Below are 72,089 nucleotides of genomic sequence, written 5' to 3' on the forward strand. Positions count from 1 at the left end.
ATGATTGCCCAGTGAATTCAGGAGGCAATTTTTCAGCCTACATTACTCAGTGTTGGGTGGCGATGCTAGATCTGCAAGCCCATTCTACCAGGGTGCAGGTGGAACAGAGTCTGGTTCCTCTGCTGGAGATTTATAAAATGACCACTCATCATCTCTCCAATTGGGGGTCAGTCTTATTGGAGGCAAGCTTGTCAAGGCCTCTCCCTCAGTAGATAACCTCCTTGATACTTTCCACATGTCTGGAGGGATGATACAGAAGGAGAAATAGGGCCAAGTAGCAAGTCCTGTATTTCTAAGCATTGGCTGTTTGAGAGTAATAAGACAGAAGCAGATTGGTTCTTTCACAGCTTTTTTTTCTATTGGACTACTTTAGCTCTGGAGATGGTCTCTGACTTGGTTAACAGTTGTTCCAAATACCCTGTTAGTTTTGTAAGGAGAATATGAATTTTGGTTGCTTTGATGTAGAAATATTGGTTGACTCTGGACTCTATGTAGGGTGATGTCATCAAACCAGTGGTTCTCAGTCTCCATCTGCTGGCAGGAGAGTGTAACTCCATGCATCTGGACTGGCCTGGAGGGACTCAAGGAAAGAAAATTGGCAAATTATGTTAGCCTTAATTTCTCCATATTGGAAACCAGTCCAAAGGGTTGTATAATAAGCTAAAAAAATGAACTAAAGTAAAATAAACTTTATACCCAGTTGGTACCAGTACTTGTGGGGGTAATTTTAGAGCAGGACATTTGTGTGAAAAGTCCAAACAAATGCCTGTTTTATAAAGGCAATATAGGCGTCTCCGCCTTTATAAAACAGATTTGTGCAGTAATCCCTGGTAACCCACACATTAAGGGCCTTATTCTATGAAGGTTATGCTCCTAAATTACGAGTGTAATCTATGCTCTGAATTAGATTTAAGTTTATATTTTAGGAGCCTAAATTTAGGAGCATAACCTTTATAGAATAAAGACCTAAACGGTCAGCCAATGTAAATGGTGTAATAAAGGCTGGACATGGTCAAACTTAGGACCGTGATGCAAAAACCAAGCAGCTGTGTTCTGTTTCATCTGGAGTCATTTTATGTTTCAACAATTTTTTATTGATGGTTCAACAAAAAAACAGTCATCAGGCTCCATTTTCCATAAATTGGAACAAAAACATCTAAAGAAGAGCCAAGTAACAATCTCATCAACAAAGTGTTAACAATTCCCTCCCCACCCTAGCTATCCCCCTCCCCCCTTCCAACTTAGAGCCAATCCCCCCCCCATATCCTCCTTGACTTGTACTCTGATAGCCCAAGAGGATCCCCCCCTCCCTCCTGGAATATGCCTGTGAACTTAACTGTGTGCCCCTAAGGACGCCTTCAACCCTTACTCTAAGGCGTCGTGTTCTGGAGTCGTTTTAAACAGTACTCCGGAACTCCCGCATAGACTTTTACAGTAGTCCAGTCTTGATAGTACATAGGCATGTAAGAGAGTCTTCAAGACATCAGCACTAAAATAACTCCGCGCTTTATGTCATAAGGCATAAAAAACGTTCTTAACAATGTTAGAAATATGTGGGCAAATTCTGTAGGCAAATGGAATGTACATGATAAGAATGTATGAACTAGAAACCACATGCAATAAAGAAGGCTTTATATTTTTAGCCTGAACTACAAGAAGGAATTTGTTCGGAAGAGCATATCCTACTGACCCAACTTAATTACCTAAACCCAACAACACAAAGAAATCCAAACATGTATTGAACTTTATATTCATTATATATAACTTCCCTCTTTATAATCCCTTGATGTGTCTGTTTGTTTCTATTTCATTGTAAATTAACTTCCGTCTATATTTGTTTATTCATCATAGGTGGCTATCGCCTCACGGCACTATGTAAGCTACACTGAGCCTGCAAATAGGTGGGAAAATGTGGGGTACAAATGTAACAAATAAATTTAACAGTCTGTACACAAAATTTTGTCTAGACAACTTATCGGCACAGGCAGCTCCTTGTGACTGGGCAAGTCACTTAACCCTCCATTGCCCCATGTAAGCCGCATTGAGCCTGCCATGAGTGGGAAAGCGCGGGGTACAAATGTAACAAAAATAAAATAGATACTATTGGAGATTCTACATGGAATGTTGCTACTATTGGAGATTCTACATGGAATGTTGCTATTCCACCAGCAACATTCCATGTAGAAGGCTGCACAGGCTTCTGTTTCTGTGAGTCTGCAGGACGTCAGACTCACAGAAGCAGAAGCCTGCGCGGCCACATTGGTGAGATCTGCAAGGGCCGACTTCTACATGGAATGTTGCTAGTGGAATAGCAACATTCCATGTAGAATCTCAAATAGTAGCAACAGTGGAGGAGTGGCCTAGTGGTTGGGGTGGTGGACTTTGGTCCTGGGGAACTGAGGAACTGAGTTCGATTCCCACTTCAGGCACAGGCAGCTCCTTGTGACTCTGGGCAAGTCACTTAACCCTCCATTGCCCCATGTAAGCCGCATTGAGCCTGCCATGAGTGGGAAAGCGCGGGGTACAAATGTAATAAAAATAAAAAATAAAATTGTTGCACTGATCTTTGTATTCATGTATGGATTTAACTTGTAAACACTGATCATCTGCTCTAACTTGTTTTGCATTTTGTGTTTGTTTTCCTTAGGCATCTATTTCTGTTGGGTTATGCATTTTGGAAAAACTAGAGAAGAATTTTGTGCAACCTGCTGAGTGAAAGTGGCGTAAGCAGAATGTGTGGCCTCACCTGAAGGAAATTACGCAGATCTGTGAACTGGGATATGCACGCCACAGTAAATTAGTAATGGAAGTCAGTGTTAACCTGATGAGGTTACATAAACAATAAAATCATCAGATTTCGATATAGGCACAGCGAAATATCGGTAACAGGGAAAAATGATGAATCCCGTGAATTTGTCTTGTGGGAGAAGAACGCTCCTGTGATATTCTGCCCAGAGAAACACGGCAGCGAGAAGTGGGAGTAAATGGCCACCTCTGTGTTACCAGAGCCTGTCTCGGCTTCGTGGTGAGTAGTACAGACATCCTTACTTTTCATAACTTTTTCACGGGGTCCATAAAAGAGGGAGCCTGTTTTTATTATAGACCAGAACAGGTGTCGACAACCTATAGCATAGTAACGTAAGTGAAGGCAGATAAAGACCATCCAGTCTGCCCAGCAGTCACCTTCATTATCAGTTCAAGATTAAATCAACAATGAATGTCCAATTATATACTTGATCATGGCCTTTCTTTGGTGTTTCTGGGACATGGAGGGGCATTTCGACTGGGGACGCCCATCTCTAAGGGCGCCCATCTCCGAGGACGGCACCGCGAAGAGGCGGGGCCGACCGTATTATCGAACGAGATGGGCGTCCATCTTTCGTTCCGATAATACGGTTGGGGGCGCCCAAATCTCAACATTTAGGTCAACATTAAAGATGGTCGACCTAAATGCTGAGATCGCTGGATTTAGTATTGGGCGCCCTCGATTTTCGCCGATAATGGAAACCCATCTCAAAAACGAACAAATCCAAGGCATTTGGTCGTGGGAGGGGCCAGGATTCGTAGTGCACTGGTCCCCCTCACATGCCAGGGCACCAACCGGGCACCCTAGGGGGCACTACAGTGGACTTCGCAAATTGGTCCCAGGTGCATAGCTCCCTTACCTTGGGTGCTGAGCCCCCCAACCACCCCCCCCTAAAAAAAACCCACTCCCCAGAACTATACACCACTACCATAGCCCTAAGGGGTGAAGGGGGGCACTTACATGTGGGTACAGTGGGTTTCGGGTGGGTTTTGAAGGGCTCCCATTTTCCACCACAAGTGTAACAGGTGGGGGGGGGGGGGGATGGGCCTGGGTCCACCTGCCTGAAGTCCACTGCACCCACTAAAACTGCTGCAGGGACCTGTATACTGCTGTGATGGACCTGAGTATGACATTTGAGGCTGGCAAAAAAAAGTTTTTAAAGTTGTTTTTTTGAGGGTGGGAGGGGGTTAGTGACCACTGGGGGAGTCAGGGGAGATGATCCCCGATTCCCTCCAGTGGTCATCTGGAATTTGGGTACTTTTTTGGGACTTGGACCTGAAAAAAAGGGTTATATCAAGGTTATATCAATTTTTGTCTGCCATATGGGCCGCATAGCCTCAGCTCCTCACGAGTTTCTCCTTGTCATGTGATTTACAAGAAGTGCATGCCAATATTTGCTATTTACTGATCATTCATTCTGTATACAGGCCGCAGTAGCGAGAAACAAAACTTCTGCTGATTACAGCAGATCCTGAGTTCTTACAGGCTAAGGATCATTTATTTATTTATTTATTGCATTTGTATCCCACATTTTCCCATCGTATGGCAGGTTCAATGTGGCTTACATATTGCTAAAAAGCTGGTTACAAAATTTAGATTTGTAGAAGTCTAGTACATAATACAGAAGTATAATAAACGCTTAGATTGGTACATTAGCAGATTGTGAGAGAGGTTAATATTATTGTTTTCCATTTCTGAACTTTTCGTGATATATGGTGGTGTGGGATTAGGCCGATCCAGAGGGGAAAGACTTCTTGAAAAGACGTGTTTTCAGGTTTTTTTCTGTGAGTTTCAGATCTTTGGGTAGTGAGTTCCAAAGTTGTGTGCCTATAAACGAGAAGCTGGCGGCATGTGAAGATTTATATTTTATACCTTTGCGATTGGGGTAGTGAAGGGTTAGGTAGGTTCTTGATGTTCTCGTCCTGTTTCTTATTGATAGATCGATGAGTTCCGTCATGTAATGTGGTGCGAGTCCGTAGATAATTCTGTGGACTATTGTGCATATTTTGAATGTTATGCGAGTGTTAATAGGAAGCCAATGTAAGCTTCTTAGGAGGGGTTTCGCGCTTTCGAAGCGTGTTTTTCTGAAGATGAGTCTGGCAGCCGTGTTTTGTGCCGTCTGTAGTTTTCTTATGATTTGATCTTTGCAGACTACGTAAATACTATTGCAGTAGTCTACATGGGTTAGCACCATGGTTTGGATCATGTTGCGGAATGAATCCCTGGGAAAGTAAGGTTTTATACGTTTGAGATTCCACACAGTGTGGAGCGTCGTGTTCTTAGCTTGGCTTTCTAGCGTTAGGTTGTGGTCAATTGTGTATACCTAAGATTTTCAAGTGGTCTGAGATTGTGTCACGATTGTGACTATATTCCCTGTCGGACTTGCTTTGGGGTTCCTCTAGCCAAGCCAAGTCTGTTTGTAAATCCTGAAGCCTGTGTGAAAATCCTGAAATTCATTCCAGTCCAGGCTAGTCCATTCCGGGATCCTGTTCCAGCCAAGCCATGCTCTGCTGTTGTTGCTGCCAAACCCCACCCTTACTGGTGACCTCATCTGTAGTGCCTTCATTAAGCACCTGGGACCTTTCAAGCTTTGGCTTTGCAACAGAGGTCATCTGATGAGTTGCTCGTCGGTGAGTGTTTGTTTGTTTCAGTGCTACCCTGCTTACTTCTTATTCCGGCTTGACCCTGCTTGTTTCGTGGAGTATTCTACTGTTGCTGCTTGCCTTTGACCCTGCTTGTTTTCGAGTATTCTACTGTTGCTGCCTGCTTGGTTCCTAAGCTACTTGACTGTTTGCTGGACCCTGCAGTTCTGGTTTTCCCTTCTGTCCCATGGTCCTGCCGGCTGCCTGCACCCAGGGGCTCAACCCCTGGGGAATGGCGGTCAAGCACAGGTGAAGTCTAGCTGTTCCTACCCTTCCTGTTCCAGCTTGCTCTGCCTCAGCTGCAGCTTCAGTCCGGTGGTTCCAGTCCTGTTTTTACCAGTCCGTCTGTTCTGCCTTGTCTTGTGTTTGGGTGGTTCTCCCACTGCTGCCGCGCCTCGGCAGTGGTCCAAGGGCTCACGAGTCCAGATTATCCATAGGAGTCTGACAGATTGGGAGGGATGAATCCTGTGCGTTAATTGCCGAGGGGAGAACGTTATTAGGTATACTAGATAGCTGGCCTAGATCTAATGCTGAAAAAGGTGTGAGCTAAACCCAAGGCCAGATCCCATTTTAGTACTTCAGAAGCAGGCGCACACAGTTGTCTCTGGGAAGGATGACGTGATAGCACGATTCCTGGACTGCCTGTACATTTTCTATAATGGGGAAAGGAACAGTGGTGTTTTCTGTCCTTTTTTACAATGGGGTAAACTGAAACATAAAAGGTCCCACACAACATTTCCTGACTTGTAAACTAGGGTGCCCTTTTAGTAAGCCCCGTAGGCACGTACGTTCGTCATTTTGGAGTTACCGCCCGGCTACCGCGTGGCCCAGGTGTTAATTTCGGGGGGGGGGGGGGTGGGGGGGGTTTCGCACATCCGCTATGTGTGCCAGAAAATTATTTTTTATTTTCCTGTGCACGGCGGAAACTGGGCAGTAATTGTCATTCTATGCGTGTAGATGATTACCGCGTGAGACCTTACCGCTAAGTCAGTGGGTGGCGGTAAGGTCTCAGACCCAAAATGGACGCGTACCAATTTTAATTTTGCCACACGTCCATTTCAGCAAAAATGTTTAAAAAGGCCTTTTCTACAGGCGCGCTGAAAAATAGATCTGCATGCGCCCAAAACACGCACCTACACTAACCAGCGCAGCCCATTTTTCAGCGCACCTTAGTAAAAGGATCCCCTAGTGTTCTAACCACTAGAACACAGAATCTCTGGCCAAACCCCCAAATTGCCCCATAAACCAACACCATGTAAAGAAGACCCACCATTATGACATACCACCTCCACAAAAATCAGGTATCTTTCTTACCCTGTTGTTTAATGTTGCAGAATAATTTTATTTACATACCATATTCTAGCTTTGTGCTAGAATTATTAATGGATAACTCAAGCGTAATTGGCATTATGCAGCTAAAGGACAGATGGTTAATGAGATGTAATAGGAAGCACTGATTTGCAATGGGAACAGTTTATTATGTTAATATATAATATTGATTTTTCTTTTTCTGTCTAGGCTAAATTACTTTTTCCTCTATGACAGCTCAAAGGTGAAAGGTGAAGGGGATCCAACCAGAGCTGGCATCTGCTATTTTTATCCTGCTCAGGTAATGCATGGATTACTTCATAGACTTCACAACGCACAGTGGAAGGAGATGTTTGAAATGAAGGATCTTGGCATGCATTTATATTTTATTTACTCGAGGAACCTTTTTACGTTTTTGTAGCTTTTGAAAGAAATGATTTAGCTTTAGCTTTCTTTACTGCATTTAGCAAATGCTTATATAATGGTATGTTTGTATATTACTGAGGAATTGGTGTATCAAGTGATGTAAACTATTATCAGTTAGTGCTCAGTTATTGCCGTCAATTGGCTCGTTAACCAATTAAGTTTTGTGCGCATCTCAGGATCACGCGAAAACTTGGGCAACCTTCATAGAATTCAGGGGAAAAGGGAGTAAAAGGAAGGGGGGTGTTGACATAGGTGAGGCTGCCACTTACAGAATATGATAAGTTATGTCCCCATCCATGGCTGATGTAACTGCTGGAGCATAAATATGAGCCACATCGATCCCAGGCTACGCTATTATTCCCTAACAGACTTTGGGGCCATGTACTGCTATAGGATAATGCTTTTGCCGCAAGGTGCGAGGTTTATTTAAATTTTTGCTATACCGCCTTTTGCGATCACATCAAAGTGGTGTTTACAATTTTAAAATAAGAATATCAAAAGCTCAGTGTGCTAGTAAACAGAACTCCATTGCCAGATAGGAAAGGGGAGAATGGAGTACAGAAAAAAAATCAAATATACAGGAGCACTTAATGTTGTCACTCTTTAGGATTCCAGAATCTTGCTATTCTTTGGGGTTCTACATGGAATGTTGCTACTCTTTGAGATTCTGCTTGGAATCTTGTCACTCTTTAGGATTCCAGAATCTTACTATTCTTTGGGGTTCTACATGGAATGTTACTACTATTTGAGTTTCTGCATGGAATCTTGTCATTCTTTAGGATTCCAGAATCTTGCTATTCTTTGGGGTTCTACGTGGAATGTTGCCACGATTTGGGTTTCTGCCAGGTACTTGTGACCTGGCTTGGCCGCTCTTTGGAAAACAGGATACTGGGCTAGATGGACCATTGGTCTGACCCAATATGACTACTCTTATGTTCTTATAATGTAATCTACAAGAACAGGTTCCAGAACCGCACTTCCCACACCACCTCACCATCTTGGCCCTGATGCTCAAAACTAAATGTAGGCCCTAGAGGCCATTAATGCCATACTAGCGCCTGCAATTAACTGAGCAGAATGTTCAGAGGGGTCTAATGCGGCAAACAACGAGCGCGCCAGGCACTAGCACAGTTATTCAGGAGGGTGGCTGGCCTTTCAGCCTGAAGGTTACAGTTTCAAAGCTGGTTTTATCCATCCTATTAGAAACTGTGGGCTCAGCTAGGTTTCCAGAGGGGCATATTTTATTTAATTCTGTCTTACTGCTTGCCTGGCTGGAACAGTTATCAGAACTCTACTGTATTAAAGATTGCCCTTCTCTCTTTCTTTGCACACTGATACTGGCCACACCTTTGCATACTAGCCTCAGCTACCCCAGTATCTGCAGCATACCCGGTACCTCTAATTGCTTCTATGGTATTTTTGGCATCTTTTCATGGTATGGGGTACCTAAATTTCATGAGGAGTGGTCCAGGAGCTACTTCAGTGTAGAGGTAACGTAATAGTTGTTGCAACCAGCTGAGAGTAAGCACAGAGCTCTAGGGGTGCTGCTTCACGACCCACTGCAGCTTGCTATCTGTCATGTGCAATGGTGCAACAGCCATATTCTGCTATGCCATCTGTCTCTGGTTCTCAGCTGCACTTGTTGTTGTTATTATTATTATTAATAATTACATTTGTACCCCGCGCTTTCCCACACATAGCAGGTTCAATGCGGCTTACATAGTAAATAGAATTACAAAGTCTTGAAGGAGAATGTTACAAGTTGTTGTAAACGTAGTAGTGGGGTTTTGAGGATATGTAAATTGAGCATGGAGAGGTAAACAAAGATAGGATGAGCAAAAGGAGAAGAGATTGGGAGGGGTAAGGAGTAGGAAGGATGGAGAGGAAGAGATTGAGGAATGAGCATAAGGAGATTGTGAGACATGGTCAAAGGTATAATAATCGTCGGGGCAGGAATCATGTGGGTGGGCTTAAAAAGTTAAGTTGGATCATTAGGGTAAGCTTTCTTGAAGAGATGGGTCTTCAACATTTTTCTGAATGGTAGATGGTCGTTGATTGTTCGGATGGATCTTGGCAGAGCGTTCCAAAGCTGGCTGCCCAAAAAGGAGAAACTGGATGCATAGGAGGTCTTGTATTTAATACCGTTGCAGTTGGGAAGGTGTAAATTGAGGTAAGAACGAGAAGACGATGATCTATTTCTGGTTGGGAGGTCGATGAGGTTATTCATGTAGTTAGGGGATTCTCCATATATGATCTTATGAATCAGAGTGTGGGCTTTAAAATTTATTCTTTTTCTGATGGGGAGCCAATGAAGCTTCTCTTGAAGAGGTGTTGCGCTATCGAATCTTGACTTGCCAAAGATAAGTCTGGCTGCCGTGTTTTGGGTAGTCTGAAGTTTCTTCAGGATTAGGGTCTTGCATCCTAAGAAAACACTGTTGCAGTAATCTGCGTGCGTAAGTACTGTGGATTGTGCTAGGTTCCGAAAGGTGTCCAGGGGAAGGTATGATTTCACTCGTTTCAAAATCCACATCATATTAAACATTTTTTTTTTTGTGATGAACGTAGCTCCAGTGCACAGCAGTTATAGTGCACAGTCACACCAGCCAATTCTTGTCCCTATCTGCAAGAAGTTAGCGCTGGCTTAGGCATCAGACCACTGATGTGGCTTCCAAGTCACATTTGGCAACCTGCCTTTTGGAAGTAATCTTGGGACTGTAGAAGATCTAGGACAGTTGGATAAAGACCTGAGGGACTTCCAAGTCTCGGAGATTGCCAGGGAACGAGTTTAAGGATGATTTTTAATCCGCTTGGTTTTGTCATAGGTTTTGTGGGGCCAGGAAAACCACTTTCAGGGTTTCCACTTCCACTACGACGAGCCACCTGGCTGCTGGTAGAATGAGCTCTGTTTCAGCTCCAGGTCAACCTATGCCTGCTGCATCTTCCAATGATGGAGTCTCAGTTCACTTCCTCAGGCAGGACTCCTGTATTGGTTTCAAGAGGAGTGGACCAAGATTACCTCAGCTCAAATGTGTCTTAGTTTTACTATCGCACAGTTACAACCTGAACTTCACTAAAGATTTTTCTTGGAGTCTACATGCAAGCTCAAACACTGTCAGGCAGTTCTTGCCACCTTGCCAACATTTCTTCCTTTAGGCACAGTCGAGTCTGTCCGCAGTTGCAGTTGGGGAATGGGAAGTTGTTCCCTTTCCTTTGTAGTTCCAACCAGGGAACTTCCTTCCAGCTGAGTTTGGACATCATAAGAGTGTAGGGTGTTTACGGTTCAACTTTTCACAATGGGAACCTTGCAGTGTTCTGTCTGATGGGGAGAGTTTCTAGCCTCCCTGGACCTCAAGGAAACTTACTTTCATATTTTCATATTCCCAATGCTTCTTGCTGCAGAGGGATCTTAGCGATTTATGACCATGTCATTCAGCCTTTCCATGTTGCCGAGGACATTTTTGCAAGGTCATGGTGGTAGTGGCAGCTTTCCTTCATGAGGATGGGTTGCAGGTTCATCCATACCTTGTGACTGATTTGCGGCTCTCTCTATCAAGAGACTCTGCAAACTTCATCGACAATACCTACTCGTCTTCAGTCCTTAGGATTGGTAATCAGTGTCACCAAGAGACAGTTGTTTCCCTCACAAATCTTGGCTTATCGGGGAGTGCTGTTCCATATAGGCTTGGGAAGTCCTTTCTTTCTTTTGCTCCTCAGCAACAGATGCCAGCCCAAGTCAGGTTTTACTTTCCCTACCAGGTCCAGGATATGGAAATAGGTTCAAGTTATGGGCACAAGGGTCTCTTTATTGGACATTTCCCCATGGACCTCAGTCTGTATCAGACCACTTCAGGGGTTCCTTCTCTGCTTTGATCCCCATCTCTATGGTTCCCTTCAAGCCAACTTAGTCTCAATGGATGATTTCAACACAGCTTTCTGCTGATATTTCAGTTCTCTCTCTGTAGAGGTGGCTATCTGCAGCTTGTAGGCTGCTAGGGTGTGCCGTAGCCTGGTGGTATGAGATTTTGAATCCCTTCCAGAAGGCAGGCAGTCGACCGCTTCCTCACTTGCCAGATGTAGAGTCAAGGCCAGCTTAATTGCCAGTTTTCTTATATGATTTGTTTCAGGTGTCATCTAAACAGACGTTTTTGGCGGCCACAGCCTGTCATTTGATGTGGTTGGCGCTACTGGGTGGTGAATGCAGCTTCTAATGATGGCTGGTTCAGCTCACTTTTCAGGGCAACTATTGTTTGAGGATTCCATGAAGTTGGTGGCAGACCTGGGTGACTTATAGACTCGGCGTCTTCCTGAGGACACGTCTACAAGTTCTTTTCAGTCTGGTCAGGCTCACCCTTATCTTTACGACACCAGGGCTATCGTCCTGGGCAGCCTAGTTTTCTTTAGCAATCCAATCCAGGCAGGTTCTCGGAACTCCCGACTTCATCCATTTGAGATCCTCTGGATTTCTACTTGTGACGGGTGCACAGTCCTGTCTTTTCTGCATACGGTGGTTTCTGCCTTCCATCCCATTCCACCTTTTTCTCCTCCCACTACTTGGATGTTCACCATATACTCCTATACTACTTGGAAGTGACCAACGAGTTCCGTTTGGTCAGCTCTTTGCTTCTTGCTTTACTCGGGACCATAGGAAGGTACCATAGGAAGGCTTGCCATTTTTAGATTGGCAGATGTAGGCATAGCGGTTTGATGTCAGAAGGAGCAGACCTTTTGTAGAATAGGCGTCAGTGTGACGCTGAAGAGCTGTTCTGCATAAGTTCCATTTTATTGAAAATCCTTTTAGGGGTGTACCCCACCTAGCTACACCTCTGCATAGTGGGGCAGTACCTGGGATGACCCACTGAGCAGAAGTGACTTCCTACATAGCCTTATGCACTGCTAAAGACTGTAGCGGTCTTATTGTGCTCACCATTTTAAGATTAGCAAATGTAGCGGTGGCAGGATCAGAAGCAGACATATTCAGAACCTGAAGAGCCTTAGGTATATAGGAAGGTGGTGACTCCTTACGAAACACCCACACTGTGGTAGGATCATCAGATTCCTGACCTGCTGAGCAGAAATGCCTCCTGGCATGCCCTCATGTTGTCCTCTGGCTGGTCACAAGAAAGGGGATATGGCTTCAAGAGCCATAGTGGCCGTTGGCTGAGAGAGGCAATTTCTTCAGCAGGCCTCTGTATGGGACAGTCTCTTCTGTTACAGATGGCAGTTCTTTCTTCCAGAGCACAGTTGACTTCCTTTTCTGTGTCCCGTCTGAGTTCCATGGCTTCCCTTTGCAGTTCGGCCACTTGGTCCTCTATCCTGCCATGGATGGCTTTTGCCGATCGCCCACTTGATCTGCTGTCCTTCCCTTTTCAGGCTTTGCAGGCTTGACGTGGCAGTGTATGTAACCGCGGGCTGTGGGATCATTGCTCCAGTCTGCTGAGGTTGTAGTACCCCACCCCACTTGAGGACTGCTTTGGTACATCCCACAAGTCTCTGGATTGATCTGTGGGACGCTATGGAAGGTAAAATTAGTTCTTACCTGATAATTTTCTTTCCATTAGTCCCAACAGATCAATCCAGAGGCCTGCCCTTTGTTGTTCTGGGTTGAGTGTTTTCTTCTAGTTGCCTCAGTTTCATCAGATTCCTTCATTTGATTTTTGGCTACAAAAAAAAAAAAATGGCAAAACAAATCAAAACATAAAGGAAACCTTCTGTTACCCTCCCGCAGGAGCGGTTGAGGAGCTTACATGGGCTTTATGCAGGCAGGAGAGGCCTTCCTCTTTCGTCTTCCTTGCTTTGGTATCGACAATACTGAAGTTAAGGTGACAGCACATGACCACGTATAGTAAACCTCTGATGTTCTCTCTATCTCCACCTACTGGTAGAGGGACATAACCCACAAGTCTCTGGATTGATCTGTTGGGACTAACGGAAAGAAAATGATCAGGTAAGAACTAATTGTACCTTTTAAAGTAATACAGTTTTATTGGTGAACAAACAAAGCAGAATACATTGTATTCAAGCAAGAAAATAGAACCCTGCCATTATTAATAGTAAAGATAAACCAACAAATTCTTCTCACACCCCCATCCCAAACTTATTAGCATGTTATATAATGTTGATAAATGAAGTAATATATCGTAATCCTTTGCATTGTTTATCGTTTATTAAAATTTGATATACCCGTTCCTCGTTGGCAAAAAATCGAAAATGGTGTACAAAAGAAAACACAAATTACAACATGAGAAAGGAATACCAGTATACTAATAGGAAAGAAATCAACAGCCTATCATAGCATAGGGATAGTCATGCTTTAATTCTGATGATATCTCTGCTTGCAGACTATCCTCGATCAGCAGGAGTTTCTCTGTGGACAGATCGCAGGTGTTGTCCGCTGCATGAGTGATATTGTTACCTCGCCTTCTAATCTTATCAGGCTGAGAAAGTTGAAATTTGCACTCCGAGCGGATGGGGATTATCTTTGGGTATGTGAGTAGTTCTGAATATGTGAATCACAAATATTTATGATACAGAACATTTTCTTATTTTCTGACTCCAGCCACAGCATTTCTTTGAAAAGACCGCATCTAGGGGCCCCTTTTACAAAGGTGCATTAGGCTCTACGTGCGTGCATTGCGTGCCAAAATGGAGACTACCGCCGGGCTGCCGCGCTCCCTCGGCGGTAATTTCAGATTTGCCACGCGCCCGTAATGCCTGGATGATTTATGAATTTATTTCCTCCCACCCGCTGTGTTTCCGGCAGTAATTGGCAGTTGGCGCGCACCGATCGGTCACTGCACATGTAGCGCGTGAGCCCTTACTGCTAGATCAGTGGGTGGCGTTAAGGGCTCAGGCAGGTTTTAAGCGCCCTCTGGTTTCAGTTTTACCACCTGCCCTATTCCCATCTCATTAAAAAAAAAAAGCCCTTTTTGCAGACGCGGTAAGTGGCTTGGCGCGTTCCTAATACACACGCCTAATTCACGCGCCCACACTAATGCAGGCCTCTCTTTGGAGCGGCTTAGTAAAAGGGCCCCCTAGTGAACTGTGGTTAATTCAGATTTTTTAATATTTATATATGGTCCTATTTACTGTAATTACTGATTTATTAAATTAAATTTTTTTTGTAATTGTAAACCCAGCTTTCTGATACAGGTCAAGGTGGGGAAACAGCATAATAAAGGCAATTCTGTAAACTAGGTGATTGATATCACATGCAGATTCGCAGGAGAAATTCTATAAATAGCGCTCAGAAATGGACACTGAAGCTCATCCGGGGAGCAGACCTTTTTCTTTCAACTGCGGACTAACGTTATGATTTGAACTCAGCTTTATTGTGTATTGTGTATTTTATTCTGTTGTGTTACCTTTTGAATTTGTTGTATAATTAAAATCTAATTAAAAAAAATAAAAAGAATGCCAGGGAAAGAGAAATTCAAGAACAGAACTCGGGGCGACAGAGAAACCCGCCAGTTCTTTTCCTCTTTACAGAGTGCAGATAGTGTACAAATCAGAGGACCAGGTTAGTTTGTTTATATTTGTCACAGGCAAAAATTTGCCATATTTAAAATTTTTTATTTTATTTTTATTTTTTGTTACATTTGTACCCTGCGCTTTCCCACTCATGGCAGGCACAGTGCGACTTACATGGGGCAATGGAGGGTTAAGTGACTTGCCCAGAGTCACAAGGAGCTGCCTGTGCCTGAAGTGGGAATTGAACTCAGTTCCCCAGGACCAAAGTCCACCACCCTAACCACTAGGCCACTCCTCCACTGTTGCTACTATTTGAGATTCTACATGGAATGTTGCTATTCCACCAATGTGGCCGCGCAGGCTTCTGCTTCTGTGAGTCTGAATCTCCAATAGTAGCAACATTCCATGTAGAATCTCCAATAGTATCTATTTTATTTTTGTTACATTTGTATCCTGCGCTTTCCCACTCATGGCAGGCTCAATGCGGCTTACATGGGGCAATGGAGGGTTAAGTGACTTGCCCAGAGTCACAAGGAGCTGCCTGTGCCTGAAGTGGGAATTGAACGCAGTTCCCCAAGACCAAAGTCCACCACCCTAACCACTAGGCCACTCCCACTGTTGCTACTATTTGAGATTCTACATGGAATGTTCCACTAGCAACATTCCATGTAGAAGTCGGCCCTTGCAGATCACCAATGTGGCTGCTCAGGCTTCTGCTTCTGTGAGTCTGACGTCCTGCACGTACATGCAGGACGTCAGACTCACAAAAACAGAAGCCTGCGCAGCCTTCTACATGGAATGTTGCTAGTGGAATAGCAACATTCCATGTAGAATCTCCAATAGTATCTATTTTATTTTTGTTACATTTGTACCCTGCACTTTCCCACTCATGGCAGGCTCAATGCGGCTTACATGGGGCAATGGAGGGTTAAGTGACTTGCCCAGAGTCACAAGGAGCTGCCTGTGCTTGAAGTGGGAATCGAACTCAGTTCCTCAGTTCCCCAGGACCAAAGTCCGCAACCCTAACCACTAGGCCACTCCTCCATGTGTTCGTTCCTCTTAAACTTGTGTTAAACTCTGCCTGCGTTGCAAAAAAAAAAAAAAAAAGAAATGGACACTGAAAAAAAAATCTGTGGTAAGCGCTATTCTGTAAAGGGCATGCACTGTTCATAGATTAGCTTGTAGCGCCGATTCCCACGCTTAATGTTTTGGGTTTTTACGGTCTGCTGAATCCTGGTGTAAGTGCTGACACCCAAGTTAGGCGTGCTGACCCAGTATTCTGTAACTGTGCATGCAACTTTTCAGAATGCCCCTGACACGCCTCTGCCCCCTCCTATGACCACACCCCCTTTTGAGTACACGCTATGGGAGTTAGGCACCCTACCTTATAGAATAACACGCAGTCAGATTGCATGTGCAAATTTTAATGAGTGCCAATTAACCATAATTAGTTGTGGGTACCCAATTATTGATAAGAGTTTAACCAATTAATTTGCACGCACATCTTGGCAGTCCACCCTATATAATTTGGGGGTTTGCATGTAATTGTTAGAATACTAGCATATACCTGCATAAGTGCAAACTGAGGGGTCCTTTTACTAAGCTGCAGTAAAAGGGGACCTGCGTTAGCATTGGCACGTGTTTTTGATGTGCTCTGAAGCCAAGCCCCCTTTTACCTCAGCAGGTAAAAGGCTGTCTTTTTGTTTGTTTTTGTTTTTTTAAAGAAATGACCATGCAATAAGTGAACCACTTACCCACACGGCCATTTCGGGGGGGGGGGGGGGGGAGCACTCACCGCCACCCATTGAGGTGGCGGTAAGGGCTCCTGTACTAACCCGTCGGTGCTGCAAAAATAGAAAATATTTTTTTTAGTGCCAGGAATGGTATGCGCTGGGGGTGGAAAATACCGCCGGTCTGCTGCGGTAGCCCAGTGGTAGTTCCTGTTTGGCGTGAGGCAAGCCCGCGGTGGGCTTAGCACTGCTTAGTAAAAGGGCCTTTCAGTCTTGCATGCTAGCTTGCCCATTAAGTGCTATTTTGTACCAATGCATGCAACTTGTATAGTGCGTGTGCACAAGGGGAGCATACACTAGGACAGAGCATGGTCAACACGTAGGTAGATCTCCCACTTAGCACATAACTTACAGCATACTGTAAATATGCATTTACATGCCCGCACTTGTTCCAGCTCTATGTTTGAGGTAAGTGTGGTTACCTATACGTTACTGGGTTACACTAGTATTCTAGAACGGAACCTGGACACCTTGGTTCTGTCATAGAATAGGCTCCTACCAGATGGTCTCAGGTACCTAAATGAAGGCGACCACTTATAAGGTGTCCCAGGTAAGCATAATAAGCCACTGACTTTCAACTAGTTTGGACTCGATATTCTGTTACCTGCATTGTGATGGTGAATGATGCTTTGAAGGCACACTGAAGACTTGATTCCTGAAAGAACACAGTCTACCCAGTTTAAATATTCTTTTTGTTTCTTTTCTCTCTTTTTGTGATATTGGCAAGCAGCTCCTCCTTGTGAACTTATAAAGCTCAAGCTGTTCTTGCTGCCAGAGATGTTACTGATCTACCATTAAAGGCAAGATAACGTTGAGTCATTGTGCTTGAGGGAAGACCAGTTGCATTTTCCAAGGACCACGATATGCATAAATATAAACCCGTTGTGGTCTGGATCTGCTTATGGCTGACTAGTTGGTCATTCATGATGAACCAGGTTTATTAAACTGAACATTTTGACAGTGTGAGTGGAGGAGTGGCCTAGTGGTTAGGGTGGTGGACTTTGGTCCTGGGGAACTGAGGAACTGAATTCGATTCCCGGCACAGGCAACTCCTTGTGACTCTGGGCAAGTCACTTAACCCTCCATTGCCTGCCGCATTGAGCATGCCATGAGTGGGAAAGCGCGGGCTACAAATGTAACCAAAAAAAAAAATGTATTATCTATTCCTAACTAAATACTACCCAGATTTTCACATGTTCATATTATGTAAGTAGATTATTATTGCTATGAACTAATAATTGCAGATTCTTTTAAATTATTATGAAATGGTTAACTCAGCTTGTAAATTGTCAAAACATTAAAACAGTTTTGAGGAACTTCCGCAGACCCACCTACATTTTGGCACTGGCGCAGCCTGATTCACTCTATGGGAACATAGGAGGCGAGAGATGCGAAGGGATCATACACGTGTACAGGAGTAGAAGTTTGGTTCTAAATGGCCTGTGATAGTTCATTCTCCAGATTTGACATGATATTTAACTAGGGATTGGTAGCGATTCCCATAGCTCATTCTCCAGATTTGATATGACAACTTAGCTAGGGATTGGGAGGGATTGCCGAATGCCTATTATAGCGACCGCTCCACTCTCCTGGGGGCTGTAAGAGTGTAGGCCCTGGGGGGGGGGGGGGGGTTGGTTATTAATGGGGATGCGGGGGGAAGGGGGTTGGTTTGGGTACTGGCTGTGTTTTGAGTTTTTGGAGGTTGTGGGGGGATATAGGGAAGGGGATACGGTATACTGACTTGGGGACTGTAGGGTGAGATAAATAATACCTAGGGCAACAAGTACCCACAGATTACTTATACCAACAGACTCACTAGCTCTGTCTAGGGTGAGATACAGGAATCTTGCTTCTGGCACCTCTCCAGGTGTTTTGGTGTGTAGAGTGAAAAAGAAAGACACAGCTGATAGATATATATATATTAGCTTTATTATGGATAAGAAAATAGAAATACTCTGCGCTAGCTTATGCAATAAAAATATCCCTTACTGATATGAGCACTACCAAAATATATTGTCTAAACTACACTCTGATTATCCTGAGACTAGGTACGGTAATGATTAGAACAGTACAAATGATAACCTAATAATCCTTATGAAACTTATCACATCTTATGCAAAATACACATTAGCTGCTTTCCCTGACCAAGAGCTGACATAAACCAGTCGTACTTAGATAAAACCACTGCCTAACCCCAGACCAGGAAATATATCACTGTGATCTTACCACGCTGTCGTGATGACGGCTTCAGATAAGATCGGAGCAGAATCTCCCCAGACGCTATTTTAGCTGTCTGTGTCTTTTGTAGTGCAGGTCTTTATCAGCCCATGTAGGTTCCCGTCACTCCTTTGGTTATCAGGGCCAATATCTCTGCCACAGGTATTTGCACCAGGATGCAGGTCACGATGTTGGTATCATACAAAGTCTCTGGCTCCCCCCCCGAGCCTTGCTGGATTTCTCAGGTCCTCTTACCAGTTGCCCCTCTTCCAAGGGTCTCCGACTCACTTCTGTTCTGTTCCCGCTTTCCCCGTACCTCTCGGTCAGGTGATGGTAGGAACCAATCATGATCTTGTCCAGTTCAGTACATGGGCAAGAAGAGTTCTTTGTTTTGTGACCTTGGAGAATGGTAACTTCTGGAGCCATGTCTGCCTCCCTACTCCGTTCTCAGGGTGATAGAAGGGGGTGTTTAGAACACAGACTGTCCTTGGCTTTAGCAAGCCTGTCAGCGATTTTCCACAAGCTGAAGCTGGATCTTGCTGACACAGAGATGTTGCAGCAGCCATCTTATTATACCCAGATGTCATAGGCTTGTATAGGCCCAGACCAGCAAAGGCTAGATCACAGGGAAATACCCCTACAGGACCCTAATTTGTTTGGTTTCCGATTGTATAGAAGGGAATATCTTTAATGTTCAGCTCATACCTTTTTCAGTAGTATCTCAAGGTGAGTTACTGGAAAAGCTTAGCTGAATGCTTGAAACTGCGTGTAATGGTAGCTTAATGGAAGGTCGGGGAGGGAGGACGTGGAGAACAATGGCGATAACCCCCCCCCCCCCCCCCCCAGACAATAGAACTGAAATGTAATTATTTGACATTTTTAAATACTAGCAAGAAAAGGATCTCATGATCTCAGAGCTCTTATTTAAGTCTTTTAGAGACTTCGTTAATGTGCCAAAATAGCACAAGTGGAGATGCGGTAATTATCAGATGAGGCCTATTGAATTTCAATAGAGTTAAGATTCCAGGAGAAGACAGTAAGAAAACTGCCTATTAGAAGCCTAAAACCAGTAGAATGATATTTCAAGGAATTGTTTTTACCTGTGAAATGTTAACATTTGCTTCTGTCAGGCTTTTCCAGTATTGTATTTTAAGCCACTCTCTCCTTTATTTCAAAGGCTCTGGGTTGTACAGTGGAACTTGCCGATGGGAGCTGCTTACAGTTTCTGGATCAATTAATTGGATTGTTTCAGTTTTATAATGGACCTGTCAGGCATGCTTACCAGGTGATTGCCAATTATTAACCCACATAATGGTTGCTGATACTAATACATTCTTATATTCCACTACAACCTTGTAGTTCAGTGTGAATTACACATAATCAAGAATTCAGACAAACCTGAAGAATCAATAATTAATTTATAAGGGGCCCTTTTACTAAGCCGCCTAGGGGCTCAACGTGCATCAAATCGGAGTTACCGCCCGGCTACCACTTGGCCCGTGCGGTAATTTAATTTTGTATGCGCGTCTGCTACGCGCGTTAGAAAATATATTTTATTTTCTGGGCGCGTGGCGAAAATCCGTAACTCCGACGTGACGCGGGTAGGCGATTACTGCATAGTTAACATGAGAGACCTTATCGCTAGGTCTGTGGGTGGCGGTAAGGTCTCGGACCCAAAATGGACGCACGCCAATTTTTAATTTTGCTGCACGTTCATTTTCAGCTCTGGGCTGAGTGAGAGCTGTTCTCCTTTGTTTGTTTGTTTTAAGGATTTCTCTTCCCAGTGTCCCGGCCTGCTGGCTCAGTGAGTTTAACCCTTTGTGTACTGTGTGTATTCTATTCCTGCCTCTGCCAGTGTGTTTGTTGGATGCTCCTCTCCCAAGGGGGAGGGGAAGCGTTCTCTCTGATTGTTTGTTGATTTATGGCACTCTCTCTCTGCTGGCTCTACAAGCTTAACCCTTTGTGTTCTGTGTGCCTCTGTCTACAGTGGGTTTGAGGCAAAGGCTTTCTACCTTCCTTTTGTGTCTGGTTCCTCTGGCTTCTGCCTAGGGCTCCTACCCTGGTGGGGGGGGGGGGGGGGTTGCTGTGTTAGTTCCCTTGTCCTGCGCTAGTCCCCTGGGTGGGCGTGGCCCGCTCTGGTCTTTGTTTCCCCCTCTGCCCTATTGCTGGTGTTCAGCGCGTGTCTGGCATCTTGGGGCCCTCTGGGTTCTTTCACCCCTCCCTGTGTGTGATTGGGTTCCAGTTCAGCCGTGAGGCTCGCACGAGTGGCTCTGTGTGCGTGGGTTCTGGTTTGGCCGCGAGGCCCGCCGGTATGCCTATTTCCCTTCTTCCTGAGGGACTGTCGGGAGGGGTAGCTTAGGGGGTATTGTGTAGCTGGGGTGTGCGGTGGTGAGTTGGTCTCTCCTTGGCCTGGGTCGGCGCCCTGCTGGCCTCGGCCAGGGCCCAAGGGCTCACGATCAACCCAACAGATTACATCTCCAGTCCTTTCTCTTCATCTTCCCTACACCATACCCCTCAATCTCGCTGCTCATCCTATCTTGCTTACCTTCCCATGTTCAATTGATATATTCTCTTCTTACTATTACTATGTTTATTACAGACTGTAATATTCTCCTTACAAGACTTTGTAATTCTATTTATTATTATGTAAGCCGCATTGAACCTGCTATGTGTGGGAAAGCGTGGGGTACAAATGTAATAAATAAATAAAATATTTTCTTACCCTTCTTAACTTTTTCAGCATATAGAAAATCTTTTTAGTCAAGGCTTGGTTAGTGTATGAAGGTTAAAGCTAAGATGGCTACATCATTTGCTCACTTTCCTGTCCAGGTAATTCCTCAGGTTGAACTGAATAAGGAGTGGGATCTATATTTACAACATATTCAGAAAGACACCGGTGACCTGTACAAGATATTTAATTCACTTTGGAATCTGGATAAAACAAAGGTAAGTGCCAGTTGATATGGGATATGCCATGCTAACACTTGAAAGAGGTATTTTCATGTAAGGGAAAATAAGGGTTTTTTTTTTACAAAGACGCGCTAGTGATTCCTGCATGGCAAATGAGAGAAAGCCCATAAGAATTGAATAGGCTTCCTCTCATTTGCCGCACGGAGAATCGGTAGCGTGGCTTTGTAAAAGAGGCCCTAAATAAATAAATAAATTTCACTGAGGCCCATATTCAACAGCAGCAGCTGAATATCCGGTTAATATTATCCAAATAAATCTGCTGCTGAACGTCTGTTCAAAGTTATTTGGATAACTTTAGGGCAGAGCTCTGGCCAAACCATATCTGCAGTGTGAAAGTTGCAGATCACACAGGAAAGTATTTGAGAAATACTTTATTCATGTGAGGTCTATAAAGTATTTCTGGCCGGGTTTTGCCCACACAAGGGCTGCGTCAGGGGCTAAAGTAACCAAACGGTGTTTATTTTTTTTAATTTTTGTTACATTTGTACCCCGCGCTTTCTGTGACGTCAGACTCACAGAAACAGAAGCCTGCGCAACCTTCTACATGGAATGTTGCTAGTGGAATAGCAACATTCCATGTAGAATCTCCAATAGTAGCAACATTCCATGTAGAATCTCCAATAGTATCTATTTTATTTTTGTTACATTTGTACCCTGCGCTTTCCCACTCATGGCAGGCTCAATGCGGCTTACATGGGGCAATGGAGGGTTAAGTGACTTGCCCAGAGTCACAAGGAGCTGCCTGTGCTTGAAGTGGGAATCGAACTCAGTTCCCCAGGACCAAAGTCCACCACCCTAACCACTAGGCCACTCCTCCACTACAAGCCACTTCACCTCCTTGGTAAAGAGCAGTCTATGCCAAAAGATGACAATGTCACACAGCATTTCCTGTGTGATCTGCGCCTTTCATACCGCTGTTTTGGATCTTGTGAATCGCTTGCCCCGTTTTTTTTTTCCTTAAACCACATCTGCTCCACCTCTATTTGGTTACATTTTGGGCGGTGGACAAGTTTACCAGAGAAAATGTAAATGCTGAGCAGAAGGGTGGGATTTCAAATACAAACGTTTGTCTGCGTTACTGGTAGTTCCCAATTTAACACAAATAATGTCTTTTGAATGCTATCCTCATTGTCTTTTTTTTTTTTTTTTTACTCTTTTTATTTATAGGTTTAATGATATTACATTCAAAGAACAAACTTATAAATGCATTAGTCAAATCAGCAATAACAAGATTCATTGAACTTAAAAAAATTAAGGAAATAGTCCTTCAAAGTTAGTCCACAAAATTCTAAACCAAGATACAAGGAAATAACTAATGAAAATACTTAGATTTTTTTTGGGCATACATTTTTGTATTTTGCTTTTCCCTTTCATTTAATTAGCCAAGATGTTTGTTATGATGGTGACCAGGAATGATAGTATCAATAATGTAGACTAAAAGGTTTAAAAAGGTGACCCTGGATAGGAAAGGTTGTTGAGGGGTGCTGTTTAGTTCTGCAGTTCAGCGTAGCTGGCATTCCTTGGTGACTGGTTGAGATAGTGTTTGTTTAAAGCAGTGCCTTTCAACCCAGTCCATGAGGCACACCCAGCTAGTCGGATTTTCAGGATATCCACAGTGAATATACACGACATAAATGTGCATATATTGCCTCTGTCATGTATATTCGTTGGAGATAATCCTGAAAACCCGACTGGCTGGGTGTGCCCCCGTGGACTGGGTTCAGAAACGGACTGCACCTCGAATATTGTGTCCAATTCTGGTCGCTGCATCTCAAAAAAGATATAAAGGAATTGGAGAAGGTGCAGAGAAGGGCGATGAAAATGATAAAAGGGATGGAACGACTCCCCTATGAGGAAAGGCTAAGAAGGTTAGGGCTCTTCAACTTGGAGAAAAGGCAGCTGAGGGGTGATATGATAGAAGTATACAAGATAATGAGCAGAGTAGAGCGGACAGATGTGAAGCGTTTGTTTACACTTTCAAACAACAACAAAACCAGGGGACACAAGATGAGGCTAGAATATGGTAGATTTAAAACAAATAAGAGAGAGTTTTTCTTTACTCAGCGTGTACTTGGACTCTGGAACTCGTTGCTGGAGAATGTAGTGACAGCAGCTGGCCTTACAGAGTTTAAGGGGGGGTTTGACAGATTCCTGAGTGAAAAGTCCATTGAACATTATTAAAAATAATTTTGTTGGGGGGGGGGGGGGGGGGGGGGGGGGGGGGGGGGGGGGGGGGGGGGGGGGGGGGGGGTTTGCCGGGTTCTTGAAGCCTGGATTGGCCGCTGTCGGAGACAGGATGCTGGGCTTGATGGACACTTGGTTTTTTCCCAGTATGGCGGTGCTTATGTGCTTATGTACCGGTGTGTGCTATTGGCTGTAACAAACAATATCCATTTATATTTCTATCAGCAATAGGATCTGCCGGCAGCACCTAAAAAGATTAAATATGATGGACTGACTTTAGAGGAAAGTTTTGATTTGCCTGTATTAATTGGAGGGAACAGAGACACTTGTAGCATATGTACATTCAAAGGGGAAATGCTATACATTGTTTTCCTCTGCAGTTAGCCACTCCAAAGTACGTGCATTAAAAGTGCCTGGGTACTTCGCACCTGCTATTCATGTGGGTGGGAGAAGAGAATAAACTGGAGGGGGCAGATTTGACTACCGCACACACCAGTTACTCCGCGAGCTAAACGTGCCCAGCAGAAGGCTCCCTTTTAATGCAGATGAATGGACATGTATGATGGATCATGCTCTGCGGGGGGGTAGGTCTCAGTCAGGCCAATCTGCTTGAATTATTCAGTAAAAGATATACACCAGTATCACGTCATGAACAACTTGAAGGGCTGCCACTGACACGCCATTTTCTTGGCAGACAGTTATTGGGTGGTTTGTCATTGCCTTCCCTGGTCTTCTCCCCCCCACCACCACCTCCAGGCTTAGACTGGGTATTTTTTACTAACCAAAAGTAGATGGATGGTTACATCCTATATAATAAAACACACCTCCAGCATTCTGAAGCTGACTGCATGGCTGAGGCATTCCTGCTCTCTGTATCCATCTCCTGAATTGACATCACGTACTTCCGGGTTTGTCACAAGCAGAAGTGACCAACCACACGAGGTTTCTCGGCTTCAGAATGTTGGAGGTGCATTCTATTAAATAGGATTGGTCAGTTCCTTGAAGCACAGCCAGAGCTCAGCATCCTGCACAGTAATGCTCAGACACCAGAGAAAGAGAGGGGAGGGGGCCTGACACCAGAGGGAGGGAGGGGGGCCTGACACCAGAGAGGGGGGGGAGGTATCTCTGTCACACACACACACTCTCTCTCTCTCTCTCTCTCTCTCTCTCTCTCTCACACACACTGTCTTTCTCTCTCTCACAGTCAGTCTTTCTCTCTCTCACACTCTATCTCACACTGTATCACATTCACTCTCTATGTGTCACATAGTCACTCACACACTCTCTTGGTCTCATACACTCAGTCTTACAGAGAGTCTGTGTGTCACACACAGTCTCTCTCTCACACACTGTATCTGTGTGAAACACACTCTCTCTCTCACACTGTCTCTCACATATGCACTTGCACACACTCTCATTCTCACACACACTCTCTCTCTCTCATTCTCACACACACTCTCTCTCTCTCACTCTCACAGACACACTCTCACCCAGACTCACTCTCTCTCTCACAGACACACACACTCGCACATTCACTCTCTCTCTCACACACAGTCACTCTCACATATACTCTCTCAAACATATACACTCCGAGGAAAACCTTGCTAGCGCCCGTTTCATTTGTGTCAGAAACAGGCCTTTTTTACTAGTAAGTACATAAGTATTGCCATACTGGGACAGACTAAAAGTCCATGAAGCTCAGCATCCTGTTTCCAACAGTGGCCAATTCAGGTCACAAGTACCTGCCAAACATTTTATGCTTCTTATCCTAGAAATAAGCAGTAGATTTTCCCCAAGTCCATTTTAATAATCTATAGACATTTCCTTTAGGAAGCTGTCCAAACCTTTTTTTTAAACCCCACTTAGCTAACTGCTTTTACTACATTCTCTGGCAACGAATTCCAGAGTTTAATTGCATGTTGAGTGAAGAAATATTTTCTCCGATTTGTTTTAAATTTACTAGTTTGTAGCTTCATTGTGTGCCACCTAGTCCTAGTATTTTTGGAAAGAGTAAACAAGCTATTCGCTTCTACCCATTCACTCCGCTCATTATTTTATAGACCTCTATTATATCTCCCCTCAGCCGTCTTTTCTCCAAGCTGAAGAGCCCTAGACGCTTCTGCCTTTCCTCATAGGGAAGTCGTCCCATCCCCTTTTTCATTTTTGTTGCCCTTCTCTGTACCTTTTCTAATTCCACTATATCTTTTTTGAGATGCAGTGACCAGAATTGAACACAATATTTGAGGTGCGGTCGCACCATGGAGCGATACAAGGGCAGAGGCCAGCTACCTGACGGAAATCCCACATGGGATTCAAACTCAAGTCATAGGCACAGTAGGCAAATAGCCTACCAATTGCACCATGAGGCCTCATGTAAAAATGAGTATTTATCCAAATTATCAGCCTTTGAAAATGGTTCTTCTCAGTGCATCTAAATAGCGTAGGGGCCTGTATACCAAACTATGGTAAAGTTTTGTAGTTACAGTGTGTTAACTGTCAAAAATTAACGTGTGGTTACTGCCGAACCTCTGTGTTAACTGTTGGGGACATTCCCAGCATCTTCCCTTACCCACATTGCATATAAGATGGATGAAGTTAATGCTGTCTCTGATATGTTACATGTAGTAATTACCAGGGGCGTAGCCAGACTTCGCGGTGGGAGGGGGCCAGAGCCCGAGGTAGGGGGCACATTTTTGTCTGCCGCCCCGCCGCCGCCACCCCCCCCCCCCCCGCCGCCTCGCCATCCCCTTTCCGCACACCCCGCTGCCCTGCCGTTCCCCACCCACTGCTGCAGCAAATAACTTGGTTGGCAGGGGTCCCCAAACCCTGCCAGCTTAAGCGTTGTCCAGTGCCGGTCTCTGGCGCTGCCACATTGCCTGCCCTGCTCTGTCTTCCCCTCATGTCCTGCACGCTCCTTTTAGTGAAATTGAGCATGCTCAGTTTCACTAAAAGGAGTGTGCCAGACATGAGGAGAAGGCAGGGCAGGCAATGCAGTGGCACCGGAGACTGGCACTGGACATTGCTTCAGCTGGAGGGGGTTGGGGACTTCTGCCAACAAAACCAGGGTCCCAGAGGAAATTTGGGGGGGAGGGCCCCAGGCCCCTGTGGCCCCACCTAGCTATGCCACTGGTAATTACCTCTATGCTAACATTAACCACTCATTTTTCACAGTAGTTGTTAATACAGAGATTACCGTGCACTGTTCTAAGGCGCCATGTTAACTCTTCCTGTCCATTAATTGCCACATTAACAGCAAACAGTTTGTAAATAGATTCCACATTGTTCTTACTTTCATTTGTGTGTGTGTTTTTAATTTTCTGTTGAAGACACATCCCTTCATGCTCTTCTCATTCTTGATAGGTGGACGCCCTGTTGATGCTGAAAGCAGCTCTCATTTTACAGACTTGTCAACGTTCTCCTCACGTCTTAGCTGGATGCATCTCTTATAAAGGCCGGTAAGCATGTGAGGTCATGTTGCCAGTTTTTTTCTTTCCTTTTATCCAGAGGAGCGGTGGGGGGGAGTAATTTTATAAAGGCATTTTTGCATGTATATGTTAGTGTATGTGTGTAAAATGCTGCTTATAAAAATCACCCCCTGCGTAAATACATAATTATTGCCACACTGGGACAGACCAAAGGTCCATCGAGCCCAGCATCCTTTTTCCAACAGTGGCCAATCCAGGTCACAAATACTTGGCAAGATCCTGAAAAAGTTCAATACATTTTATGCTGCTTATCCCAGAAATAGCAGTGAATTTTCCCCAAGTCAATTTAATAATAGTCTATGGACTTTTCCTTTAGGAAGTCGTCCAGACCTTTTTAAAACCCCGCTAAGCTAACCGCCTTTACCACATTCTCTGGTAACAAATTCCAGAGTTTAATTACACGTTGAGTGAAGAAACATTTTTTACAATTCGTTTTAAATTTACTACTTTGTAGCTTCATCTCATGCCCCCTAGTCCTAGTATTCTTGGAAAGAATAAACAAATGATTCACGTCTACCCGTTCCACTCTGCTCATTATTTTACAACTCCCTCAGAACAATCGGAAACCAAACAGATTAGGGTTCCCAAGGCGGTATACTGTATTCTCTTCCCCATATCCCCCCACAACCTCCAACAACTCAAAACACAGCCAGTACCCAAACCAACCCCCCTTCCCCCCGCGTCCCCATTAATAACCAACCAGTAATTCACAACCATCCCCCCCCCCCCCCCCCAGGGCCCACACTCGGAAACTTTTGAAAACCTTCTACTTTATCGAGTATGTAGAACAGAATTTAGAATAATGGATGAAAGGTTATAAATGGGCATCTGTAATATATATTAAATCAAAACTGTATTATTTGTCTGTGTAGATTATATTATGTATTTAATTTTGTATTTGCGGTGTTCTCCTGTATATTAATCATGAGTTATACTGTTTTTCATCTTATGTAGCTAGTTTGTGGGTTTGCTGTGCTTTCCTGTAATGACTGGAGTTCTAATGTTTGTCCAACCTGTACATATTGTATTGCTTCTTTTTATAAATTGTAAACCGTTCTGTCTTGCAGTAGCAATAAGATACGGTATATAAATTGACGTAAATAAATAAAAAATATAGCCCCCAGGAGAGTGGAGCGGTCGCTATAACAGGCATTCGACAATCCCTCCCAATCCCTAAATTGCCATATCAAATCTGGAGAATGAGCTATAGCAGTCGCTACCAATCCCTAGTTTAAATATCATGTCAAATCTGGAGAATGAACTATCACAGGCCATTTAGAACCACACTTCTACTCCTGGGGGTCAACGAAGTCAAATACAAGTCCCAAAGTTTCAAAAATCTGGATTTACACTTGTACGATCCCTTCGCATCTCTCGCCTCCTTTGTTACCATAGAGTGAATCAGGCTGCGCCAGTGCCAAAATGTAGGTGGGTCTGCGGAAGTTCCTCAAAACTGTTTTAATGTTTTGACAATTTACAAGCTGGGTTAACCATTTCATAATAATTTAAATGAATCTGCAATTATCAGTTCATAGCAATAATGGTCTACTTATATAATACTAGTAAAAAGGCCCATTTCTGTTTGAAAGGAAACGGGCGCTAGCAAGGTTTTCCTCTGAGTGTGTATGTTTGAGAGAGAGTATGTGTGTGAGAGGCTTCTGTTCCTGCTGCTGTGCATTCCCAGTGTTCTGCTGATTCGCTGCTCCCTGTATCGTGGCTCCGCCCCTCTCCCTTCTATTGACCAATCTGGTGTGGGTTGTGTGACGTCACTCTTATCTACTACATGAAGGACACCACCTCCAGCAGAAAACAATTGTTCCAGGCAGCCTCAGAATGTTGGAGGTGAGAATTATTATATAGGATGAACAGGTGGAAATCTGGATAGTATTTAGTTAGGAATAGATAATACATTTTATCTCATACTGTCAAAATGTTCAGTTTAATAAACCTGGTTCATCATGAATGACCAACTAGGCAGCCATAAGTAGATCCAGACTACAAAATCCTGCAAATAGGTGGGAAAATGTGGGATACAAATACAACAAATTAAATAAATAAAATGACCACAACTGAACTATCCGCTTTCTGCTAGTGTAGTTGTTGAACCTTTTTAGCTGTGCTGGATTAATGACTCTAGCAAACTTGCATAGGTTGACAGTCATTTTCAAAAATTTAGTTTTACTAAAAGCAAAGTGGATTGATTTGTAGAGCAAAAAAGCTGTTACGTAAAAACGTTAATAATAGCTGCATTCATTGTCGTTCTACTTTTACTTTTTATTCAAAAAATATATTCGGCAACTTTTTAACTTTTACTTAAGTACATTTTTAATGTGTTCTTTGCTGTCCTTTTAACTTTTACTTAAGTATTGAAATATACACATTTATTTTTACTTTTACTTAAGTACTTTGGCCTAATACTTTGAACAACACTGCCTTTTAGTAGAATTTCTTTTGTCTCTTTTTACTTCTAGGATTGTCAGCACTCAGTTGCCACCTCCACTTACAGCCAAAATCCTCTTTCAAAGAGATCAGCTTGTAGGGAAGGTAAGTATGCTGAGAGCTTTCACGGTATATAATGACGGTTGAGCCCGTTTAGATTGTGTGGATTGGAGGTGGCTGGTGACGCAGAGGTGGTATTGCACATTACCACCTCTGACTAGTGGAGGAGTGGCCTAGTGGTTAGGGTGGTGGACCTTGGTCCTGGGGAACTGAGGAACTGAGTTCGATTCCCACTTCAGGCACAGGCAGCTCCTTGTGACTCTGGGCAAGTCACTTAACCCTCCATTGCCCCATGTAAGCCGCATTGAGCCTGCCATGAGTGGGAAAGCGAAGGGTACAAATGTAACAAAAATAAAATAGATACTATTGGAGATTCTACATGGAATGTTGCTACTATTGGAGATTCTACATGAAATGTTGCTACTATTGGAAATTGGAGATTCTACATGGAATGTTGCTACTATTGGAGATTCTACATGGAATGTTGCTATTCCACTAGCAACATTCCATGTAGAAGGCTGCGCAGGCTTCTGTTTCTGTGAGTCTGACGTCCTGCACGTACGTGCAGGACGTCAGACTCACAGAAGCAGAAGCCTGCGCGGCCATATTGGTGATTTGCAAGGGCCGACTTCTAGTGGAATAGCAACATTCCATGTAGAATCTCAAATAGTAGCAACAGTGGGAGTGGCCTAGTGGTTAGGGTGGTGGACTTTGGTCCTGAGGAACTAAGTTTGATTCCTGGCACAGGCAGCTCCTTGTGACTCTGGGCAAGTCACTTAACCCTCCATTGCCCCATGTAAGCCGCATTGAGCCCTGCCATGAGTGGGAAAGCGCGGGGTACAAATGTAACAAAAAATAAAAAAAAATTACCGAGCAGAGGGAACCGGATTCAGCTCTCAGCTCAGGTTTTCCACTCCCTGGCTTTGTCAAGACTGGGGACGCTGCTAAGGCCATGTACTCAGCCTTGGGGGAGGTTCATAATTCTGTCACAGTAGTGACTAGGGATGGGCTGTTGCTTGTAACAACATGGGAAATGTCAGCGGCATATGTCTTGTCATTGTATGTTGTTAAAAATGAGCACCGGAAACATGACATTGTTGGGTAAATTCTATAAATTCTGCGCCAAAAAAACTGTTCAAGTAGTATTCTATAAGCCGCGCCTAAAGTTTGTCGCAGTTTATAGAATACACGCCTAAGCGGAGAGTCGTGTGTATATTTAGGCATGGCCAGATATTTGCACCAGCAAAAACGTGGTGCAGTGCCTGTGCCTAATTTTACGCATGGAGCACCATTATTCTAGCCGTGCCCCTGTTCCACCCTTCCATTTCTGTGTCCCCTTTTTTTTGATCATGCGTAAATTTTAGGCGTGGATTCCGTTCCTAAGTTTATATTCTTTGGTCCCTATTAAATCTATTTAGGCCTTAAAACAAGGAAAAGAAAGTTCAGATGTTAGGGAGTGGGGAAGGTTATTTCAAAGTTTAGGTGCTATAAAAAACCAGGCAGAATGATGTGTAGATTCATAGAGGGGCATAATTGAACGGGGCGCCCACGTTTTCATGAGGGCATCCTCGCAGGACAGCCCCGCGAAGGGGCGGGGAAACCCGTATTATCGAAACAAGATGGGTGTCCATCTTTCGTTTCGATAATACGGTCGGGGACGCCCAAATCTCAACATTTAGGGCAACCTTAGAGAAGGTTGTACTACTACTACTACTACTATTTAGCATTTCTATAGCGCTACAAGGCGTACGCAGCGCTGCACAAACATAGAAGAAAGACAGTCCCTGCTCAAAGAGCTTACAATCTAATAGACAAGGTTGTCCCCGGTTTTCGGCCATAATGGAAACCGAGGATGCCCATCTCAAAAACGACCAAATCCAAGGCATTTGGTCGTGGGAGAAGCCAGCATTCGTAGTGCACTGGTCCACCTGACATGCCAGGACACCAACCGGGCACCCTAGGGGGCACTACAGTGGACTTCAGAAATTGCTCCCAGGTGCATAGCTCCCTTACCTTAGGTGCTGAGCCCCCCAAAACCCACTCCCCACAACCGTACACCACTACCATAGCCCTAAGGGGTGAATGGGGGCACCTACGTGTGGGTACAGATGTGGGTACAGTGGGTTTGTGGTGGGTTTTGGAGGGCTCACATTTACCACCACAAGTGTAACAGTTGGGGGTGGATGGGCCTGGGTCCGCCTGGCTGAAGTGCACTGCACCCACTAAAACTGCTCCAGAGACCTGCATACTGCTGTCAGGGAGCTGGGTATGAAATTTGAGGCTGGCAAAAAAAATTTTTTTTTTTTTTTAGGGTGGGAGAGGGTTGGTGACCACTAGGGGAGTAAGGGGAGGTCATCTGGTCAGTTTGGGCACCTTTTCACAGCTTGGTCGCAAGAAAAAATGGACCAAGTAAAGTCGGCCAAGTGCTCGTCAGAGACGCCCTTCTTTTTTCCATTATCGGCCGAGGACGCCCCAGTCCCGCCTTTGCTACGGTGCCGACATGCCCCCGTGAACTTTGGTCATCCCCGCAACCGGAAGCAGTTGAGGACGCCCAAAATCGGCTTTCGATTATGCCGATTTGGGCGACCCAGAGAGAAGGACGCCCATCTCCCGATTTGTGTCGGAAGATGGGCGCCCTTCTCTTTCGAAAATAAGCCTGATAGTGTACAAGTCTGGGGGAGGGAAGGACCAAGTGGTGGGAGTCAAGTGAGCGTAGAGGCGCGAAGGGGTATATGGGATTATCGTGGAAGCCAAATATGACGGAGAAACTTATGAGTTAGAAGCTCAAAGGAGAGGGAGGAAATTGCTGACTCAGATCCCCTCCAGGATAGCAGGGACTGCAAGTGTGTGTCTTAGATTAATAGGACACAGCTTGCTTTCACCCCTGCTGCAATTACCAGTCTAGCTGCTGCCATCCAGTTTGCTGAAGGAACAACTGCAGACTGTGCATTTTGTAGTCATTATACAAGTTAAACAGTTAAAAAAAAAAACCAAAAAACTACTGTTAAGTTTATATTTACCATTTCCATTTATTGTATTTATATTTAAAGCTGGCCATTTTACTGTTGTTACGCTGTTAACAAAATTGTTAATCTTGTGTTAAACTGTACCTGCTGTTACACAAAGAGGAGTAGGGGATGACACAATGAGGCTCATTTTCAAAGCACTTAGCCTCCCAAAGTTCCATAGAAACCTATGGAACTTAGCCTCCCAAACTGCTTTGAAAATATGCCTCAATGTCTTCCAGTCAATGGGGGATGAAAAACACAGACTTTATTAAGCTAGCTGTTTGGTGCTGTGTTTTTCATCCACCCATTGACTGGAAGACATTGCGTTTATCCCCTACTTCTCTTTGTGTATCGTGGATTCAGAGGAGTTTTCTTCCTGCTTTTGGTTTTTGTGGAAACTATACCTGCTGAACACCGCCTTGGGTGAATATCTTCATAAGAAAGCAATTAATAAATCTCAATAAATAAATAAGTAAAATAAATTTAGCTTTATCGCAATGTAGAAGTTCAATATATTGTGTTTTAAGTCATATTGGAATGAAGTAATCTTAATCCCTTCCTAGCGGTCCAGCACCTCTTCTCATTCACACGTTTCCTAGAATCAGTCGGAAAAACGTTTTTTTCAACAGGTAGATAACACCAAGGCATATCACTCCGTGCACATTGATTCATTTGGCCCACCCACTTTGGGCTGAGGCTCACCTATAAGCGGCATACCCTTGTGGCCGCTTGCGGGGATCCCCAAGCCTCGGCAGTTGAAGATGTCCTCGAAAGCACCCTAAACTCCCTCCAGTACAGCTTGGAAGTCAGCCGCTACTGTAGTGAGCTGTCCGATACTTGTACCTGGCACATGCCTTAAAACTGAGCATGTGCCAAGTGCTGGCATTGAGTGGGTCAGTAAAGCTGCCGTCAACTGCCAAGCTTCCCTGGAGGGACTTCAGAGTGCCTTCAAGGAGGTCTTCAGCTGGTAGGGCTTGAGGATCCCCCCCAGCTCAGGTATTTAATATTTTGAGTTGAGGTGGGGGCAGGCTGTGAGGAGAACATTGTGCCCACTTATTTTGGCAATAGCCCCTCCCAAAATCTGAGATACGGCTAATGGCACTGCTTTGATGGTTTTTTTTTTCAATGTGTAGGTATTTTTTTCTCAAAAAGAATAAAATGAAGGTCTCTTGATCTGGCCTTATCTGTCCATCTGTTTTTCCATGACTGTTTTGCTGCAGAGTTCCAGATTCTGCTCTTGGTGACACTGTGGCAGGGGGGAGGACATGGGCTTGAACCATAGTTCCAAAAGCTAATTGCTGGCTAGGTGCTCCCGAGGGGTTGAGGAAAGGAGCCGCCTCAAGGGTGCGGAGGCGGGCAAAGACCCAGGGTAGAACTGACCAAAATTGTGGCCCTGCGAAGGAGGAGCACCTGTGTTGAGACAGCTGGGCCATTTCTACTATAATAAAACTCACCCTCAACGTTCTGAGGACACTGATGTCAGTGAAGCCAAGCCCTGACTTCCTTCGAAAAGGTTCGAAGGTTCGTGGTGGTGAAGCCACCAAAATCGCTCCGGGCCCCGCCCTCGAGGGCGGAGCAATGGCAGAACAACGAAGGGGTTGGCAGGGAGGGAGGCGGGGGGGGGGAATCGCTCCGGGCCCCGCCCTCGAGGGCAGAGCAATGGCAGAACAACGAAGGGGTTGGCAGGGAGGGAGGTGGGGGGGGGGGGGGAAACACTTTGCCACCCATCATTTTCTTTTTTTTGTTACATTTGTACCCCGCGCTTTCCCACTCATGGCAGGCTCAGTGCGGCTTACGTGGGGCAATGGAGGGTTAAGTGACTTGCCCAGAGTCACAAGGAGCTGCCTGTGCCTGAAGTGGGAATCGAACTCAGTTCGAACTCAGACCAAAGTCCACCACCCTAACCACTAGGCCACTCCTCCACTGTTGCTACTATTTGAGATTCTACATGGCATGTTGCTATTCCACTAGCAACATTCCATGTAGAAGTCGGCCCTTGCAGATCACCAATGTGACCACGCAGGCTTCTGCTTCTGTGAGTCTGACGTCCTGCACGTATGTGCAGGACGTCAGACTCACAGAAACAGAAGCCTGCGCAGCCTTCTACATGGAATGTTGCTAGTGGAATAGCAACATTCCATGTAGAATCTCCAATAGTATCTATTTTATTTTTGTTACATTTGTACCCTGCGCTTTCCCACTCATGGCAGGCTCAATGCAGCTTACATGGGGCAATGGAGGGTTAAGTGACTTGCCCAGAGTCACAAGGAGCTGCCTGTGCCTGAAGTGGGAATCGAACTCAGTTCCTCAGGACCAAAGTCCACCACCCTAACCACTAGGCCACTCCTCCACACCAAGTCCTGCATTCAGTTTGGTAGCAAAACAGACCTTCCCGCTGCTCCCTGTGGTTGTGTGTTTTACCCTGCAGACGAAACTACTTCTTAAAAAGTGGTTATTTTTTTTATTTTTCAGAATGAATCTCATTGTGAAAATAGGTTTACAGAAGAAGGTAAGATAGTTTCAAGAGGTAAAATATTTTTACAGGGCAATGAGAAAGTCTGAACACTGGTCTTCATGGGTCTGAAGTCCACAATGAATAGTTTTAGTAGAACTATCCAGCTTGGTTGTGACAGCTGTTTCCATCCCAAGCTATAATTACAACAACTTATGCAGTTGCTCACTGCCACTCTGTCTCCCCTCTCCTGCCTGTTTTTCTACTGTGAGGCTGTATCGCCCTTGGTATGGTTCTGGTGACAGCAGATCAGGCATTAAATCAAATATACTGGCACAGGCAGTAGGTAGCTGGCAGGCGAAGATCTGAGTCTGTTCCTCCTTATCACCAAGAGTCTTCAGGGTTTCTGCTTTTGCTAAAATTACAGTTTTTGGTGGAGAGTGTAGCTTTTCAATCTGACAACAGATTGGAGTTAGTAGGCTTTAACTACAAAACAATATTTATGCCATCGAACAGTTATAAAGCAAATCCTTGAGTTTTCTCTCCAGAGCTGCCAAATTCTTCCATTAAGCTGTTTCAGAGCAGATTTTTAGATGTCCGTTTTTTTTTTTTTTTTTTTTAAATCTAAATTACTTTGAAATGTGCCCTCCTTCCAAGATGAAATGAATTCCCAGCTGGCCTCAGATCGGTTGGGCTTCTGTGTGCTTTAAATCCTATGTGGCTACGATGAGCTGAGGGCATGGCTAATTTTCAAAGCATCTGTACTCTTTCATTACTGTGGGGTAGGTAAATTTATCTTGACCGAAAATTTCCCCCACTCAGCTTCCACAGCTTGCATGCTTTTAACCAGATTGACTGGAGGTATTTCGAGGGTCATGACTCAGATTGTTACATCTGTGCACTTGTTGTATCTACGGACAAACTTTTGCTAGAAAACAGTGTGGAAAGTGAGGGGAAAATACCACCATAGAAGGTACACAGCTATTTTGCAGCTACGTGGTCTATCTGAACGTTGCCCTGTACGAGAGCCATTTTACAAAGTTTTTTCATGATAAGTACATAAGTAATGCCACACTGGGAAAAGGCCAAGGGTCCATCAAGCCCAGCATCCTGTCCACGACAGTGGCCAATCCAGGCCAAGGGCACCTGGCAAGCTTCCCAAACATACAAACATTGTATACATGTTATTCCTGGAATTGTGGATTTTTCCCAAGTCCATTTAGTAGTGGTTTATGGACTTGTCCTTTAGGAAATCATCTAACCCCTTTTAAAACTCTGCCAAGCTAACCGCCTTCACCACGTTCTCCGGCAACGAATTCCACAGTTTAATTATGCGTTGGGTGAAGAAAACTTTTCTCCAATTTGTTTTAAATTTACTACACTGTAGTTTCATTGCATGCCCCCTAGTCCTAGTATTTTTGGAAAGCGTGAACAGACGCTTCACATCCACCTGTTCCACTCCACTCATTATTTTATATACCTCTATCATGTGTCCCCTCAGCCGTCTCTTCTCCAAGCTGAAAAGCCCTAGCCTCCTTAGTCTTTTCTTCATAGGGAAGTCGTCCCATCCCTGCTATCATTTTAGTCGCCCTTCGCTGCACCTTTTCCAATTCTACTATATCTTTCTTGAGATGCGGCGACCAGAATTGAACACCATGGAGCGAAAACCAACGGCATTAATCCTCACACCTGTTTTCCATACCTTTCCTAATAATACCCAACATTCTATTCGCTTTCCTAGCCGCAGCAGCACACTGAGCAGAAGGTTTCAGCGTATTATCGACGACGACACCCAGATTCCTTTCTTGGTCTGTAACTCCTAACGTGGAACCTTGCATGACGTAGCTATAATTCAGGTTCTTTTTTCCCACATGCATCACCTTGCACTTGCTCACATTAAACGTCATCTGCCATTTAGGCGCCCAGTCTCCCAGTCTCGTAATGTCCTTCTGTAATTTTTCACAATCCTCTTGCGAGTTAATGACTTTTAATAACTTTGTGTCATCAGCAGATTTAATTACCTCGCTAGTTACTCCCATCTCTAAATCATTTATAAATATATTAAAACGCAGCGGTCCTAGCACAGACCCCTGAGGAACCCCACTAACTACCCTTCTCCATTGTGAATACTGCCCATTTAACCCCACTCTCTGTTTCCTATCCTTCAACCAGTTTTTAATCCACAATAGGACATTTCCTCCTATCCCATGACCCTCCAATTTCCTCTGTAGCCTTTCATGAGGTACCTTGTCAAACGCCTTTTGAAAATCCAGATACACATTATCAACCGGTTCCCCTTTGTCCACATGTTTGTTTACTCCTTCAAAGAATTGAAGTAAATTGGTCAGGCAAGATTTCCCCACACAAAAGCCGTGCTGACTCGGTCTCAGTAATCCATGTCCTTGGATGTGCTCTGTAATTTTGTTTTTAATAATAGCCTCTACCATTTTCCCCGGCACTGACATCAGACTCACCGGTCTATAATTTCTTGGATCTCCCCTGGAACCTTTCTTAAAAATCGGCGTTACATTGGCCACCCTCCAATCTTCGGTACCACGCTCGATTTTAAGGATAAGTTGCATATCACTAGCAGTAGCTCCACAAGCTCATTTTTCAGTTCTATCAGTACTCTAGGATGAATACCATCCGGTCCAGGAGATTGCTGCTCTTCACTTTGCTGAACTGCCCCATTACGTCCTCCAGGTTTACCGTGAAGTCAGTAAGTTTCTCCAACTCGTCCGCTTGAAATACCATTTCCGACACCGGTATCCCACCCAAATCTTCCTCGGTGAAGACCGAAGCAAAGAATTCATTCAATCTCTTCGCTACGTCTTTGTCTTCCTTGATCGCCCCTTTTACCCCTCGGTCATCCAGCGGCTGTGTAACCCCTTTTTTATGTAAAAGTAGGCGCTGAGAATGTTAACTCCTGCTTTTACACAGGTGAGCAGAGGAGGAGTTGGGACGTAGCACAGGTAGAATTGAGATTGTGCTCATTGTAGTTGGCATGTATACGTTTATACCAACTCTGGAGCAGGTGTAAATTTATGTTGCTTTTATTTTGCCGGTTTTGTGAATTTGTTTTATAAAAGACGTATAGGTACCTATGTCGTGTTTATTAACATAGCCCCAAAGTAGGCGCCTGTTTACCTTTCACAAGTAAGCGAGTACTTATAAATGATCCCTTATGAGCCGTCATAGCTTAATAGCTAATACTCCTTCCCCCATCCTCTGAGGCTGTTAATACTGTCTGCCCAGCTACCCTGAAGAGCCTTTACTGGAGTTGGGAGTCAACCGGGGCCTTTCACTACTACTACTACTACTACTACTTAACATTTCTAAAGTGCTACTAGGGTTACGCAGCGCTGTACAATTTAACATAAAAGGACAGTCCCTGCTCAAAGAGCTTACAATCTAAAGGACAAATGTACAGTCAGTCAAGTAGGGGCAGTCAAATTGGGACAGTCTAGATTTCCTGAAATGTATAAAGGTTAGGTGCCGGGGGGGGGGGGGGGGGGGTGGCTGAGTTAATGTTCACACATATTGCATACAGTGCTATCTGAATGTATCACCACCCGCTTAAGTAAATTATTTTGCAGTCTGCTTTGGGTAATAATCTGATATGATGGGAAACTGCCTTTTTATTGAAACAGTATCCTCTGCTTTGCAGAATATTAAGCTTTTACATTTCATGTTGATTTTGCACAGATCCTCATTTTTAAGACGCAAAAAAATGCCCGTAGAGTACCCTTAAACAACTCTAAAGTTTTTTCACTTTAAAACACAGATCCCAAGTTGCCCAAAGACGTTGCCATAGTCTCGGTTTTCTTAACAGAAGATGAAGCTACTGCCCTCCGCCAGTTCCCAGTTCAGTGGATGACTAGGTAGGTATTGCTCTTTAAAAAAAAAAATGTAAATTGTTCTTTGTAGTCATTTACAATAAAGATCCAGACAAGCAAATCGTGTGTGTCAAGTAACAGGGAAAAGGAGTTTTAAAAACTCAATTTCAAAATATAACAGCTGCCTCAAATTGCAATTTGATTTATTTTAATTTATACCTGCCTGCGTTCGTAAATGATATGTGTATACTTTATTACTACGTGCATTGTGCTGGATTTTGAAAGCGAATGTCCACGCACGCTTTCACTCACCCGACATATTTACGTGTAGTAAGTTATGTGGATATTTTTTCTGAGCTATATGTGATTTTGTGATCTCATCCTATATAATAAAACGCACCTCCAACATTCTGTAGCTGACTGCATGGCTGAGGCATTCCTGCTCTCTCTATCCATCTCCTGAATTGACATCACGTACTTCCGGGTTCATCACAAGCAGAAGTGACCAACCACACGAGGTTTCTCGGCTTCAGAATGTTGGAGGTGCATTCTATTAAATAGGATTGGTCAGTTCCTTGAAGCACAGCCAGAGCTCAGCGTCCTGCACAGTAACGCGCTGACACCAGAGGGAGGGAGGGAGGTATCTCTCTCACACACACACACTCTCTCTCACACACACTCTCTCTCACAGTCAATGTCTTTCTCTCTCTCACTCTCACACACTCTGTGTCTCACACTGTATCACATTCACTCTCTATGTGTCACACAGTCACTCACACACTCTCTTGGTCTCATACACTCAGTCTCAGAGTCTGTGTCTCACACTCTCTCTCTCGCACAAACTGTATCTGTGTGAAACACACTCTCTCTCACACTGTCGGGCTCATTTTCAAAGCACTTAGCCTCCCAAAGTTCCATAGAAACCTATGGAACTTAGCCTCCCAAAGTGCTTTGAAAATATGCCTCTGTGTCTCACATATGCACTTGCACACACTCTCATTCTCACACACACACTCGCACCCAGACTCTTTCTCTCTCACACAGTCACTCTCACATACACTCTCTCAAACATACACACTCCGAGGAAAACCTTGCTAGCGCCCATTTCATTTGTGTCAGAAACGGGCTTTTTTTACTTGTCTGGTATAATTTCACTCTTCTCACCTTAACTATCATTTGTATACTTTCACAGAACATCTGCTTCACCTTTACTCCTTAGTGAATTCTCTCTCCTGGGTTCAGAGCCCATCTCCCTACGGTTAATTTCACATATGCTCTTTGCCATCCTGACTCTTTTTCCTAAATATTCCTGTTTGGGCCTTTATGTTTGAGAAGAGATTTATTGTACATAGTGTATTTTACTTCTTGTGTTTGATGTATATTGCCTTTTCTGAGTAACTTTGACTTGAGCTTTTACTAAAAAGACCTCTAAAAATATTTTATTAAAAAGCTTATAACTGGAATAGTATGCAGACTGATTAGCTCAAATGTTCTGCATTTTTATGTATTTTTCTAGATATGTTGTCTAATGAAATATCATCTGTCTTATTAGACTTTCCAGTTCTTCAAGAAAATCCATGGAGAGGAATTCTTCACGCCTCTCCAGAACACTCTCGGATTCATATGAAACCGACCAGGCGTCCAAAGCAGAAAAAAACAGTAATGCTGAAAATTCAAATATTTTTGAAAACATGACATCCAAACTTGCTGGCAGCTTAATGCATCCTAATAGTTTGTCACAAACGGACCAGAAAGTAGACAATGCATTAAATGATGCAAGTGTACTTGAAGGGGGTGTTGTCCCAGCTACGGAAAATTCTTCTCCCGTAAAAGAATCCCTTATATCCAGAGATGAACGTCAGCACCCTGAAACGAATGTGGAACCCACTGAAAATCCTTCTCCCGTGAAAGAATCCCTTATATCCAGAGATGAACGTCAGCACCCTGAAATGAATGCAGAACCCACTGAAAATCCTTCTCCCGTGAAAGAATCCCTTATATCCAGAGATGAACGTCAGCACCCAGAAATGAATGCGGAACCCACTGAAAATCCTTCTCCCGTGAAAGAATCCCTTATATCCAGAGATGAACGTCAGCACCCAGAAATGAATGTGGAACCCACTGAAAATCCTTCTCCCGTGAAAGAATCCCTTATATCCAGAGATGAACGTCAGCACCCAGAAATGAATGTGGAACCCACTGAAAATCCTTCTCCCGTGAAAGAATCCCTTATATCCAGAGATGAACGTCAGCACCCTGAAATGAATGTGGAACCCACTGAAAATCCTTCTCCCGTGAAAGAATCCCTTATATCCAGAGATGAACTGCAGGGTTCTGAAATACATGCAGGACCTGTACAAAATACTTCTCATCGAGCTAGTCCTGGATATCGTCAGGAAACTAGAAAGTCAAGCTGTCACAATGAGACGCTTGACGGTACCTTCACTGCGTACAACACAGAGTCCAGAGCGATATCTGTAAATGACAGGGACACTAGTGAACCAAATGAACTAAACAGTCACCAAGTGCCCTTAAGCCGTTCTGTAACATGTGGTTTCACTGATGAGTCAAACAAAAGCAAACAGGTCGGTTATGGCAGCTCTTTGAAGGAAGATTCTCAAGATCCCAATGCTCTGTTGCAGCAGAGCGTCCCAGACAAAGATCCAGTTCACGCTGATGAGAAGAGATTGGCGTTAGAAAGGCTGCCAGCTGAGGGCGAGGACGCTGACCAGCCGGCCAAAATGTCTGCTGGCGGTGCTAGACGAAATGACAGTTTTTTCAGCTTCACAGAGGACTCTGTATTTCTGTCTGAAAATGAACCCGTCCAGCCTTCCACAGAAGCGACAGACCAGCCATCAGCAGTGGATTCTGCTCACTCGGGTGGCAGCACCGCCTTGGTGAAAATGAATCTTTACATCCACACGGTTGAAGGCTTGGTGCTGTCTTTGCTGGCAGAAAAGCAGTTTCAGCATGAGCGCGATTCCGTTCAAGATGTGGTAAGCAAAAATGGAAATACAGTTCTTAAATCCCAGAAAAATATATTCAAATGTGTAATGAGTTGACAAGATTGTAAAGATGTATTTGTAGCTAAGTGTGCTAGAAGCCACAAAAAGATGAGTGTTTACTTGTATATTAAAAGAGTAATTTTGTAATAGATCACCTAATTTGTGTGGCAGATATACACATAAATTAAGTATGTTTTATAGAAGGAATATATCTGATATATATCTGCATAATTGCTGTTATAAAATACCACCCTCCAAAGGCACTTACACAGTGTCCCAGCAAATCTTAGGAACATCTTCACATAATTTATAACACACACAAGCCCTTGGGATGCCTTTGCCTGTTCCTGGTAGAAGTCCATCCTGAGGCATAGGTGCCAGCTCTGTGGTGTTTGGGCACTCCCAATATTCTGTCCTAGGCTACTGCTCCCACCTTTCCCCTTTAGCCTGTTGACTGGCTATATATGTATGTATGTATTTATCAGGGGCGTAGCCAGACTTCAGCAGGAGGGGGGTCCAGAACCTGAGGTGAGGGGGCACATTTTAGCTGACACCCCCCCCCCTGCCATTGCCGACCGCTGCCACCACCACCAACAACAACTTTGACCCCCCCCCCCCCGCCGCCAACCCTCTCGACTCCCCCTCGTGCCGCCAACCCTCCCCCACCTTTGCTGGCGGGGGACCCCAACCCCCGCCAGCCGAGGTCCTCTTCTTCCGGCGCAAGACTTCATTCACAGAAACAGAACAAAGTCTTGCAGATCAGCCAGCAACGCGGCCGCTGGCTGATCTGCAAGGCTTCGTTCTGTTTCTGTGAGTCTGACATCCCCTGTGGCCCCACGTAGCTATGCCACTGGTATTTATATATATATTAACATGACAGTAATTTTTGCATGCTCATTTGTTGTATCCTGCAAGGTAGTTTCGGGCTGAGTCAGCTCTACCGCCAGGATTTCTGCATTGACCCCTTAGATTGTAAGTCCTCCTTCCCTCTTTAAAAATGACCTCCTATTTAGTGGCACCCCTCTTCCCCCACCCCACCCCCCCCAGCTAGAATTAAAAAAAAAGTCCCTGGTATCTAGTGAAGACACCCGACTCCTTGTCCAAGCCACCCCCAGAGCCATACCTCAAATAAGGCTGGCGCGATGCTCACTTGTTTCTGCCTCTGGGCCATCATCTCCAAAATGGTGGCTCCCTTCTGCACACGGAGCATGGCCAGTCTGCTATGTAAGAGAACTTTTCCCTTAACTCTTCCCCACCCTACATGTACAATCTAATTGACCTTCCTACCAGGAATCGCTCCAGATCTTCTGGAACTTATCTAAATCTACATCTTCCCAACTGTAAAGGAATCAAGTATAAAACATATTATGCATCCAGTTTCCCCATTATAGGCAGCAAGCTCTGGAACACCTTGCCAAGATCGATTTCGAACAGTCAGTGGCCTTTTACCCTTCCGGAAGCTGCTGAAAACTCACACTTCTTAAGCAAGCCTACACATATGACGAGACTTAAATTAGATATTCATCTGTGATACCTGGATCTACTACTTGTCAGAACTTAAAATATGTTTTTTATCCTTTTGAATTCATCCCTCTTCGAACCGTTATTATACATTCTTCCTTACTCACAACACATTACCCCAACTTACACCATCTCCCTGTTCCGTACCTCTACCACCTTCCTCCCTTATCCTTTTTATTGTTCACCTCTTTATATACTACTAGTAATGAAGGCCCGTTTCAGGGACAAATGAAACGGGCGCTAGCAAGGTCCTCCGCTCCCCCCCCCCCCCCGACATAGGCCCCACCCATCCCCAGTACGTGCACGTTGGCCCCCTCCCCTGCAAAATTGGCAACCCCCCTCTACTACCCTCCCCTCCTGTTACCGGAGTCCCAGCCGTAGAAGTGAAGGGCAAGGTAGTTCAGAGATTCTGGTGCCTTAATCCGTTCTGTTCGCTATGAGCTGTGTGCCCTGATTGGCAAGGGCGGGACCAGCCAATCAGGGCACAGAGCTCATAGCGAACAGAACGGAAGGCAGCAGAATCTCCGAAGTACGTTGCCCTTCAGTTCTGCGGCTGGGACTCCAGTAAGAGGAGGGGAGGGTAGTAGAAGGGGGTTGGCGATTTTGGAGGGGGGGCCGACGTGCACGTATTGGGGATGGGCGGAGGAGCGTATGTCGGGGAGCAGAGGGGCGTTGGGCGGGTGGAGGCATGGGAGTGGTTTGGCGTTTTTGGAGGGGGGTGATGTGCACGGGCATGTGTGAGAGAGGGGGGGGTTGGATTTGGGGGGGGGGGCGACGCGTGCCTCGTTTACAGCGTGTGGGAGTGACGGCAGCGTTGGGGAGTGAAAACACAGATGAAGCAATGGGCTTGAGTAGCTTAGTGTAGTTGTGTTCATTATGACCCGCCCCCGACGTCATAACGTTTTGACGTGAGGGCGGGGCAGAGTTAGATGGTTTGTAAAAGTGGTTACAGAGCTTCGAACTTACGAACCCTGAAGCCACAAAGTTTAGAACGTTGAGGTTGCTTTTTATGTGCAAATGGGGCGTGGCTGAGGGCAGGACTATGAGTGAGGGTGAGTGGTCCACATAGCCTAGCCTACACAGAGTACAGGAGTTCAGTACTTCACTGCCACGGAGTGAGCTTCAGAACGTTTGAGGGGGGATTTTATTTATATAGATGTTTAGATATTTTATTCATTTTGTTTATCTTGTAAATTAGCTATATTATGTAAGCCGCATTGAGCCTGCTGACAAGTGGGAAAGTGCGGGTTATAAATGTTATAATACAATACAACATGGCAAACAGTAGTGCCACAGGCAGGAGCAAGTGGGCATCGCTCCTACCTCTCTTAAGGTGGGGGGGATTGACCAGGGGTCGGGGTCCCCACTAGACACCAGGGATAACTTTTTTTTCTTTTTTTTTTTAATGAGGTTGATGCTTAACTACCCCCAAACATAATAAGTCAAACTATGCATAGAGAGAAAGAGGAGTTGAGAAAGTAGTGGGAGTGGACAAGAGAGAGAGTGTGGCGTGAATGGGATAGGTAGGGAAGAGAGAAAGTTGAAAACTGGTTGGAGGGGCTGACTGGAAGGGATAGAGCATAGTGTAGATGGGCTGTGGGGAGGGGGAAATGAAGGTGGGCTGGGGAGAGACTGGTGGGACTTTCAGTGCTTCCTTTGCTCTTTTGGCCACTTGAGTTCCACTTGCTGTTCTCTACGTTTAAGTAGGGCCTGGTCAGTTGTCCCTCTTACCCCAGTGCATTTTGTTCTAGCAAAAAAAAGGTGCCGGTACTCAAATGCTAGTCCACCCTTCAGGGGTGAGGTGATCACTGAGGGACCCTCCCCACAATAGCCAGGCCCCCTGCAACCAGAATCTATGACAAGGCAGAATTGGTGTGTAGAGTCTTTCATTAAAACTTGGGGACCATGGGTCAATTTTAGCAGACAATGGAAAAGGTGCCGGTACTCAGTACCCCCAAGTACCCCCTCAAAAAAAGCCCTGCTTTATCCATCATGCTTTGTTTTGTATCGAGTTGAGCATTCCTAATCATTTAAAAAAGTTTAGTTCCTTTGTCCTGAGTTCGTCAGGCACTCTTGCCCATATGTATACCCAGGTAATTTTTGCTCCTAAAACCCTTTCTCCACAGAGTGGCTTTGAAAATGACCTCATGAGGGAGTTGGTTTTTAGGTGACTTGCAAACTGTGTGCAAATTTTCAAAAAGAAAATGTGTGGGAAGCTTTTCTTTGAAAGTTAAAGTAAAGCACACACATTAAAAGTGCCAAACTCTTTGCTTCTGCTCTTTTGTGTGATTGACTTAGAGGGATAAAAATAGCACAAATGCATGTGAAAATGTCATGTGCATGCACGGGTTTCCTCCGTTGATTTAAACGCACCCCTAGGAATCCTTGCTCGCCATTTGGTTTAAACGGTATAAGCTATGGAAGACCGCATGCAGTTTGCAGCTCAGCCATTATTATACCCTGGGTATGAGGTTTTTACTTGAGTAAATACACAAAGGCAGTATATCAAATATAGGCAACCATAAACAAGTTTGAAAATTGCCTCCCCTTCCCCCTCAAAAAACTTGTAACTTATTTATAGGTATGTCTATCTTTTCTGTTCGATTTTTTGAATGCATTGTATGATTGTAACGGATATGACTAAACCAAAAGTTCCATCCTGACATGCACTTTTGTCCTCTTTCCTCCCTCTCTCCTTTTTGATGTGGTAGGGAGGAGGGCATAGCAAACTGAGGCATATTTTCAAAGCACTTAGCCTTCCAAAGTTCCATAGAAACCTATGGAACTTTGGAAGGCTAAGTGCTTTGAAAATATGCCTTTTTAAATTGTCTCACACCAGGGGCGTAGCCAGACCTTGCCAGGAGGGGGGGCCAGAGCCCGAGATGGGGGGGCACTGTTAAGCCGCCTCCCCCCCTCCGGCAACCCCCCTTCCCCCCGCTCGATCGCGCCGACACTCTTAAACTCCCCCCCCCTCCCTCCCTCCCTCCCGCTACCAACCCTCGGCCGCCGTCCGCCCTATGAAGTACCTTGTTTGCTGGCGGGGCTGCCCAAACCCCGCCAGCCAAGAGTGTTCTTCAGCGCTGGAGTTAGTAAACTCCGGCGCCTTCATTCAAGGAAGTTCGTCTGAAGGATCAGCTGGTTTTGACGCATTTACGTCCTGCACGGGGCTACATGCACGGTGCAGGACGTAAGGCGTCAAAACCAGCTGATCCTTCAGACGAACTTTCTTGAATGACGGCGCCGGAGTTTACTAACTCCAGCGCTGAAGAACACTCTTGGCTGGCGGGGTTTGGGCATCCCCGCCAGCAATCAAGGTAAATCATGCGGTAGCGGGGCTGGCGGCGATGGTGGGGGGAGGGTTGGTGGCGGGTGGGGGGTCGTCGGCAGGGGGCCAGGGGCGAATCTGCGGGGGCCCGGGCCCCCTCAGGCCCCACGTAGCTACGCCACTGTCTCACACTGGGCCTGAGCCAGCCTTTAGGACTTCTGTTTCCCTCTTTTCTTGCAATGTATGTTCTCTAACTAGTTTGTTATGATATTGTATATGAAGTCTCCTAAGGTTCTCCGAAGTTAAAACGTAGAATGCTTTGTAAACCTTTCTGGGAATAGCGTGGGAAATAAGTACCGTATGATTTCAATTACAAGGAACCTCAGAAAACCATGAATTAGGCTGTTTGCAAACCCTGCAAGCCAGTCTAATTGTAGGGTCCCACCATGTAAAACAGTTCCATCACTGTAGCTATTCAACGTGTGACATACCCAGCCCATTGACTGGCTGACCCCACGTTCTAAATCACACCTGTAAAACAGACTTCAACTGTCTTACGTTCACAGTACCACAGCAGCTTGGCATCCCTTAACGGACTAGAGGTTCATCTAAAGGAGACGCTGCCCAAAGACCGGGCATCTTCTGCAAAAGCAACTTATACCTTTGCACACTATGATTGCATTCAGAATGTGCTCACCGGTATGTTTCATTTTATTTCATAAAGCTCACCGTTTTACTCTTTGATGCACCATACGTAGGTTCTGAAACATTCTATGTTGTTTGTTTTGATTTACAATCTCTTGATATACCGCAAGGGCCCATTGCTGGATTTGATGCGGTTTGCAGCAATAAATGAAAACGGCAAAAGAGGAAAAAAAGAGGCTAATTGGAGGGGAGGGTGGGACAGATGAAAATCCAAATGTCTAGGCAGCTTTAACAAAAGTTTCCGAGAAAAGGTGCGTCTTGAATTTGGGCTTTGATGCTTCAAGACGAAGCTGACGAGGAAGGAGTTCTAGAGCTTGGGACCATGATGTTTTTGCTCAATGACCATAAAAGATGTTTCTAAATTCTCATCTATATTGAAGATACTAGGAATAATATTCAACAATAATTTATCGCTTGAACCTCAAGTAAATTCTTTGGTGAAAAGATTGTTTTTGTTACTAAGGAGGTTACAACGAATTCAATGGGAACAGTCCAGACTGGGTGTTAAATCCCTTGTACTATAATAAGTTGAGAACTGTGATGTTTAGGGTTACCGTTCGTCCGGATTTCCCCGGACATGTCCTCTTTTTGAGGGCATGTCCGGGGTGTCCAGCGGATTTTGCCCACACGCACATTTGTCCAGATTTCTGGACAAATGTGGGGGCGGGCGGGCGATCAGCGCCATGGGTCTGGTCTGGTCTCCCCTCCCCTTCCCTACCATGTTCCCTGGTGGTCTAGTGACGTCTTTGGGGCAGGAAAAAGACCCTCTTTCCTGCCCGGAGCGCTGCCTCCATTGTCCTTCATCCTTCTCGGTCGGCTGGGGATTCAAAATGGCCGCCGAGAGTTGAAGTCTCGCGAGGCCGCTTCAACTCTCGGTGGCCATTTTGAATCCCCAGCCGAGACCGAGGAGGATGCAGGCAAGGGCAGGCAGCGCTCCGGGCAGGAAAGAGGGGGCTCTTTCCTGCCCCGAACACGTCACTAGACCACCAGGGCTAGATAGCAAGTGAAGGGGGGGGGGGGTATGTGACAGGGGGGCGGGGGAGGGGACTATGTGACGGGGGAGGGGAATAGGGGGCGGAACGAGGACCCGAAAGGGACGTGGTGGGGCGGGTTATGGGCGTGATGGGGGCGTGGCAGGGGCGTGGCATGTGTCCTCTTTTTCAGAGGACACAAAATGAGAATCCTAGTGATGTTATCTACTTAGATTGCCCTAAATATGCACTAAGACAACTGCAAACTATACAACGCTTCTATCCATTTGATATTTCTTTAAGCAAATTTGAAAAAGTGTCTACCTTATATATTCAATTGCACTGGCTACCAATAAAGGCAAGGGTTTTATTTCAATTTTATTGCATTATTTTTAGGGTTTTTCATGATGACACACTTTCTTATATGTTTAACTAGCCATTGAGCCCATGTAAACGGGCTAGTTTTGGAATGGGGGGGGGTTCCGAGCCCCCCCCTAGTCGCCGCCGGTACCCCCCCTCCGGCCCGAGCACTGTCTGTTATTGATCTTACATTGCACCACGCAGACGAAGCAGACACATCAGCAAAGCTGCCATCGGGACGGGCTTCCTTCTCTGCCTGTGTCCCGCCCTCGTGTGACGTAACGCGGCGAGGGTGGGACATAGGCAGAGAAGGAAGCCCGTCCCGACGGCAGCTTTGCTGATGTGCCTGCTGCGTCTGTGTGGTGCGATGTAAGTTCAATAAGAAAGACAGTGCTCGGGCCGGGTGGAGGGGCGGCGGTGGCGGCGACTCCGGGTGGGGGGAGCGGTAGCAGTGACCTCGGAGGGGGAGGGCGGAGCGGTTGCGAGTATGTCTGCGGCATGCGCAGTAGAGACTTCCCGCTCTGTCCCGCCCCCCTCATCACGTATTGATGCAGGGGCGGGGCAGAGAGGGAAGTCTCTACTGCGCATTTGCGAGTGAGTACGACACTCGCCTTTTATATGTTTGATTTGGTTCATTTCTCATCTGTATGTGCAAGATGGTCTCTACGAAAATCCGAGGGGAACAAATCTAAGAAACGTCCTAATTCATCTTTTGTTTATCAAGCTGCTAAAATATGGAGTATATGACCAGTCACTTTACAATCTCTGTCTAGCTATAAAAGGCTATAAAGACTATTTTGTTTCGCAGATATGAACGTTATAATTGAAACTGTAAGAGAAACTGTCATTTGAGGTGGTGTTATTGGAATTTCCTAGATGACTATCCTAATGTTATCTTCTTAAAACTTAGTTGGTATTAGCGGAATATAACAAGCATTATGTTATAACTGAAGGCAGAGGCACAAGTTGAGCCAAGGAGAATGTAGGGAGGGGGAGGGAGTACAAAACTGGCCTGTATGGGAGGAGCAGAGAGTTCTAGGGGGAACATGGGGAATGAGTAATCTGTTGATATAATTGGGGTATAAGGGAAGAAAACCCTTGAAGAGAAGAGTTAGAATCTTACATTTAATGCAGGCTGAAATGGGGAGCCAGTGTTCCAGTTGGAAGAGGGGAACGATATGATCAAAAGGCTTTGGGTTGTGTAATAAGGGTACAGTAGTAGATATGAATGAGTTGGAGTTATGTAAGTGGCTAAATATTGTGCAGCCTGAAGTGTTTTTCCTTCATATCTACCGTGTTTCCCCGAAAAAAAGACATCCTCCGAAAATAAGACCTAGTAGCGATTTTGCTACATTTGTAAATTTAAGGCCTCCCCCCCCCCCCCCCCCCCCCGAAAATAAGACCTAGCAAACTTTTTTTTTGCAGCAGGGCCGCCGAGAGCTGGACAAGGTCGCCCCCCCCCCCCCACATGAGGTCGCCGGGTCCCCCCTCCACCCGCCCTCCGTCACGCCGGAACTAACCTTAAACTCCTTTCACCTTCGCAACGGTACGTCAGGCGAGGGCGGGGCATGGAAGGAAGGAGAGGTCTGCCCTGCTGCTGCTTGCTGCTGGGAACTTGCGTTGCGAAGGTGAAAGGAGTTTAAGGTTAGTTCCCGAGTGACGGTGGGGGGCGACCTCGGGTGGGGGGGGGGCGATCACAATCCCAGAAAAATAAGACATCCCCCCAAAATAAGACCTAGCGCGTTTTGGGGAGGATAAATTAATATAAGACAGTGACTTATATTTGGGGAAACACGGTAGGATGCCTTTTGGAATATTTGTCTGACTCCCCTGAGCTTTGCACACCTCTGATTTCACAAAGAAGTGGAAATAAATAAACGTAACTGTGAACTGTTTTGTAACTGTTAAAAGCCCCGTCAGAAGCAAACCTGGAGTTTTCGTGTGTTTTGTAGGGTTGGAATTTCATCTGGTGCATCGATGACAAAAGCAGAAATATATTTTTTTTCTCACCCCTTTGGGATTTTTCTCTTTTCTCTAAAGCCAACTTGCCAGAAATTCCCAATGCTCTGGACCGCCACTTCCTCAGAGCCATCAGTCTGATCCACTCAGACTTCAGTCGGCTTCAGACCGCTCATGAAATAATGATCCGGTAAGTCCTGGCTTTCTCTACACCATGCATCTTTGCTGCAGCTGCTACTACTGTATACATGTCAGACCTGATAGACCTACCACGCAGGAACGCCAAAAAATCATCCCGCACGCTCCTTAATCTTCACTTCCCCAACTGCAAAGGTCTAAAATACAAACTAATGCATGATTCAGCCTTTTCCTACGTGAGCACACAATTCTGGAACACGCTGCCGCGCAGCTTAAAAACGCTCTATGAACTAACCAACTTCCTCAAACTACTGAAGACCCATTTCTTTAACAAGGCATACCACAAAGACCAACAAATATGAACTACAATACAAATATCCTGAACTGCCTTACAATATTTGCTTGTTAAACTACTAATATGTTCTATAACATAGTAACATAGTAGATGACGGCAGAAAAAGACCCGCACGGTCCATCTAGTCTGCCCAACAAGACAACTCACATGTGCTACTTTTTGTGTATACCCTACTTTGATTTGTACCTGTGCTCTTCAGGGCACAGACTGTATAAGTCTGCCCAGCACTATCCCCACCTCCCAACCACTAGCCCCTCCTCCCAACCACCGGCTCTGGCACAGACCGTACAAGTCTGCCCAGCACTATCCTCACCTCCCAACCACCAGCCCTGCCTCCCAACCACCGGCTCTGGCACAGACCGTACAAGTCTGTCCAGCACTATCCCCGCCTCCCAACCACCAGCCCCTCCTCCCAACCACCGGCTCTGGCACAGACCGTATAAGTCTGCCCAGCACTATCCCTGCCTCCTACCACCGGCTCTGGCACAGACCGTTTAAGTCTGCTCAGCACTATCCTCACCTCCCAAACACCAGCCCTGCCTCCCAACCACCGGCTCTGGCACAGACCGTATAAGTCTGCCCAGCACTATCCCCGCCTCCTACCACCGGCTCTGGCACAGACCGTATAAGTCTGCCCAGCACTATCCCCGCCTCCTACCACCGGCTCTGGCACAGACCGTTTAAGTCTGCTCAGCACTATCCTCACCTCCCAAACACCAGCCCTGCCTCCCAACCACCGGCTCTGGCACAGACCGTATAAGTCTGCCCAGCACTATCCCCGCCTCCTACCACTGGCTCTGGCACAGACCGTACAAGTCTGCCCAGCACTATCCCCGCCTCCCAACCACCAGCCCCGCCTCCCACCACCGGCTCTGGCACAGACCGTATAAGTCTGCCCAGCACTATCCCCGCCTCCTACCACCAGCCCCGCCTCCCACCACCGGCTCTGGCACAGACCGTACAAGTCTGCCCAGCACTATCCCCGCCTCCCAACCACCAGCCCCGCCTCCCACCACCGGCTCTGGCACAGACCGTATAAGTCTGCCCAGCACTATCCCCGCCTCCTACCACCGGCTCTGGCACAGACCGTATAAGTCTGCCCAGCACTATCCCCGCCTCCCAACCACCAGCCCCGCCTCCCGATCTTGACTAAGCTCCTGAGGATCCATTCCTTCTGCACAGGATTCCTTTATGCTATCATTATCATGTTTGCTTGTTAAATTACTGTTATGTTCTATCTTTTTCATTTTAATCCTTCTATAATGCTAAATGTTTATCTTCTTATATGCTTCCACTATTCATGATGTATTGTAAGCCACATTGAGCCTGCAAAGAGGTGGGAAAATGTGGGCTAGAAATGCAATAAATAAAATAAATGCTGAAGTAGAAGCTTATTTTCCATTTATGTCTTGGGAGTCCCATTGGCTACCTTTCCTTTCCACTTCTAAATGGAAAGCTGCTTTTAATCGCAGATCTCTAAGGTTTAGCTTTGCATTCTTGTTTTTTAACTATTATTCTTGTTTCATTTACTAATTATGGTACACATTCAACTTCTGAAACAGCGAAGGTGTTAACTTCTATTAAAGGTCTCACTGCACTTCCACCCTTTTGAGAGTTCTCCATCACCGAGACCCATTTGCTCTACTACAGGAGACCTCTAACTGGGCCACATTAAGCTCCCATGGGAAGATCGGCAATTTTTATGGATGGGCCTTCCCCCTTGGTCCAGACCCCTCCCACCACCACCACCAACCTGGTCCAGCAGTGCAGTTTACTAATTCTAATCTTGGGCTTACACTGCTTTCTCCCCCCAAAGGATCCAGAGCAGTTTACAATAAAATAGTGAACTACAGTTACATAAACGAAGATATTCCTGAGGATAAAAAGCAACGTAAAAGTGCAGAGCCACCCTCCGTTTTCACTGCTGTTGGCTGTGCAAGTCCCACCCCTCAGAAACAGGAAGTTAGATCAGAGGAGGGATGAGACTAGCAGAATCATCAGCAATGTCGACTGACAGTGACTCCATGCATTTTTGCTTCTTTTGATCTCTGGGAAGAAACTGCACCAGGGGAGGAGGAAGAAAGATTCTGAACCACAGTAGCCATGTGCTCAGGGCTGCTTTTGCTCATGGGCTCCCTGATAAGCTGGGCCTGGGGTAGTTGCCTCCTTTTCACATTGGTAAAGGTGGCCCCCTCGCCCCAGTCTATTTCAGCATATGTGACAGGTACTTGGTAGCAAAGAAAATAGCAGACTGTGTAGAAATGTAGACTTTAAGGACCTGGGAGCATGAGTAGTGAATATACACACATACCTGACTTGATTGTGTTTCGTCCGAAGGGGATGCCTCAGGGGCAGTAAATTACTGGAAACATACATGTATAGAACTTACAGTATCGGTCATAAAAACTGAATCAAATCTTAATGATAATGAAAAAAATATCATTCACATTAAAATGATAATTAAAAAAATAAATTCATCACTAAAAACCTAAATCACTGGTAAATGTCATTCAAACATTTAAAACCACACTGAAAGATATGCAGGAACCAATAGATACAGACATTAGTGGGCTTACCTAGTGGTGTAAATATTCAAACTTCACCAAACTGGTAAAAACGAGTGTAAAAATAAAGATAACTCAATATTGTAAAAGTTCCTTCACTTACAAATGGATTTTAAAAAAGGATGGAGATAGATGAAGCAACTACAGATTCCACCAAGATAGAATGCATCAATATCGCCAATATCAACTCCACAAGAACGACAGTTGGAAGTAGATATTCCGGTTTTTTATCTATCTCGCACTGCACTTACAGAAATAGAGATACACGTTTGAAGAAAGGGTCTTTCTTTTGTTCCTACTGTTCACTGTAATGGTTTTCAAACAAGGGTTGGCCTTTTTAAGGTCTCAAGCCTTTTCCACTAATTCACCATCACACATTGATTTCTCCATCGTCAAAAAACCTTCTACATGAATCCCTCCAGGTGCCATCGATCCAGCCATCCATACTTTCAATCAGTGGGTTCTTCATGAAGTTCATCTTCTTGAGAAGAAAGAAAAACAACGTTTCTACAACCTTTCTAAGTCAGATCACTCTTCACCAACTGTTCGATAGTGATAAAACCCGTCGACAAAGGGGGTAGCATTGTGTTACAGGACGGATTACATTAAGGAACTTCACAGACGACTTGGTGACAGAAATGACTATATCCCTTTAGAATCAGATCCTGCAACGGCTCTGTAAAAGGATATGGAAGAAATTATACAACTGGCTTCCCAAAGGGGCTTTCTAACCCCAAAAGAGAGAGAATTGATTTGAGTCGATTTTTATGACTGATACTGTATGTTCTATACATGTATGTTTACAGTAATTTACTGCCCCTGAAGCAGCCCGTTTGGGAGAAACGTGGCCATGTCGGGCATGTGTGTGTAAGGACCCAGGGGCTTGAGTAACATACATAGTAGATGACGGCAGAGTGAATAAAGTCTACATTTCTACATGGTCTGCTCTTTCTTTGCTGCCAAGGTTGGATCTTGCAAACCCTTTTGGCTTACTGTTTTATTGTGACAGGTACTTGTGCATATGCTGTGTTTTGTTTTCACAGTGCTGGCTGTTAGCCTTTTGTTCAAGTACCTTTGTTAGGGTGCAGCTTGTTGGTTCCACACATCCTGAGGGTGTGCAATTCTCTGTCAAGCTGTGCTACATATAGACTGCAGGTACCTTTTGAGAATTAAAGAACCCCCCCAACCCCCCCTCCCAGAAAAGAAAGGGATTGGCTTCTATAGAGCCGTGTCTAGTATACCCACCCTCATGGTATTCCATGTTTACACTACAGTACCAAATTTTAATTATTTTTAAAATTATTGTTTTATCTGGGGACCTGGAAGAAAAATGGGATTTTATTTAGATTTGGCTGGCATTGCATAGAAGTACACCAAATATACATATCGATCACAATTTGACACAGTCTTAAAACTGGCATTGTCATTAAGACACTTTTTTTTTTGTTACATTTGTACCCCGCGCTTTCCCACTCATGGCAGGCTGAATGCGGCTTACATGGGGCAATGGAGGGTTAAGTGACTTGCCCAGAGTCACAAGGAGCTGCCTGTGCCTGAAGTGGGAACTGAACTCAGTTCCTCAGGACCAGAGTTCACCACCCTAACCACTAGGCCACTCCTCCACTCCTTGGCATGCAAGTTACATGATCAATCTTCCATCATCCTATCTTTGATACGAAGGACAGAGCCTTCTGAAGATTTCCCTCTTCCTCCCCCCTCCACCCAGTTTAAAGCAACGTGTGCACTCTGTTCACAGCACGTGCTTATCCCTGTGGGAAAAGCGGATGGGCCTGGCAATGTACATAAGGAGTGTTTTGTTTTTAATTACCAATCTGTATTTTCCAGTGAGGAGTTTCCACCTGCAAACTCTGCAGAGACTTTGTACCTGTGTCCCTGCCAGAGGGGGGGGGGGGGGGGTGGAATCTTCAGGAAATTGGGTTTTCAAGCTATACTGAGGAACAGGGGAAAGGCCAGGCTGGAAATAGCCCTCGATGTACTATAATTGCTCATTTTAATCTTGTCTTAAAACAGTGTTTTGTAACTGTGTTTTAATATATGCACTGAATATGTTTATTACCCTTCAGGAACGCGTCCACTGCCATTTATGGCTGCCAGAGTCCAGTTCAAGAAACCTATTTCCAACAACTGGCCGTTCCAATTCATAACTCCGGCGTGCCTAACCCTCTCGATACTGCCTTCAGTTTACCGGGGAAAGCCAAACAGAAACTGCTCAAGCATGGAGTCAACTTGCTTTAATCCTTCTTTTCTTTTACAATTACACTATTTAACTCGGTTTTGCTAATGAAATATATAGTACATACAGACTGAGGAAGAAACCGAGGGCACGTCGCACCCGCTTGGAAAGGCTGTTCTGTAAGTGAAAAGAAACCTCTCTTTTCACTAGCTAGAATACAGTTAAAACTCACAATTTTATGCTGCATCATATTCATTTTCAATATTTTAGTATATTTATAGTTCTTGGTACGATTCTCACATTCCATTAATAGAAGGAGGAAATTGGTAAGTTAAGTTAAGGAATGGATCCTCAGGAGCTTAGTCAGGATCGGGAGGCGGGACTGGTGGTTGGGAGGTGGGGATGGTGCTGGGCAGACTTGTGCGGTCTGTGCCAGAGCCGGTGGTGGGAAGCGGGACTGGTGGTTGGGAGGTGAGGATAGTGCTGGGCAGACTTATACAGTCTGTGCCAGAGCCGGTGGTTGGGAGGAGGGGCGGGTGGTTGGGAGGCGGGGATAGTGCTGGACAGACTTGTACGGTCTGTGCCAGGGCCGGTGGTGGGCAGCGGGACTGGTGGTTGGGAGGCGGGGATAGTGCTGGACAGACTTGTACGGTCTGTGCCGGGGTTGGGAGGAGGGGCGGGTGGTTGGGAGGCGGGGATAGTGCTGGGCAGACTTGTACGGTCTGTGCCGGGGTTGGGAGGCGGGACTGGTGGTTGGGAGGCGGGGATAGTGCTGGACAGACTTGTACGGTCTGTACCGGGGTTGGGAGGCGGGGCTGGTGGTTGGGAGGCGGGGATAGTGCTGGACAGACTTGTACGGTCTGTGCCGGGGTTGGGAGGCGGGACTGGTGGTTGGGAGGCGGGGATAGTGCTGGACAGACTTGTACGGTCTGTGCCAGGGCCGGTGGTGGGCAGCGGGACTGGTGGTTGGGAGGCGGGGATAGTGCTGGACGGGGTTGGGAGGTGGGGCTGGTGGCTGGGAGGCGGGGATGGTGCTGGGCAGACTTGTACGGTCTGTGCCAGAGCCGGTGGTTGGGAGGAGGGGCGGGTGGTTGGGAGGCGGGGATAGTGCGGGGCAGACTTATACGGTCTGTGCCCTGAAGAGCACAGGTACAAATCAAAGTAGGGTATACACAAAAAGCAGCAAATATGAGTTATCTTGTTGGGCAGACTGGATGGACCGTGCAGGTCTTTTTCTGCCGTCATCTACTATGTTACTATGTTAAGTCCTTGTCAAGCATTCAAAATCTGCTGATGTGAGCAGACCAACTATCATGGTATGCTTTTGAAAATGAATGTTTCAGCTGGAAAATCTTCCAGAAACCTGGACTTGACAGCGAGTGAGACAGCAGCATTCAGAAGTGGTTAAGGTTTCTGGTCTTCTATAATAATGACGAGTTCTTATGGGGGACAGTGTCTCCAGAGGGTTGGTTTTGTACCTAGCCAGTCAAACTAAGACCACTTTACTTCACCAACTACAGAGGAACAATCAGTTGTCCAACCAAGATCAAACCAAGAAAAGGACACATAGTAACATAGTAGATGATGGCAGAAAAAGACCTGCACGGTCCATCCAGTCTGCCCAACAAGACAACTCATGTGTGCTACTTTTGTGTATACCCTACTTTGATTTGTACCTGTGCTGTTCAGGGCACAGACCGTATAAGTCTGCCCAGCACTAGCCCCGCCTCCCAACCACCAGTCCCGCCTCCCAACCACTGGCTCTGGCACAGACCGTATAAGTCTGCCCAGCACTATCCCCGCCTCCCACCACCGGCTCTGGCACAGACCGTATAAGTCTGCCCAGTGCTATCCTTGCCTCCCAACATCCAGTCCCGCCTCCCACCACTGGCTCTGGCACAGACCGTATAAGTCTGCCCCGCACTATCCCCGCCTCCCACTACTGGCTCAAGAAAACACCTCAAATTTAAATGGTATAGGGTGCAAATTTTCACTCAAAAATCATATAAAATTTCATAAGTTTTAACTTAAGAAGGAAATAGAAGGGTGCATAGGGATGGGGACAACAGGAAACCCATGGGGATTATGAGGAGACGGTTGCAATATGATGGACATGGGGTGGGGTTGGAAAAGAAGGGGATGGGGACCAGATTATGTCCCCGTGCGTACCTCTACTTGGAACTCTTACCGCCAGCACATCATCAGAATGTTCTTTTTCAGTTTCAGGATGAACAACCGAGGAACGTAGAACAGAACTGAGCTCTGGCTGTGTGGATGGTTTATTATTTTTACATAGTTTGAAATGGTAGCCTGTGAGAACATTATGGACTTTGATATTTAAGAAGACAATTTTAATAAGAATATGATTTTCTTTCATATTTAACAAAGTAATGCTTATTGTTTTGTGTTAACGTTTAGCAAGTTATAGGACGCATTTTATGTTTTGTTTGAATTTACAAGAGATTTTAATTGCAGGTTGGTACGCGGATGGGAAAGAAAACTGTGGGGGATGGTGAGGGATGGTAGCAATAATAATGGGAAATGGGGAAGAAGATGCGAGGATGGAAAAGAATTGACTACAGATGGGGACCAGATTATGTTCCCTGCACACCTCTAGAAGGAAAGTCTAAAAAGCTTTTATATAACTTGTATACGCTGAACTTATCTGTTAACTGTATCCGTGCAAGCAAAGTTCTTTCACTGCACCCCAATGGAAGCCTTCATTTCACAGTAAATGTGCCACAGGAGGCGTGCGCAGTATTCAGCTGTTCCAAAGCAGTGATTTGTTAATGTGAGACGAAATGAGCCTGCCATGAGTGGGAAAGCGCGGGGTACAAATGTAACAAACAAAAAGACCACCTTCGGGTTTGCGATGGACAAACTTTGCTTGCATTGGTATGATTGACTTACCCCCAAATTCTATAAAAGGCAGTGATGATCCTAGGTCGGCTGCCACCAGGGGCGGATCGCCAATGCGCACCCCCCCCCCCCCTCTTCCAGCGCATCAACCCCCCCAGGGGTGCATTCTTGGCTGCTAGGAGCAGCCGCATGGCTCCCTGCTCCCTCTGCCCCGGAACAGGAAGACCTGTTCCGGGGCAGAGGGAGCAGGGAAACAGCGGAGCCGACAGGCATGCGGCTGCTCTCTGCACCCCTCCAGCGGCGTGCACCCGGGGCGAACAGCCCGCCCCGCCCTTGCTTCGCCGCTGATAAAGGGCGCCTTAAGTTGTGTGCTAATTTGGCCACATGCGTTAATTGGCTTTAATTAGAATTTACATGCACAACTTTTTAGGCGTATTCTACAACCTGGTGCGCATAAATTCTAATGCGTGCAGCGGAGAAGGGGGCGGGTTGTGGGCGTTTCATAAAACTATGCACACTATTATGGAACACACCTGATCTGTGCCTAAGTTAGGTGCAGGTTTTTAGGCCTGGTTTCAGGTGGCCTAAATGAGTGCGCCTAAATTTTAGTCACAAGAACGGTGCGTTTGCATATTCTATAAACTCCGCCTAACTAGGGGTAATTTATTGAAATGCTAAGCGCATGTTTTTTTGGCGCTGATTTTTAAGGTGCCAGATATAGAATGTCCCCCCCCCCCCCCCCCTTAGTGTGTATGAATTATGTAAAAGGTTTTGGACTTACTATGCTGGTTTATATTTGAAAATTATATAAAATCATCTCAAGGAGTTTTTCTGGACCAGTGACTGAAAATTTGCACTCTATACCACTTAAGTTTGAGGTGTTCTATTCTGAGGTCCTTTACTCCTCGTTTTGAACCCGGTTGGATGATTGATTGTTCCTCTGTAGATGGCAGAGCAAAGTGGTCTTGGTTCGTTTGGCTGTGTAGTTGAACTTTGCTGTTCTTTGTTAATTTTGCATTTGCCATGACAGTAATGAATCTAACTCGTAAGGTATATGGAATACGATCTCCGTCTCTCAAGGATACTGCTAAGGAGTGCCGTAATTCTTTTCATTGTGCCAAAAGAGCTTCTGTTTGGAGTTAATAAGCGCTTACTTCTATAGGCAACTTGTTCTGGTGTGCTTGGAAATTTCTTTTTTTGAAAATAATGCCTGTGGCTTCCAAATGATGAGAAATATCTCGGCATCCCTTCTGCCATATTTTCTTTGACTATGTTTCTTGATACTTGAAGATCTTCTACCTCTCCACACGATTTACTGGACACCTCTTAAGTAGAGGAGTGTGGTAGCCGTGTTAGTCCACTCTTAAGGTTATCAATAGAAATCAAACAAAATAAAACCTGGTAAAGAAAATAAGATGATACCTTTTTTATTGGACATAACTTAATACATTTCTTGATTAGCTTTCAAAGGTTGCCCTTCTTCGTCAGATCCATGTAGAATTTCAAATAGGGAACTGGGACTTGACATACCATCTTTCTGTGGCTTTTGCAACCTACATTCAAAGTGGTTTACATAGTAAATACAGGTACTTCGTTGCACCTGGGACAATGGAGGGTTAAGTGACTTGCCCAGAATCACAAGGAGCTGCAGTGAGAATTGAACTCAGTTCCCCAGGATCAAAGTCCGCTGCACTAACCACTAGGCTACTCCTCCACTAGCAACATTCCATGTAGAAGCCTGCCCTTGCAGATCACCAGTGCGACCGCGTAGGCTTCTGTTTCTGTGAGTCTGACGTCCTGCACGTCTCAGACTCACAGAAACAGAAGCCTACGCGGTCGTGTTGGTGATCTGCAAGGGCAGGCTTCTACATGGAATGTTGATAGTGGAATAGCAACATTAACATTCCATGTAGAATCTCAAATAGTTTCAACATTCCATGTAGAGGAGTGTGGTAGCCGTGTTAGTCCACTCTTAAGGTTATCAATAGAAATCAAACAAAATAAAACACGGAAAAGAAAATAAGATGATACCTTTTTTATTGGACATAACTTAATACATTTCTTGATTAGCTTTCGAAGGTTGCCCTTCTTCCTCAGATCGGAAATAAGCAAATGTCTCCAAAAGTTTGTTCATTTGCTTTTTCATGCGGCTGTATGCGGTATCTTCCATCTTAAGTAGAGGAGTGTGGTAGCCGTGTTAGTCCACTCTTAAGGTTATCAATAGAAATCAAACAAAATAAAACATGGAAAAGAAAATAAGATGATACCTTTTTTATTGGACATAACTTAATACATTTCTTGATTAGCTTTCGAAGGTTTTCCGATCTGACGAAGAAGGGCAACCTTCGAAAGCTAATCAAGAAATGCATTAAGTTATGTCCAATAAAAAAGGTATCATCATATTTTCTTTTCCAGGTTTTATTTTGTTTGATTTCTATTGATAACCTGGACACCTCTGTAATCAGTGCCCGTGCTGGTGTTTTTTCTCCTTTACCACTGTATCCAGTTTTGTTGCATCCAGCTTTTTATTGGTTGGAATTAGAATTGGAATGTCTCAGGTCATCATAAATTATCCAGAATGCTCTTTGGCTCTGATCCCAGTTCTCTCTGTACCTGGATTTTTACAGTGCTGCCAATTTTGCAGGGTTCTTTCTTATCTTCCAAGTTTTGTTACAGGTAATAAATTTCTCTTTTTACATGACCAAACGTGAGTGCCTGTGCCAATTCTTGCTGGCTTAGGCTGCTTAGGAACATTTACTAAGGGGCCGTTTTTACTAAGGCGCTTTGACACCTACGCGCGTCAGTTTGGAGCTACCACATAGTAACGTAGTAGATGACGGCAGAGAGAGACCTGCACAGCCCATCCAGTCTGCCCAACAAGATAACTCATGTGCTACTTTATGTGCATACCTGACCTTGATTTGTATCTGCCATTTTCAGGGCACGGACTGTAGAAGTCTGCCCAGCACTAGCCACGCCTCCCAATCACCAGCCCCACCTCCCCCCACGGCTCTGCCACCCAATCTCGTCTAAGCTTCTGAGGATCTGGCTACTGTGTGCCCCAGGTAGTAAATTCCATTTTTTACACGTGTCTAATAGGCGCAACAGAAAAAAAAAAAAATATATATATATATATATATATTTTATTTTATTTTATTTTTTTCTGCCACCGGGCGGTAATCGGCAGTGTATGTGTGCTGACAGTTACTGCCTGGTTAATGCGCGAGACCTTACCGCTAAGTCAATGTGTGACGGTAAGGTCTCAGACCCAAATGGACGCGCCTCAATTTTTATTTTGCTGCACATCCCTTTTCAGCCAAAAAAGCCTTTTTTTTTTTTTTGCAGGCGCGCTGTAAAATGGACCTTTGCGCATTTAAAACATTTGCCTACACTAGCACAGGCCATTTTTCGGTGCATCTTAGTAAAAGGACCCTTAAATGTTCTGTTGTGCTAATATTTTGTATTTTACACTGCACCCTCCAACGGCGTAAAATGTTGTGCTTTGTAGAGCGCTGATAAGTTGAACAATTTTCTGTTTCCAGATAAAGCAGATATCGAAATACTATCATTGCAGTCACCACTCAGACCAAGTCATAGGATTACCATTTGAGGTTCATTCTGTGGATTAAGAGGCAGTAGTCATCAAGTCCTGTTACTCTGATATTCTGTATCAGGGCCGTAGCCAGACTTCGGCGGAAGGGGGGTCCAGAGCCCGAGGTGCGGGGGCACATTTTAGCCCCCCCTGGTGCCGCTGCCCCTCCTGCTATTGCTGCCCTCCCCCCCCCCCCCCCCGCCGCCAACCTGCCATCGCCTACCTTTGCTGGCGGGGACCCCAACCCCCGCCAGCAAAGGTAGGCGATGGCGGGAGGGGGGTCAAAAGGGTTGTCGGCAGGGGGTCCAGGGCCAAATCTACGGGGGCCCAGGTCCCTGTGGCCCCACGTAGCTACGCCACTGTTCTGCATTATCCCATTGCGAAGCCACAAACGTAGCATGCAGAAGATAATTATCAAACGTTTTACGGGTAAAACAAATGCTTTACTAAGGGGCCCTTTTTACGGTGCCTACGCGCGTACAAGATGCGTCAATTACAATTACCGCTTCCCCATGTCTATCTCAATAGCACACTATGGACTTTTCCTCCAGGAACTTGTCCAAACCTTTTTTAAACCCAGATACTCTAACCGCTGTTACCACATCCTCCTGCAAAGAGTTCTAGAGCTTAACTATACGTTGAATGAAAAAATATTTCCTCCTCGTTTTAAAAGTATTTTCATGTAACTTCCTTTCATGTCCCCTAGTCTTTGTACTTATGGAATGAGTAAAAAATTGATTTAGTTCTACTCATTCTACACCACTCAGGTAAGTGTATAATTTTCAAAGCAAAAGCGTGTGCATCCTATTTTAATAATTTTGCAAAGCCTGCATGGTGTATGTACACAGGGCCGGTCTTAGCATTGTGGGGCCCCCTGCCCCCGCATAGCCCCGCCCTATGTTGACCAGAGATTTTTAAAATTATGAAATTTCAAGTAAAGACAAATGAAGCAAAGCTGGTACAGAAAAACTGATTCAAATAAGCGCAATGCTATCATAGTTCAAGTCCACTACAAGTAGGAGTTCCAATTCTCATAACAGAGGAGAATATAGGAAAAATATTAAGTAAGAAAAGATCCAGGTATATAGCAAAGTACTTTAAAATTCCCCTATTACTGTACCCCACTACTATACTACTACTACTATTTATCATTGCTATAGCGCTACAAGGCATACGCAGATCCCCTAGTTTCTAAAAAAAGATATAAAGTACATAGGTTCCCAAAAAGACATATTTCACTAAAGATAAAATCATAACACATTTACAGGTAGCAACGTTTTCCCTAAATCAGCTATAGCAAGCCAAAGACTATCTAGGGTAACCTCAGCAGGTAGGGTTGCCAACCTTCTGACATGCGTAATGACATTCATTTGAAAAATGAAATAAAACAAACATGAAAGTGAAAATTTTCTGGGTGCCCATCTCTACTTAATGCCAGCAACTTACGAAGAGAATTAATCACCCCAAAACAAAGGGGTGAGTCTTTAATACCAGACTAATTAGGTTGCCAGAGAACAAGGTGAATCCATAGATCGATTCCTCTTCCAAGAATTTGGCCATTGTCTGCAAGAGGCCTATTAAAAAAAAAGCCACATTGGGTTTATTTAATTAGTTCAACTGAGGTTATGCCTTTTCACAGATAAACCCATCCCCAGGTGTGATTCAGTGTTTACAGGTTACGTTATGTATAAAGTAACACAAGTCAGTTTATAAATAACAATGTTCCTCATAAATCATAAACTCAGTCTCCCATCTTCCTCCAATCTTTCTCCTTCCCAGAGGGAATGGAGCTTAAATAATACCTGGATTTAGTTGCCCCTTTCTCAGTAGGTCAAGGCAAGTTACACTCCACAGCAGAAACTTTTCCATCCCCAGAGGGCTTAAATTCAAATTTGTACCAGAGGCAATGGAAGGTTGGTTTGTTTGTTAGGATTTATTTACTGCCTTCTTAAAGAAATTTACCCAAGGTATGTGGCCCGAGAGTGGGATTTGAACTCTGATTTCTTGGTTCTCAGCTGCTGCTGTAGCCACTAGACTCCCCCGCTTGCTGATCTTGTGGCCGTAAGTATGAGAGGCTGCATTCACAACCTTCAGAAGGTAAAGTCCCCAACTGTTGTGAATCTCCCTATCTAATATTCTGCTGTGTTACACCCCCCTGGTATTGCAGCGATTTTATTCTTGTCTTTTAGCTCTACTAAATCTCCCAGACATGCTTAATATACTACCATTTGTGCTCCAATTGAAAGTGACATTTTGTTTCAGTATGTTCAAAGACATGTCTTCACTGTGAGCACTTACCCCTTAGACCTCTGAAGTGCTCAGATTGGGGATGGATGTAGACAGGGTGTGAGGTCACTTCCTGCTGCAGTGCGGCAGATCTGAGTGCCAGGGCCCTTAGTTCTGACGCGTTGTTGGATCTAATAGAAAATTGCTGACTGGAAAATTAGTACACAAGAATTCTTAAATGTATTGGTGCCATGTGGGCACTCAGATTCATTATAGAACACCTTAAGTTAAAACAAACAAAAAAAAACCAGAGGGAATCCAAGATGCAAAAAGCGAAGCAAGCACAAGGATCCTTCTGAACTGGGTATGCCAAGAGAATGTTTATTCATAGAAGACCCCTCACAGGCTGTGTTTCAGCAGATACATTGGTGTGCCTAGTATTTACCCACTCACAGACCAGCCATAGACCTGGTGTAACCTGTTGTAACCAGGGGCGTAGCTAGATGGGGCCACGGGGGCATGGGCCCCCACAGATTTAGTCCTGGCCCCCTCTACTTTGACTCCCCCCCCCCCGCCACTTTCGACCCGCTGCCGCCGCCAGGTGCCTTTGCTGGCGGGGGTCCCCAAACCCTGCCAGCCTTAGTCTTCTTCAGCGCCGGTCTCTGACACGTTCGCTGATCTGTGCTGTGAGTCCTGATGTCAGGAGGACTCACAGCACAGATCAGCGAACGCACTGGAGACCGGCGCTTAAAAAGACTAAGGCTGGCAGGGGGTGGGGACCCCCGCCAGCAAAGGTACCTGGTTGTGGGGGAGGTCCAAAGTGGTGGTTGTTCCAGGTCGGCGGCTGGGGGAGGCGGGCTAAAATGTGCCCCCTCACCTTGGGCTCTGGACCACCCCCCTCCCGCCAAGGTCTGGCTACCTACGCCCTTGGGTGTAACTGAGGCTGCGTAAAAGCAGCAAAGGCAGGTATTCTGTTGGGCACAATACTTAATGGTCTGTGTCCATTATGCTCCTCTTGCAGTCACACACTATTTATGACTAGTAAAACATGCCCGTTTCTGGAGTAAATGAAACGGGCGCTAGTAAGGTTTTCCTGCCGAACTACCCCCCTCCCTATCCACCCCTTCGGCGTTGTGAAGCCACTCACCGCCATTGCTCCGCACATCGTCAACGCACGCCACCTTCATCCACTGACGTCCATGATTTCCTGTACAATTTTGAGTTCAATATGGCTAACAAGCTAAAAAGAAGTCATTAGAAAATAAGAAACAAAATGCACAAACCCAACATATCAATAAGGAAAGAAGCATAAATATATAAAGAATTCAGTAATAAAGCATAATGAGGAGAAGGGAAGGGGGAGATCAGGCACCAGGATCAACTGACAGACATTTTTTGTAAAGGAAAGATTTCAAAAGCTTACGAAAAACCAAATCATCAAGTTGGGATCTTATATTTTTTCAGCAAGGAATTCCACCATTTAGTACCTTGGTATGAAAACGTAGCTGAATATATAGGTGTATAAACTGCACAGGTACTCTCTTGCACTAAAGATTGAATTGAGAGAAGGCAAAGTAACAAGGGGCAACATACAGTCAGGTGCAATACCATACAAAAGTCTGAAATACTAGTAAAAGCCCGTTTCAACAGAAACGGGCACTGGCAAGGTTCCAGGGCCCCCTCCCCCTCCTCCTCCCCTCAGAAACATAGCCCCTCCAATGCTCAGAGTTAATGGCATTCAAATGAAGTGTGTGCTATGAGACTGAAAGTAAGGGGAGGAATGTGACTGGCGCATGTGCACAAGAGTTTCACGGTAAGCGCAGTTTTTGTACGCATGCCCTGGCAAACCTGGAAGTGAAACCCACATCGGTGCCATTCTTATGTACTTTTAAACACAAGCTTTTCAAAAAAATGTTTTCACTTGAAAGGCTTGTATTTAAGTGCAGTAAACAGGTGCCAATGTGTGCTTTCACTTTTGGTTTTGCTTGGACTCGCACACATTTGTATCTTGCTGCCAGCGCTTAGGGTTGCGTGAACTTCCTTCCCCCACCCCCCAAAAAAATGAAAACTGGCAGTTTAAAGCAGTGGCGTAGCCACAGGTGGGCCTGGGTGGGCTGGGGCCCACCCACTTTGGACTCAGGCCCACCCAAACTTGTGACACACTTGCTGTGGCTGGTGGGGATCCCCAAACCTTGACAGCTGAAGATTTTCTCTCCTTGGGCAGCCAGCGCTCTTCCAAATGTCAGCCAGCGGCACTTGCCTTGAGCTGACAGTGAGACCAGCCCTTCTGCACATGCTCAGTTTTCGCACATGCAAAAGCACTGAGCATGCATGGCCTGCTGACAGAAGCATCAGTTTGCAGGGCCGCCGAGAGGGGGGGACAGGGGGGACAAAAGTCCTGGGGCCCAGGCCTCCAGGGGGGCCCGGCGCCGCCGCCGCCTGACCCGCCCTCCGTCACTCCCGGAACTAACCTTAAGCCTCCTTTCACTTCGCAGCAAGCAGCAGCAGGTCAGGCCACTCCTTCCTTCCATGTCCCGCCCTCGCCTGACTTAACGTCTGCGAGGGCGGGGCACGGAAGGAAGGAGGAGAGGTCTGCCCTGCCGCTGCTTGCTGCAAAGTGAAAGGAGGCTTAAGGTTAGTTCCGAGGGCCCGGCCCAATAGCGGGTGGAGGGGGGCCTGGCGATCTCAGGTGGGTGGCGACCTCGGGTGGGGGGGGGGGCCCGGGGGCGGCCTTGTCCCGGGCCCGGCTCTCAGTGGCCCTATCAGTTTGAGGCAAGTGCTGCCGGCTACCATTTGGAAGAGTGCTGGCTGCTCAAGGAGGAAATCTTCAGCTGGCAGGGTTTGTGGATCTCCGCCAGCTCAAGTATTTAATATTTGGGGTTTGTGGGAAGGGAGGGGTGGAGAGAGGAGCAAACCAGAGGGGGACCAATTCCATGCCCACCCACCTTGGGCTCTGGCCCACCTAAAATTGGCCATCTGGCTACGCCCCTGGTTTAAAGTGAAAATTTCAAAATAAATTCTCTCTTCAAAACCTTCAGCTCCACCTCTGAGCTGGCAGTAAGTTTCCAGCGTTAAGGGCGGTGTTTGTGCACTGTTCTCTGAGCATTGGGAGGGGATACCAAATTACCTCATTAATATCTGTTTAAATACAATTTGTGCAAAGTCACAGAAGAGAGGGTAAAACGGCATACAAATATAAACAGAAAAGAAGCAACACTGGGCCTTGATTGAGATAATTGGCGTCCTTTGTATTCTGAGACTGACCCGACACAGGCCGTGTTTCGGCGTACAACGACAGCGTTTTAACTGATTGTGCGGCTATTAATTACGTTAAGGGTGTCACACCCTGATTATTTGGTTTATTCCATGAATATAACGCTAAGAATTTTCTGACCCCTGAGGCAGGCGTTGTACACCGAAACACTGCCCGGGTCATTTTCAGAATAAAAAGGATGTCCATTCATTGGCGTTTCTAGGGGGGCTGACACCCGGGGCGGATCGCTGATGCACCCCGCCCCCCGGGTGCAGCGCGGACCCCCCACCGAAAGGCCCCCCCCCCCGCGAAGGTACCCCCCCCCCCCGGGTGCACGCCGCTGGGGGGGGGGGGGGGGTGGCGCGCGCCTGCCTGCCTGTCCTCCGTTCCATGCTTCTTCTTTGCCCCGGAACAGGAAGTAACCTGTTCTGGGGCAAAGAAGAAGCATGGAACAACGGAGGACAGGCGCGCGCGCGGCACCCCCCCCCCCCCCAGCGGCGTGCACCCGGGGCGGACCGCACCTACCGCCCCCCTAGGAACGCCACTGTGTCAATTATCTCAATCCTGAAGGCCCAGTGTTGCTTCTTTTCTGTTTCTAAATACAATTTGTGATCATCTTTGGTGCACGTGTTCTTTCCTGCGCTACTGTGCGCAGAATGTTCGGAGGGCTCTAACATTGGCGTTAGGTTTTCACAGTGGCGTTTCTATGGGCGCTGACACCCGGGGCGGATCGCCGATGCGGCCCGCCCCCCCCCGGATGCAGCGCCCCCCCCGGCGAAAGGACACCCCCCCACCCCAGCAAAAGAACTCCCCCCCCGGGTGCACGCCGCTGGGGGGGAGGGGTGTCATGTGCCGGTCAGCTTCGTTCGTTTCCATGCTCCCTCTGCCCCGGAACAGGTTACTTCCTGTTCCAGGGCAGAGGGAGTATGGAAACGAACGAAGCTGACCGGCGCGCGGCACCCCCCAGCGGCGTGCACCCGGGGCGGACCGCCCCCACCGCCCCCCCCCCCCTTGGTACGCCACTGGGTTTTCAGCATTGGGCCATAAGTGCGGTTACATATCTAACAGCAGTTGTCGTTGTTGGAAGTCTAACTTGTGGTGCTCTATATAGAGTTGGGGGCAGACTGAGAGTGATCTGGGCCCCCCTCCCCCCCCCCCCACCGAGATCCTGCTGCTGCCTCCATCTCTCCCTGTCACTGACCTTTTCCTTTGGTCCTGCAGCTAAGTCTGCTACTGACACTGGAACTTCCCTTTGCTGTGGTTCACGCTTGTGGAAGATGGAAGTGACGTCAGAAGGGGGCAGGCCGCAGCAGAGGGAACTTAGATTTAGCTGGCCAGTGCCCATGCCTGCCCTGTGAAGGCAGAGTTTGGGGATAGGAGCACAGGAGGGGGAGGAGACGGGGGCATCCTGGTCTTGGTCCCAGTGGAGAGAGAAGGACATTGCACATCGGGCATGTGGGAGGGAAGCACTGCATTCTCCCACAGCCTTGGGCCCTCGGGCACTGCCTGGTTGCCCATATGGTCAGTCCTCCCCTAAGTTAGGGGGTAGTGAATTAAATGCCCCAGCTGGCTGCTCCCCAGAAGTGTTGATGTTTGTTAATAAAACTGCGGCCTCGTTTTGCACACACTTGAACAAAGTTATTGTCTGTAATCAATAAAGCTGTTACTTTGTTTTGCACAAATCGGAACTAAATTCCTTGTTGCTATGCTGTCAGGGTCAGCCCATGGCAAGATGCTGCCTGAGGTGGAGCTAACATGCTGCCCCCCTGCCTTGCGGCGTTTTACCTCATGGTGATGTTCCAAACCCGGCAGCGATTCCCATACGCTGCCCTGTCCCTGGCACCCACCTCTTCCCTTTACTGCGGCTGCCTGAGCCTCTGATGAAACAGGAAGTTACATCAGAGAGGTGGCCGGAGTAAACGGAAGAGGCGGGTGCCAGCGGCGGCAGGGCAGCATATGGGAATCGCTGCTGCTGCCGGGTTTGGAACGTCACCGTCAGGTAAAATACTGTGAAGGGGGAGATGCCACCCCTCCGAGGTGCCGCCTGAGACGCCCGCGTCAGGTGCCTTAATGGTTGGGCCGCCCCTGCATGCTGTCTGGAAGAAGTGAGTGCGGTGTGATTCTGGACATGTGTGCAGTCTGCCTACGTTATAATTGTACAAGCGATATTTCATGTTGGCAGTGCTGGTTTAAAGCTCTAGTTACCAGTGTGACTGCATAGCCTGCCTCTACTGTTTACATACCCTGGAAGCTGACTCTTCTTGGGATTCTTGTCAATTTATCACTTTTTTCTCTTTACTTTTCTATGGTGACAAGCAGAATAGAGAGACACCCAACCAGCAGGGTAGAGAAACTGACATTTCAAGGTCATTGTCCAAAACGTAGTGCATACATGGGGGCTCCATTTCTTAAACCTCTTAAGCTTGTAGGAGTGGAGGAGTAGCCTAGTGGTTAGTGCAGCAGACTTTGATCCTGGGGAACTGGGCTCAATTCCCACTGTAGCTCCCTGTGACTCTGGGCAAGTCACTTAACCCTCCATTGCCCCTGGTACAAAATAAGTACCTGAATATATGTAAACTGCTTTGAATGTAGTTGCAAAAACCTCAGAAAAGCAGTATATCAAGTCCCATTTCCCTTTCCCCCTTTCCCTTAGGACATCACAATATCAGAAGTGAGCCAACTATCGGGCAATCAAGCCATTGTGACATCACTAATGAGGTTGGCTCTTATTGGTGGAATGAGTGGAGGAGTAGCCTAGTGGTTAGTGCAGTGGACTTTGATCCTGGGGAACTGAGTTTGATTCCCACTGCAGCTCCTTGTGACTCTGGGCAAGTCACTTAACCCTCCATTGCCCCTGGTACAAAATAAGTACCTGAATATATGTAAACTGCTTTGAATGTAGTTGCAAAAACCTCAGAAAGGCAGTATATCAAGTCCCATTTCCCTTTCCCCCTTTCCCTTATGACATCACAATATCAGAAGTGAGCCAAGTATCGGGCAATCAAGCCATTGTGACATCACTGATGAGGTTGGCTCTTATTGGTGGAATGAGTGGAGGAGTAGCCTAGTGGTTAGTGCAGCAGACTTTGATCCTGGGGAACTGAGTTTGATTCCCACTGTAGCTCCTTGTGACTCTGGGCAAGTCACTTAACCCTCCATTGCCCCTGGTACAAAATAAGTACCTGAATATATGTAAACTGCTTTGAATGTAGTTGCAAAGACCGCAGAAAGGCAGTGTATCAAGTCCCATTTCCCTTCCCCCTTTCCCTTATGACATCACAATATCAGAAGTGAGCCAAGTATCGGGCAATCAAGCCATTGTGACATCACTGATGAGGTTGGCTCTTATTGGTGGAATGAGTGGAGGAGTAGCCTAGTGGTTAGTGCAGCAGACTTTGATCCTGGGGAACTGGGCTCAATTCCCACTGTAGCTCCTTGTGACTCTGGGCAAGTCACTTAACCCTCCATTGCCCCCAAGTATAAATAAATACCTGTATATACTATGCAAACCAGTTTCAATGTAGTTGCAAAAAAAAAAACCCACAGAAAGGCTGCAAATAGGTGGGGAAATGTGGGATACAAATGCAATAAATAATAATATATCAAGTCCTATTCCCACTCCCTTCCCCCTCTCAATCCAGCCCTTGAGGTACACCCAACCAGGGGGTAGATGCATCAAGCAAACGTAAAAAAATCAGAAACGTAAAAACCTTTACCGAATCTCAAATAACGAAGCATGCTCCAAAAACACAGCCCCAAAACGTTTGGTGCGGTATTGGAAAGAACGATGCACTAATCCCCGTCGGTAATCGGCTCGTAAAGCATGCGCAAAGCAGCCAAGCGTTATGCTGGCTGCTCTGCGCATGCCAGAAACGTAAGAAAAAAAAGAAAACACAAACACGTGGCTCACCACTTTCCCCTGCATGTCTCTACAAACATTAAAGGATCGGGAGGGGGCAAAGGCGCTCATCAGCAGTGTCCTGTATGAACGTCCTTGCCTTGCCCCCCCCCCCCCCGAGGTCCCCGCTGCTC

At 45.8% G+C, this 72,089-nt stretch overlaps 1 protein-coding gene across 1 annotated transcript; it reads left to right on the forward strand.

The window, feature by feature from the left end:
* Positions 1–2,654: 2,654 nt before the first annotated feature.
* On the forward strand, positions 2,655–56,499 carry HPS4 (HPS4 biogenesis of lysosomal organelles complex 3 subunit 2). The gene is made up of 14 exons (XM_030219215.1): positions 2,655–3,025; positions 6,967–7,057; positions 13,521–13,664; positions 19,834–19,941; positions 21,486–21,602; positions 27,171–27,265; positions 29,767–29,839; positions 35,275–35,311; positions 39,039–39,135; positions 40,643–40,884; positions 41,332–42,086; positions 47,448–47,580; positions 50,958–51,066; positions 56,018–56,499. The coding sequence occupies exons 1-14, from the start codon at positions 2,985–2,987 to the stop codon at positions 56,187–56,189; spliced, it is 2,214 nt and encodes a 737-aa protein (XP_030075075.1). The 5' UTR covers positions 2,655–2,984; the 3' UTR covers positions 56,190–56,499.
* Positions 56,500–72,089: the final 15,590 nt, after the last annotated feature.

Source organism: Microcaecilia unicolor, chromosome 11 (assembly GCF_901765095.1).
Source record: "Microcaecilia unicolor chromosome 11, aMicUni1.1, whole genome shotgun sequence".
NCBI lineage: Eukaryota > Metazoa > Chordata > Amphibia > Gymnophiona > Siphonopidae > Microcaecilia > Microcaecilia unicolor.

Coding starts and splice junctions, on each gene's coding strand:
- HPS4 (XM_030219215.1), top strand. CDS start 2,985: ATGGCCACCTCTGTGTTACCAGAGCCTGTCTCGGCTTCGTG. Junction 39,136..40,642: donor CCAGTTCAGTGGATGACTAG/GTAGGTATTGCT, acceptor CTGTCTTATTAG/ACTTTCCAGTTCTTCAAGAA. Junction 40,885..41,331: donor TGCAAGTGTACTTGAAGGGG/GTGTTGTCCCAG, acceptor TTATATCCAGAG/ATGAACGTCAGCACCCTGAA.